The 72,089-nt window shown below is 34.1% G+C and overlaps 3 protein-coding genes, 1 long non-coding RNA gene and 5 pseudogenes across 4 annotated transcripts; 6 read left to right on the forward strand and 3 right to left on the reverse strand.

Annotated features, from left to right (window-relative positions):
• The first annotated feature begins 6,774 nt into the window (after positions 1-6,774).
• On the forward strand, positions 6,775-8,778 carry LOC120150821 (peroxidase 10). Its single transcript, XM_039163437.1, has 4 exons — positions 6,775-7,030; positions 7,383-7,574; positions 7,753-7,918; positions 8,319-8,778. Exons 1-4 carry the CDS (start codon positions 6,779-6,781, stop codon positions 8,729-8,731), a joined length of 1,023 nt encoding a protein of 340 aa, XP_039019368.1. The 5' UTR covers positions 6,775-6,778; the 3' UTR covers positions 8,732-8,778.
• A 1,213-nt stretch (positions 8,779-9,991) lies between these two features.
• LOC120150878 (presequence protease 1, chloroplastic/mitochondrial-like) lies at positions 9,992-18,708 on the forward strand. The gene is made up of 18 exons (XM_039163486.1): positions 9,992-10,265; positions 11,286-11,383; positions 11,716-11,848; positions 12,014-12,084; positions 12,239-12,322; positions 12,778-12,868; positions 14,066-14,583; positions 14,686-14,850; positions 14,925-15,143; positions 15,219-15,346; positions 16,397-16,586; positions 16,769-16,852; positions 16,938-17,035; positions 17,296-17,560; positions 17,642-17,804; positions 17,883-18,063; positions 18,196-18,267; positions 18,566-18,708. The coding sequence occupies exons 1-18, from the start codon at positions 9,992-9,994 to the stop codon at positions 18,705-18,707; spliced, it is 2,976 nt and encodes a 991-aa protein (XP_039019417.1). The 3' UTR covers position 18,708.
• An 800-nt stretch (positions 18,709-19,508) lies between these two features.
• On the forward strand, positions 19,509-22,448 carry LOC120150879 (protein PLANT CADMIUM RESISTANCE 2-like). Its single transcript, XM_039163487.1, has 5 exons — positions 19,509-19,530; positions 20,530-20,721; positions 20,808-20,879; positions 20,955-21,164; positions 22,220-22,448. Exons 1-5 carry the CDS (start codon positions 19,509-19,511, stop codon positions 22,294-22,296), a joined length of 573 nt encoding a protein of 190 aa, XP_039019418.1. The 3' UTR covers positions 22,297-22,448.
• Positions 22,449-24,652: 2,204 nt separating this feature from the next.
• On the forward strand, positions 24,653-26,929 carry LOC120151066 (annotated as a pseudogene).
• Positions 26,930-27,312: 383 nt separating this feature from the next.
• LOC120151065 lies at positions 27,313-30,557 on the reverse strand (annotated as a pseudogene).
• A 10,409-nt stretch (positions 30,558-40,966) lies between these two features.
• LOC120151086 lies at positions 40,967-42,608 on the forward strand (annotated as a pseudogene).
• A 3,360-nt stretch (positions 42,609-45,968) lies between these two features.
• Positions 45,969-47,006, reverse strand: LOC120151088. The gene is made up of 3 exons (XR_005518592.1): positions 46,507-47,006; positions 46,289-46,399; positions 45,969-46,008 (listed from the first exon to the last, which is right to left on the reverse strand). It is a non-coding gene; the product is annotated as an uncharacterized LOC120151088 (long non-coding RNA).
• Positions 47,007-50,712: 3,706 nt separating this feature from the next.
• Positions 50,713-52,131, forward strand: LOC120151087 (annotated as a pseudogene).
• Positions 52,132-55,339: 3,208 nt separating this feature from the next.
• LOC120150810 lies at positions 55,340-55,995 on the reverse strand (annotated as a pseudogene).
• Between the last annotated feature and the right edge of the window lie 16,094 nt (positions 55,996-72,089).

Genomic DNA, 72,089 nt, shown 5'->3' on the forward strand with positions numbered 1-72,089 from the left:
GCGTCCCCGGGGACGCGCTTTTGCCATATCAGCAGACACGTGTGGAAAGCGCATCCCCGGGACGCGCCTTCCATTAAATGTCATAAATGCCCCCATCCGTTTTTCCTAACTACCCCTCCTCCTCCCCTATATAACCCCCTCAACCCTCCCTCATTCTTCACACCAAATCATCTTCTCCTCTCTTATATAACTCAAATTCTCCAACTATTTGAGTTTTAAATTTGTTATTAGTGGTAAGAAATTTATTTTTATGTTAGTATTTTTAATAGTTATTATTTTTTATATTAATATATTATGTAAATATTATTTTTTTATTAAAATAATATTTATAATTTATTATTTAGAGAATTAATTTTTTTGCTAATTATATTGTTTTGTCTACAGTTATAATGGAAAACGAAATGCTGTTACGATTGGATATTGATCATATCTCCAGACATTTTAGTGATATGGTAATATTTTTATAATTAATGTTAATATTTAAATTTATTTTTATTTTAAAGTTATTATGAATTTATATTAATTTTATTTTTTTATAATGTATATTATTTAGGATGCTGATCGTATTTTAGACTTTTATTAAAAATCCACGTATACTCTTATATGTTTTTGTTTCTAATAATTAATTTTATTGCATTTATATAATTGTCAATGTATGTACACCTAATAATTTTTTTTAACTTTTAAATACATAAATATATTAATATATTTATTTAATATAATAATTAATATTATTATTATAATTTTTTTAAAATATAATAATTCCACCTTCTAAGTAGAGAAAAATATTAAATTAACAAATTAAAAGTTATTAAAAAATTTATGTATCGATGACACATTTCATGTTCTGATTGGAGGATTAAATTTATTAAATTAAATTTTCAATAAGACTAATTTATAAAATATGTAAGTCTTGAAGATTAAATATGTAATTATACTAATTATTAACTTATGCATCAATATTTTCATTAATATTGATATGAGATGACTAGATTGATAACATTTAAATATTAACTGAAATTAATAGATCGATAATCAAAATCAAAAATAAATATAACCATATGTGTAATATTATAATTTCATACATTTTTCCTATAACTACAATAAAGTCAAAATTGGTTTTCATATATTGTTATATCATATTAATGTAGAACTCACTCCACCTTTAACACATATTAACAAATACATTTGATAATTCTTACATTATATCGAAACATTTTACATAATATTATTAATTTTAATAATAATAAAATAAAATATTTTTATAAAACAAAATACGTGTGTCTGCTGAGTTGGCAAAGGCGCGTCCCGGGACGCGCCTTCCACACGTGGCATCCAACTCAGCAGAAAGGGTGCTACTTCTGGAAATATTGGTCAAACGGTGTCAGAAAAGAAAAATTTAAAACAAACGGTGTCAGTTATGTAATTTAGCCCGAAGTCAAGGGCGTATTAGGCACATCATTTTCAAGACGTGGATGACGTTGATTATACGTCATGCATATTCATTGCTCTTTATAGCTATATCATAAAGTGCCTACTCATGTGTTTTCTTAAAGTTAATTTATGTATATATCTTTAAAAATTTATTAGTGTTTTCTTAATATTAACGCTTGAGATTTTAAACAAATTATATTTTCTATCATTTAGGGAGGCTAAGCTCCCTGTTAGCCACCTTTTTCATGTCTTGTATATATAATGAGATAAACTTATAAATTTTAAGAAAAAATAAAATATCAATAAAAAATATAAAAATTTTAAATTATATAAGAATTTAAAATTTTCAAGGGAGGAGACTCCCTTATCAGCCTCTTCTAAGTTCATTCATATATGTCATAATATATATTTTATCTAAATTCAAATTTGAGTGTACAATAGTTGTATATTTGTTCAATACATGTATATTATTGAAGTCTTATCATACAATAGAAATTTTTTGGAAGATCATATATATATATATATAATTCGTTGATATAATATAAAATTTTTATTTTATATATTTTTCGGATTGTTGGATGATTGAAATCAATGTGTGAGTAGGAATGTCGATTGGGCGGGCAGATGCGAGGATACTCCTCGCACACCTATCTCTATCAAGAATTTTCATTTTAATTCTCATCATGTGATCTGTTGTGGGTATAAAATCATCCTCGCCTGACCACTCGCGAAACGTGTACATATTTCCATTCAATTGAGTGTAAGGTGTGGTAGATCCTTGTGAGATTCGCCCCACTGACATTTTTGTGTGGGAGATTAATAGTAGCAAATGAGGAATTCTTTATGAGAAAAAAAAGTGAATTATTCTCGAATTAAAAGACTTCAATTCCATCCATTAAACTAATTTAATCAAACGATCTAAAAATATATATTGTTGAAGGAAACAAATTTGTCTTGTCGAACCCCTTTTGTTTTGGATGGAGAGTCGTAGCTAGTGGAGACTAGGTCATTGGTCGGTGTTTTCTCATGGGGGATATGAAGATATTAGGGAGAATAAGAATCTATGAGAATGAAGTGGAGAGGATAACTCTTTTCGGTCATGACAGGGGTATTGTAGTGACATTTAACTTATGATACCTGACATAGGGTCATTACCTACACTTGTAGGTCAACAAGCTAAATGGATCGAATATTCATATCTCAAATTTTGTTTTGATGGATCATGTGGATCTATCATAGGTTTTGTCTATATCCTATAGCTGATTCAGAGGTTATGGTATTCATTTGCTCGAAGGATATGAGTTCCTTGAAGGCTCAAAAGCAAAGGAATTTTTCTAGAGGTATTGTCTAACAGAGAAATAGCAAATTTCGAAGGTTATTTCAGGATGTTATATATAAGGTTAGGATTTACTTACACAATGTAAAACTCTTTAGTTTTACACATATTTAAGACCGTTGGATAAATGAAAATAGATGGCTGAGATTAACTACTTGTTTTTTTCAGTGAATATATTCTCATTTCTCACTATTAATCTCAATCATCTATTTTCACTTATCCAACGATCCTAATTCTATATAAAAAAATATAACTATTGAATGAATTTAAATGATACATTTTTCACTAAAAAATGAAATAGTAAGATTATAATCACATCCATCCATTTGAGATGATATGCTATGTCGAACTTAAACAATATATTTTTCATAGCATACACATAATAAAAGTTATCAAATTGGATCAAATCAAATTAAATTTAAATTTGTAGAAAAGAAAATTTTCAAATTGAGTTACAACCTTGCTTGATTCGGCTAATTATAATTTAATCCTAACATAGCAAAAAACGTGGAACAAGATTACGTGTGAAGGTATGATCATGTCATTCGGCCAGCATTATATGCAATGGTAAACTGCATATTTAGTCATCCACTTATTTTTATAGTTTTGTTTTGATCCCAAAATTATATTTAACGTTATGTTTACATTATATTTTAGTTACCCGTTAAAAAATAAATATAATTATTGTCATGTCAATATCTTTTTATTTTTTCAGTGATGACATGTTATTATCTTATGATGACACATCAACATAACCATTATTTTTTTAACAACGGGTGACCAGAATAGAATAAAAACGTAAAGTTAAGTATGATTTTAAAAATAAAATAGTTGAATAACCAAAACGAATCCACAAAAATAAGGGAGTGACTAAATACGTTGTTTACCCTAGAAGTAATTGGAAGAACGACTAGGTCAAATCATCTGCTTTTTGACTGATTTCCATCTAGGGGCTTACAATATTTGTCGTAGTTTTTGAGAGAAAACCTTATTTTTGTTTTGATCAAATCAGTTCATTCAAGAAATATTGTATGTGTTATTTTTTTAGGAACCCCCTCCTTCCCTCCCCATATATGCATGCACAAATAAGCTAAATTAAGGGCTTCCATTTGATCTCAATCTATCCCCACGTTTGATGATATTTCATTAGTTCTGAACTTATCTCAAATTTTGGGTAAAAATATGCTCTGATATGATTAATACGAATAATTTTTCTACTTTTATTTAACAAGATTGGGAGATAGTAAAAAATTATTATAAACTACACTAGATACCACTGAATTTTGAACAATGTATCGTTTGTACCATTAAGTTTTCAATTGCTTCAATTATAACCCTAAATTTAGGTTTTAACTTTAATTATACTATCGGGCTGTTAAAATCCAAACATTATGATGACATGGACAAAATAATATTATTTTGGCACGACTATTGAAGTCTAAAGTGATGTTGATTTGGCATTAAACTTTAGAGGTGTATCGATTTTGTTACTAAATTTTCAAACAATTCATTTTTGGCACTGCGCTTTTACGGTCGCTTCTAGTAGTGAATCGTTTCCTGTCATTGGTCGTCTTTCCTAGCAAGAGCGTTATTAGAACATTCACGTTTCACTACTCTTTCTTCCTCTATGATTGATTTTCCGTGAAACTCACGCAAAATCGATGAAATTAAACAAAAAAAAATTCATCATTCTTAGGGATTTGGGTTTTTTTTTCTCTCCAGATTTGAGGGGTTTGTTTGAAAATCTAAAGTATTATTTCAAGAAGACGAACAACATACATATCTCAAAATTAGCCTCATCGAACAATCATCAGAGGATATTAAAGTATTATCACGTTGAACCTTCAAATAAATTTTCATCAATTTTGAGTGAGTTTCGTGAAAAATCAATTTGATGAGAAGAAATATGAGTGCAATTTAAATATTTGGACATTGATCTTGTCGCGAATGGTAACCGATGGTAGACGACGTTTGGCTGCCAACGACGACAAGAAAAGTTTAGTGTAAAAAAGTGAATTGTTTAAATGTTTAGTGACAAAATCGACACACCCTTAAAATTTTAGTACCTAAACAATATCATTTTAGTCGACATCATCATAGTGACAGAATGACCTGTCCACATCATCTTGTTGTTAAATTGAATGGCTCAATGGTATAATTGAAGTCAAAGTCAAAGCTTAATGCTACAATTGAAGTAGTTGAAAGTTTAGTAGTATATGGTGTAATTTACTCTTAAAAATATATAGAGAAGAAAATTGTAGTAATTATGCCAAGTCAATTGAAGAATTTTTACCATAAACTTAAATCTATCCCTACCTTAACTCTCTCCATCATAGAGCCAACCTAGATTAGATGATAATAAATATCCCTGCCAGTTACCGAAAATGGGTCCAGCCATTGATAGTGACATTCTTGGTGGAAGGCTAGAGAGGCGACTAACATAGTGGTATCAGTCTTCGTGCCAACAACAGTCTCTGGCCATAAATAATGCTTACGCATTCTAAACCTTCGTCCCAGTTATAAACTGAATCTTTGCAAGGAAGCATTAAACTACAAGCAATCAGGAAAGCTAGCAGAGTAAGAAAAAGACACATGGATAGTACCGTATTACCCGGGCATTCTTTCCCTCTGCCAGTTACAGGCGAGTTGCCTTTTGAATCACAAATTCAAAGAGATACCCGGCCTCAGATTCAATTTTTTTTTAAATAATTCGATTAGGTCAAAATCTGTTGGATTTGAATAATTTGACCTTCCCTAACCACAAAAACGAAAAAAAAATCTCCTACCAAGTATTTAAAGTTATCGAATTCTTATGATTTTAAATTCGGAATCTAAATTAAACTAGAATAATCACGTGTTAGTTAATCCAAATAATTATATATAATTTTAAAGTGTTAAGACATTCATAAACAAAGTTGATATATTTACGTCTTTTTGGATCATCGAATGAATGAAAACGAACAACTGAAATTAACAATAAAAAATGAGAATTTTTTTCATAATAGAAAAAGGTGGATTATCCTTAATTTAAAAGTTTCAGTCTCAATCACTAAACTCAATCTGATGGTCTGAAAATCATATTAGTCAAATAAAGTTTTTATCCCTCTTATTTTTATTTATTTAAATACTTAATAGATTTTTATCCCTCCCAATGTTTAATCCTAACTCCATCCCTCTATATATATTATTCTCCTTCACCACATTCAGTTCATAATGTATTGTCTTGCACTTCCACTCTTAATAAGTTGATAAAAACTAGTATATACTAAAAAAAATCATCAATCAATGGTGCCTTCTTATTATATATATATATATAATAAGAACATGTGCATAATTCTTTGGATGCTTTTAAAATATATGACATCCTCGTCATATGATCATGTAATCATGTTTTTGGAATTTTCTCAGCACTTCCATCTTGAGATTAGGTTTTCCAAGACTTCATTTATCCTTGAATTAAAAAACTTAATTATTTTAATTTTTCTTTCATATTCTAGTTGGTTGCATAAGTCAACATGACACTTAAATTTATATTATTTGGATTAAAATGTTTTAAAATTTAAATTATTTGTATCAAACATATATTTATATCCAAACATAGATCGAAAGGATGTCCAGATGCAATCATACCTCTGGAAACTTTAATTTCTATATGATTTAGATATTATATTTGTATTTTGTACTGATTATTTAACTGTGAGTCTTTGAAAATTTTGTAATTTCGTACCCCAATATTTCTAATATAATATTCTAAATTCATACTTCCTTACATAAATCTTTGCGTCCGTCTCTGCTTATATATAACTTACAACAAAATCCCAAACCTTAGACAACTAGAATACATTGTTTTTAGTCAAGGCGTGGGCATTAGGAATAAAGCACTATACACGTAGTGTCATGGCCACTTTGTAAACTTTAACCACTAAACTCAGTGTCATCTACCCTGGTTTCTGCATATAAATATCACCATCACCATACCACCATACACACACCATCACAAAACAATCAATGGCTCACAAGCACTTCTCCTGCATCACTCTTATTCCTTTCCTTTTAGTTTTCTTCCACTTCTCCAGCTCGGTCGTCTCTCAATATCCGTATGGTGGATACGGTTACAGACAGCTCGATTATCGATTTTACGATCGATCATGTCCTAGATTGCTGAACATGGTTAGGTATGGTGTCTGGGCGGCTTATAGGAACGATACGAGGATCGCCGCTTCCCTCCTACGGTTGCACTTCCATGATTGTTTCGTTAATGTAATCCCCCGTACCCCATCGATCTTTAACACACATATATAAGGACCTATTACCGTTAGAGTATCGAATAATTATTTGCTTTTCCATGTCTTTAACTTCTATAACCCGAACCTTTTATAAAATTAAAGGAAATGGATTAAACTTAAAGTTAAACAAAATAGAGGGACCAAAACCAAAATTTATTAGATTCATTACATACTTCTAACTATTTATCAATACGATACCACTAGCTAAGATGAGAGTTCAATACGAGCATGTATCTGATATTGATATTCTATTTTTTCTTTTTTTTTCATATTCGAATATGTGTTGTATATCGAATATAATCACTTTATGGCTGATATATATATAGGGGTGTGATGGATCGGTGCTTCTCGACGACACCGAAGACATGAAGGGCGAGAAGAATGCTTTTCCGAACCGAAACTCTGCTCGAGGCTACGAAGTTATCGATAACATAAAAGCCGACGTTGAAAGGTTTTGCCCATCCACGGTTTCATGTGCCGATATATTGACACTTGCAGCAAGCGAAGCTGTTGTCATGGTAATTATAACATATGAAACATTGTTTTCCCTGTGGTTCGGTGTCTGATAATCACATAGATCGAACCGGATCGGACGATCTTAAACGAGGGACAAAACTCTTTCAGACGCATTTTTTTAATCATTAACTCGAACTCGAGATCTTATCTGTACTATTCGTTGTTGTTGGTGGTGTGCAGGCAGGAGGGCCGTCGTGGGCGGTACTGTTAGGGCGGCGAGATGGGATGAGTGCAAGTCAGCAAGCAGCTAATGAGCAATTGCCATCGCCATTTGAGCCTCTCGACAATATCACTGCTAAATTCACTGCAAAGGGTCTTGACCTTAAGGATGTTGTGGTCCTCTCAGGTTACATTTTTCATAAAAAATTACCCCACAAATTTTAAACATAATCTTATTATAAGTTTTTAAATCTCTGAATAGATCGAATTTTTTTTTTGAAGATATTATTTTTTATAACGTTTCATAGATTTTGGAAGCGGAGTCGAGACGAATTCTCCTCAATAAGTTTTACTACTTTAATTTGATCTTGTTACTTTTGTATGTTATTAGTTAAATCAAATTGTTAACCTTATTAACTATTCTCGTAAAAATGTTAATATAATTTAACGAGAACAATTAACAGTGTTAATAATGTGTATGAACCATGTCAAATTATAATATAAGAAATAGATAAAAAGATCGAAATATAATTTTTTACGGGTGAAAATGATAAATTTGTTTTACTAATTTTAGTTATATATTGCAGGGGCTCATACCATAGGCTATGCTCAATGTTTCACCTTCAAAAGAAGACTCTTCAACTTCCAAGGCTCGGGTCAGCCGGACCCTACGCTGGATGCTTCGACCCTCACTAACTTGCAAACTATGTGCCCGAACACCGACTCCTCGAACACCAACCTCGCCCCACTCGACTCGGCCAGCACTTACAGGTTCGACAACATGTATTACAAGAACCTCGTCAACAATGCCGGGCTTCTCGAATCCGATCAAGCGCTGGCACGGGATCCGAAAACCTCCCCAATGGTTAATTCGTATAGCACGAACTCGTATCTTTTTTGGAATGATTTCGGGACATCGATGGCTAAGCTCGGGAATCTCGGTGTTCTTACGGGGAACAAGGGACAGATAAGAAAGAAGTGTGGGGCTGTTAACTTGTGATGGTTGAATTGATATTAGGATCTGAAAAATGTTGGTGCTATGTTGTAACGGACCATGTTATGTTGTCGATATTCAATAAACTACAGTAATTTGGTTTACTTTGCGTCGTGTTTGAGCGGTATAATTTCTAAAATTATCAACGTACGAATTGAGATATAAATACACATTCATCGTAATGGATGATTAGTACAAAATTACGACTATAAAAGTGTTTGATAATAACAAAGGTTTATTTATTTATTTATTTATTCTCCACTCTGAAATTTTCTCTAAAAAATTAACTTATTCATCATCAATCAACGGCAACCGAAAATACCACAAATCACTAATTGTTTTATCTTAGCCTTAGGTTCAATTTAGGGGTCTGTTTAAAATCACGACAGATATTATATAACTTTATCTTACATAATACATCCAATCGGCAAATGAATATTATTTTAATAAATAATTTAAAGTAAATGTTAAATAATAAATAATTTTAATAATAATGTTTTTAGAAGAAAAAAAATTGAACTTTTACTCCTTAAACTTAATATTCTATTATCTTAATCCCTAATATATATATATATATATATATATATATATATATAATTTTTAAATCCTTTTAATGAGACACTTCATTCCAATATTGTGACATAAGACATAATTTCAAAATCTACATTGTCAGAACAATTAAAAATCGAATTCAAATTGATGTTAACTTCAATAATTAAAAAAATATTTTATCCTAAAAGAATGGCAAACGACTTGGAAGAGATTTCTGGCTTTTCCCCCAAGAAAAAAAATAAGATATTTGTTAATTAATTAATTAATTAATTTTATAGTTTGCAATATTTTTCTGGGCAGGAACTCACCAGCCATTCACAGTTCAAATTGTTCAAGCAACCTTAGGTTAAGATTTCTATAAAAAAAATCAAAATTTTGTAAATTTTTTTAGGGTAAACTATACATTTCATATTTAAACAATTAATTTTAGTCCGTTTTAGTATCAAACTTTCATCTTCTTCAAAATTATACCTAATGTTTAGTTTTTTGAACCATGTCAAATTATAATATAAGAAATAGATAAAAAGATCGAAATATAATTTTTTACGGGTGAAAATGATAAATTTGTTTTACTAATTTTAGTTATATATTGCAGGGGCTCATACCATAGGCTATGCTCAATGTTTCACCTTCAAAAGAAGACTCTTCAACTTCCAAGGCTCGGGTCAGCCGGACCCTACGCTGGATGCTTCGACCCTCACTAACTTGCAAACTATGTGCCCGAACACCGACTCCTCGAACACCAACCTCGCCCCACTCGACTCGGCCAGCACTTACAGGTTCGACAACATGTATTACAAGAACCTCGTCAACAATGCCGGGCTTCTCGAATCCGATCAAGCGCTGGCACGGGATCCGAAAACCTCCCCAATGGTTAATTCGTATAGCACGAACTCGTATCTTTTTTGGAATGATTTCGGGACATCGATGGCTAAGCTCGGGAATCTCGGTGTTCTTACGGGGAACAAGGGACAGATAAGAAAGAAGTGTGGGGCTGTTAACTTGTGATGGTTGAATTGATATTAGGATCTGAAAAATGTTGGTGCTATGTTGTAACGGACCATGTTATGTTGTCGATATTCAATAAACTACAGTAATTTGGTGTACTTTGCGTCGTGTTTGAGCGGTATAATTTCTAAAATTATCAACGTACGAATTCAGATATAAATACACATTCATCGTACGATGGATGATTAGTACAAAATTACGACTATAAAAGTGTTTGATAATAACAAAGGTTTATTTATTTATTTATTTATTATCCACTCTGAAATTTTCTCTAAAAAAATAGCTTATTCATCATCAATCAACGGCAACCGAAAATACCACAAATCACTAATTGTTTTATCTTAGCCTTAGGTTCAATTTAGGGGTCTGTTTAAAATCACGACAGATATTATATAACTTTATCTTACATAATACATCCAATCGGCAAATGAATATTATTTTAATAAATAATTTAAAGTAAATGTTAAATAATAAATAATTTTAATAATAATGTTTTTAGAAGAAAAAAAATTGAACTTTTACTCCTTAAACTTAATATTCTATTATCTTAATCCCTATATATATATATTAATATAATTTTTAAATCCTTTTAATGACACTTCATTCCATATTGACAATGACATAATTTCAAAATCTACATTGTCAGAACAATTAAAAATCGAATTCAAATTGTTAAAACTTCAATAATTAAAAAATATTTTATCCTAAAAGATGGCAAACGACTTGGAAGAGATTTCTGGCTTTTCCCCCCAAGAAAAAAAATAAGATATTTGTTAATTAATTAATTAATTAATTTTATAGTTTGCAATATTTTCTGGGCAGGAACTCACCAGCCATTCACAGTTCAAATTGTTCAAGCAACCTTAGGTTAAGATTTCTATAAAAAAAATCAAAATTTTGTAAATTTTTTTAGGGTAAACTATACATTTCATATTTAAACAATTAATTTTAGTCGTTTTAGTATCAAACTTTCATCTCTTCAAATTTACCTAATGTTTAGTTTTTTTTGAATTGTTAAAGGGGAGCTTGCACACTTTTCTGAATGCATTCACGTATCCTGATAGAACTTGTTATCCAGTTGCATCCACCAATGCAAAGGTAAAGCTTTTGCTTCTGATAATATTGAGAAATGGCAAAGGGGGCATCCTAATACACAGTAGTATTCGAGATAGCAGCAATTGTAAAAGAAAAAAAATGGCTGTTTTATTTGTGCATGTATGTATGGCTGTAGGGGGGATCAGGGTGGCGGAAATTATAACTGAAGATTAATGCAATCCCTTCCCTGCAGCTCCTACTGACCACGCAGCCTTGTGAAAACTGCAGAGACAAATATGACATTTTAAAGAAGAAAAACAAGATAAAGAGTTTCAAGAATGAAACTCTGATGTTCCTAAATTTCATTCTTGATGTGGTTTATATTTTCTGAACAGGATTTCTATAATCTTGTTGATGTATACCTGGATGCTGTCTTCTTCCCCAAGTGCATTGAGGACTTCCAAACCTTTCAACAGGAGGGTTGGCATTATGAGCTCAATGATCCTTCAGAAGATATAACTTACAAAGGTGCGTGGTGTTTGTGTGTTTATTCATTATACTCTCATGCATTTAGCCTCTGGAACCCCCTGCTTATCTGACAAACTTTCCTTTCCCTTAACTAATGCTTGCAGTAACCGTATTAGTATATTACTTCTCATAACATTTTCTTTTCCCATTTTTGATTCCTTTTAGGAGTTGTTTTCAACGAGATGAAAGGTGTCTATTCTCAGCCTGATAATTTATTAGGGCGGACAGCTCAGCAGGCAAGTTTTCCTTTCTTTTCTTGTGTTATGCTCATATGCATGTTCATGTGTGCTGGACTGTAAAACATCACACATATATTGAAGACACTTACTGGGAAATTTCATACTTTCAAAATTTTTCTACTTACAATTGTTCCATACAATGTCTCTGCAGGCTCTCTTTCCAGACAATACCTATGGTGTTGACAGTGGAGGCGATCCGCTAGTTATTCCCAAGCTGACAGTTGAAGAGTTTAAGGTACATGCTGCATTTATTTCTTTGGTATACATATCTTAGTGTCTTCGAATTCTTTTTTTGCTTGAGCAGCATTTTATCTTGATAAAGAGTAGAACCTAGGTTATGGAAAAGCTCCTTCCTTTTGGGCCGGAAGGGAAGGATGAGAAAGAGGGGGTACTTTTTTATTATTTTGTTTGAAACCTAGAGTATATCAATCTAAACTTCATGCTAGTTCGGTTATGGCAAAACTCCTTCCTTTTTGGTTGGAAGGGAAGGAGGAGAAAGAGGGGGGGTACTTTTTTCTTCTATTTTGTTCGTCTCTTGCATTTAGTTTTCTTTCAACTTCTTTTGGGTTAGAAGGCAAGACTCTTTGTCTTTTACAGTAACTAAGAAATGTGTCTATGACTGTTCCTTTGTGGTTATAGTCTTGCTGTTTGTATTATGGTTTTCTCTCATCTTCTGAATTGAAATTACAGGAGTTTCACCGCAAGTATTACCATCCAAGCAATGCCAGGATATGGTTTTATGGGGATGATGACCCAAATGAACGCTTGCGTATCCTAAGCGGTAATAAATAACATTGCAGTTATTATTCATGTATGGATATCTAAACTCCAGCTTAATACATTACCCCTAGATCCCTTGAAATAACTGGATTATGCTGTTCAAAAGCGAAGTGATGCTTGTGACCATGAGTGTAAGGCGAATGCATTATAATGTTTTCTCTTCTCCCGTTTATAGATATATAGCGCTTGATTGACCGGCCTGTTTTGGTCATATGCCATTGTACTTTCCTGATTTGACTATTCTTGTGGACTTTCCAAGAGCAATGTTGTGGTATGTTTGGAAATGTAGGAATGAGGTGATTTTTCAGAATGGGAAGGTAGATTCTCCGTTGTTGTTCTTCATTACACGATTCAGAGTTGTTTCTTGGTTTGATACTTCTTTTAAGGATGTTCATATTCATTTTGATTCTTTGATGGGGGATTTAAAATTAGCGGATCAGCATGGCAATCTGAAAATGAGGTCTCTTCCTTCTTCTAGGTGGAGTCCTCCTTCGGAAGGGTTCTTAAAAGTAAATGTAGATGGTGCAATGGTCAAAGGTTGGGATAAGGGTGGAATAGGTGGCTTGATTAGGGATGGCAGTGGTTTGGTGCTTGGGTCGTTTTCAGAGAAGGTAGGGGGAGGTCCTCCTTTACTCGCTGAGCTATTGGCGATTAATAGAGGGTTGATTCTTATTGATGAAGTTGATTACTTTACAAGTCAGAGGTTCATTTTGGAATCGGATTCTTCTAATGCTCTGAAGTGGATTAATAATCCGAACCTTAGTACTACTTTGTTTCAATCCTTGGTAAGGGATATAGCTACCATTGTGGAGAGGAAGGGTATTATCATGAGGCATATTTCGAGAGCAGCAAATTGGGAAGCGGATGAATTAGCTAAAGCTGGTATAGGTTGATTTTTAGGTTTGTGTAATGCTTAAAGGTGTTAGGCCTTGGTTATTCTTAGTAAGGGAGTATTAGGGTGTGTTATGTTTACAGAATTATGGTATTTGTTATGTAAGGAGTTGCTAGTGTTGAGGTGTGGATGTGTATTATTGTTCTCATTAATAAAAGTTAGAGGCGCTCTTTTCCTCCTTCCAATGTCCTTCATGTTATGTTTGTAACATTTAGGATATGAAGGGGGTTTTTAATGAGGCCTTATTCTATCAAAAAAAAAACTTAGTATTTCGTGTTTACTATTTCTACTCTCTCTCACACAAAGAATATCTAGACCAGTTTTATGCAAGTACAACTCCCAATGAATCGAAGGTTGAACCACAGAAGCTTTTCTCGGAACCAGTCAGGATTGTTGAGAAATACCCAGCTGGTGAAGGTGGTGATCTGAAGAAGAAACATATGGTGTGCCTTAACTGGCTGCTCTCTGATAAGCCGTTGGACTTGCAAACTGAACTTACGCTTGGTTTTCTGGATCTTATGCTGGGCACTCCTGCTTCTCCTTTGAGGAAAGTGTTGCTCGAAAGTGGTCTTGGAGATGCTATTATTGGTGGTGGGGTGGAAGATGAACTTCTTCAGCCTCAGTTTAGCATTGGGTTGAAGGGAGTTTCTGACGAGGATATTCCAAAAGTAGAAGAGTTAATCGTGAGTTCTCTTATAAAGCTTGCTGAAGAAGGTTTTGACATGGAAGCTGTGGAGGCATCTATGAATACAATTGAGTTTTCACTCAGAGAGAATAATACTGGGTCTTTTCCTCGTGGCTTGTCTCTGATGCTGCGCTCCATTGTAAGCTTTTCCTTCCCTAAATTTAAAATTTCCAATATGGCCCATCCCACTCTCTTTTTCTTTATTTGTAAGTTTATGTTTTTGTTTGCTTATACTTTTCAGGGCAAGTGGATATATGATATGGATCCTTTCGAGCCATTGAAATATGAGAAACCTTTAGCAGACCTGAAAGCCAGAATTGCTAAGGACGGCTCCAAGGCTGTTTTTTCTCCTTTAATAGAGAAGTTTATTTTAAACAATCCCCATTGTGTTACCATCGAGATGCAGGTAACTTTCATTCCTAGGTATTTTAGTTCTCTATTGTAATTAAATTACATGACAATCAACATTTTTTCTGTCAGCCTGATCCAGAGAAAGCTTCTCGTGATGAAGCAGCTGAGAAAGAAAATTTGGAGAAAGTTAAAGCCAGTATGACAGAGGAAGATCTAGCCGAGTTGGCACGTGCTACACAAGGGCTGAAACTTAAACAAGAAACTCCTGACCCTCCCGAAGCCTTAAGATGTGTTCCAAGCCTCGCCTTACATGATATTCCCAAGGAACCGATACGTATCCCGACAGAGGTTAGCAAGTGTCCTAGTCTACTTCTAAATGCTTTCAGCTTTATTTGTGCTAAGTTTCCATACATCTTACTGTAGGTTGGGGATATCAATGGTGTGAAGGTTTTGCAGCATGATCTTTTCACAAATGATGTCCTTTACACTGAACTTGTTTTTGATATGAGTTCGCTGAAACAAGAACTTCTTCCTCTTGTACCACCTTTTTGGTGAGTTGGATCTTGCCTTGAAGGCTAGCTGTCTTTACTCTTGTTAGGGGTGAGATCTGTCTGGTTCAATCGGATTTATTAGATTTTTTGAACAGTTCATTTTAATCCGGTTCAGTTCTCTGTTTTTCCATGTTAACTTTTTTTTGCCTTTTCTGACTTTATTTTGATAAAATGGACTTGTTTTAATTTTTTTACATTTAGTTAATATTTTTTCAGTCTACCTAAATTTCTAAAAAAGTACATTTTCAAATAAATAAAAACAATTAATAATTCTTACATAATATTTGTACTTTATTTTTCATTATTTGAAAAATAGAACACTTATTTTTCCATTATAAAAATAAAAAATAATTTTTAAATCAAATAAAAAATTGAATTCGGGTTGAGTCGGGTAACCATTGTTTTTAAACTAGTATTCCATTAACCATCCAAATACTTCAGTTCAGTCAATTTTTTTGCTTAGCCCTAGCTCTCGTTACATGTGTTATCTCTTTGTTTCTGCTTCAGATACAATAAGTTATTTATGACATGAACTCAAGGCAAGAAAGGTCAAGTTTTTCTATGCATAAAGAGTGCTGATGTTTTTCTTTAGCATCTTACACAAGATGCTGAAGCTGTGATCAATGTGCATATGCTTTTAGATGTTAGCGTCCTACTTCATTTTCCCTTTCTGCAACTCACCCTACTTCTCATTCTATTTGCTTGGTAACCTATGTCACCTTACAAAGAACCAAATTCCAAGCATTCTGCTCAGGTTGGTGGAATTTATTGACACCTTCATTTCAATAACCAAAAACATCTTTACAAACTTTTCATTGGAAAATAGCATTTTTTTTCTATCTGTAACATGCTATTCAGCAGCCATTTGCTCTATATGTCTATCATTTAATAAATGAGGGAAGCAGAATGGTCTTATCCAAAATCATATATTCGAACATAATACATGTAAATTGTGAGGTAAACATGTTATGGCAACTGTTTTTGTTTTATTGGTTTAAAAGAGCTATTTACTGCGTATGACACTTCTGCTCCATGCATACTTTTTGGCAGTCAATCATTACTGGAGATGGGTACAAAAGACTTGACCTTTGTGCAACTCAATCAGTTGATTGGAAGGAAAACCGGTGGAATATCAATTTATCCATTTACATCATCTATACGAGGCAAGGAAGATCCCTCCAGCCATATAATTGTTCGAGGCAAATCTATGGCTGGCCGTTCCGATGACCTATTTAATCTGGTATATATATGTGTTTATCTGATTTTATGAATAGATATCTTATATTACCTACAGATTTTCTGTTTACATCCCAGTAACATTACAATAAGTTGTAGATTAGGGTGTTCTGCTTATAATTTTTTTCTCTGAGAATCTTTTCTTTCAATTGATCTAAAGGTTTTTTTCATGTCATTCAACTGTAGGTTAATTGTGTTCTTCAAGAAGTACAGTTTACGGACCAACAACGGTTCAAGCAGTTTGTGTCCCAAAGCAAAGCAAGAATGGAGGTATATATTTTGAATTTTTAAGGGTTATCTGGGAGATACAAGAACTGAAGCCATAATTTAATCCAATGGATTGTGCTCATTCCAGAATCGACTGAGAGGCGGTGGTCATGGAATTGCAGCAGCTAGGATGAATGCAAAGTTAAATGTTGCCGGGTGGATTTCTGAGCAAATGGGTGGAGTTAGGTAGACTTCATGGATTCCATTATGTTTTTTCTTCCTCGGGCAAATCCTGCATTTTAGCTTGCCATGCAATTCCGTATCAGTGAACTGCAGTTATTTAGGATTTTTTTTTCCAGTGATAACTTTAAAATAAACACAAACTTGCAGTTATTTACTTAAATATTAGGCTCTTTCTGATATCATGTTAAGAATGGCTTAAGCTCCAAAAGATATTGTAATGGGTGAGATTTTGAAATTTGATTATACTCATTCTGTTTTTTCAGTTACCTGGAATTTCTTCAAGCTTTGGAAGAGAGAGTCGATAATGACTGGGCAGGAATTTCATCATCTCTTGAGGAGATCCGTAAATCTTTACTTTCCAGGGAAGGTTGCTTGGTAAATATGACTGCCGATGGCAAAAATCTCTCTGATACAGAGAAGTTCGTTAGCAAATTCCTTGATTTGCTACCTAGCAAACCTCTTGCTGAAAGATCTAGCTGGAGTGCTCGACTTCCTTCAAACAATGAAGCAATTGTAATACCGACCCAGGTGGATAAATTGTCTTTTCGTAGTCATTTGCTTTTGCTCATTTATATGACTAATGAATTAACAAGCTTTCACCTGCTACAGGTAAATTATGTCGGGAAAGCAGCTAACTTATATGACAAGGGTTACCAGCTTAGTGGGAGTGCTTATGTGATTTCAAGCCACATTAGTAACACATGGTTGTGGGAACGTGTTCGTGTTAGTGGTGGAGCATATGGCGGTTTCTGTAACTTTGATACTCTTTCAGGTACGCTCAAGGTGCTGTATTTGACCGGCAAAACACTTTCATCCCCCAATTCACTCACCTTAAGATTTTCTCATATAGGTGTATTCACCTTCTTATCCTATCGAGACCCTAACTTACTAAAAACACTCGATATATATGATGGAACTGGTGATTTTCTCCGTAAATTAGAAGTGGATGACGATACTCTTACCAAAACAATTATTGGGACCATTAGTGATGTTGATGCCTACCAGCTGCCAGATGCTAAAGGCTATAGTAGGTATGGAATCAGTTGTTTTCTCTTCATTTCCTTTTTGTTTTACTTGGTCGAGAACACTATTGTCTCTGCTGCTGGTTTTTCTATCCATCGAGCATCATTACACCTCATATTGACTTAACTATGTTCTGCTAGTTTGCTACGATATTTATTGGGGGTTACGGAGGAAGAAAGGCAAAGGAGACGTGAAGAGATATTATCAACAAGGTAGAAATGATGATTTCGTTTGTACTTCCTGCTTTTAAAAAGTATGATAATAACTGCTAGTCCAACACACCAAAAAGTTGCATTTGATATGGTTTCGAAGCTTATATGCTGAATTTTACTCATATGCTGAATTCCACTTTTTCTTTCAAGGATTAAAGTGAACTGTATTATCATTCATCTCTAAATATTCTGCTTGTAAAGCTCAGTTAACCTTTCAGATCATGGTTTAGGGTTTTGATTTTTAAACTATTTTTTCACCTATGCTTTTGTTGCATTTTGCTCCCCCCTCCCCCAACAGTTTAAAGGATTTCAAGGAATTCGCCGACGCCATTGATGCTGTTAAAGATAACGGAGTCGCTGTTGCTGTGGCATCACCCGACGACGTTGAATCCGCTAACAAGGAGCGCTCAAACATTTTCCAAGTGAAGAGAGCCCTCTAAAGAAGACACAGTAAGAATTGCTTCGATCCTAAGTTAACCCCAATACCATTTCTCAAATAAGCAATTCTCAAGAGAAAAAAAACATCATTTTGATTTTTGTTATACCGTGAATTAGATAGAAAGGAAGTCCTCGCGGCATGAACTCTTTACGTTACTATGGTTTATGACGACTTTGCCACTCTTTACATTACTATGGTTTATTATGACTTTGCTATTTCATGAAAGTTAAAAAAAGGTTTAATTATGCCCTTAGTCACGGTGCTCTTTAGATTCTTGAGACTTAGTCCCTTTGCTCTTCTTTCTAGGAATTTAATCTCAAATAAAGTTCAAATGATAACCTTGTTGATGGTTTTTCGATAAATTTGAATATGTGGTATTTTAAAATCCAAGGAGTACATGGACTGGGGACAGAATTAAACCTATTAAATATCTATTATTATAATATCAAATTATGCCTTGCAAAAGGGAAGAAATGTCGCATAAAAGTAATCATAGTTCGTTGGAATTTAACAAAAGATCCCCAGATATTAAAATTGCAAAAAAAAAAAAAAGTCTTGGTCAGCTTTAAATATTGTCCATGGTGTTCCTACCTAACAACTTCTATCCAATGCAGACAAAATGCATACTCAACAGCTTAAGTCATTAACTTAATTTCATAATTTCTTTTAAAGAGAACGAAGGAGACACTTGCCAACAGCTTCCTAGTTAGTTTTCAGCTTTTGAAAATGAATGTTGAATATATATATATATATATATATATATATATGCACACGCAACAAGTTATGGGGTAAGTAGGGAAGGATGCAGGTAGATAGATTAGGAGGTAAATAATAATAATAATAATAATAATAATAAAATGTGTTAAGGTCTAATTGTTAAATTAAAATTTTAAAAAATCTGAAGTCAGGGTTGAATTTGTTTAAATTTAAAAATGATAGGGATTTAAGAAATATTTAAATTAAACCTAACAGGGACCTAAGAAATCATTAATACTGAAATTTTTATGAGGGTCAAAGTTTAATTTATTTAGTTTTAAAACTAATAGGGACCTAAGAAATCATTAAACCTGAAATTTTTGGAGGGGGCGTGGCGTCTCCCACAATAAGCTTAGCTTTGTAATTGGGGCAAGGATAAAACAATTTTTTATACAGGGATAAAATCATAGGTTTTGGTTTAAATTGATTTATTTTAATTTTTTTTGAGAGAGCCAAAGATATAAATTGGAAAAAATGATTGAATTGGTTATTAATATTTATGAGGGGTTGATTTGCAAATTTTCCATTTAACCGCAGTATGCCCCGAATATGTGGGTGAGAAGTTTTCCTCCTTCCTCAAATACTCGTAGAATTTCTAACACTTGTTTAGTTTGCAAGTTTAGAAAATCATATTAAAAATTTAGAGAATATAAAATTATAAAATTTTAATAGTACATAATTAAATTATTAATAGAAAATATAAAAGAAACAACTAGATTATATATAATTTACAATATTTTAGAATTACCATCGATTCAAAACTCCTCTCGATCCGGTCTTATATGTATAAAGATTTTTCAAGTCACATTTTTTAGAGTAAAAAATAATAAAGGATACATTTGTTTTGTTATGGTAGTTTAAAAAATTAAACAAATAAGGAAATTTTCAATGATTTAGTTGACAAGTTGAGAGCATCATCTTCATTGAGTATTTAAATTCAACCTTTGAAGATTCCACCTAATTTCCACATTTTATATATATATTACTACATATATTGGTATAAGGACTTGCATCTTACACAAAAGGGGCGCTAGCCATCCCACCAAAACATGTATCCTGCTGTTGAGACCATGCCGGAAATCTTCCGGTTCCGACAGCCCCTGGACATCCCGGTCCAATCCCAGCTTCGGGAATTCCCAACATTCAACCTCATCATATTCTTCATCATCAGCATCGGTATCTCTCTCGAATTCCCTCCACTCCTATACAAGGACAGTGGACTTCCGGTCTTTGCCATTGTTTCGACGACCCTATAAACTGTAAGTCAGTCATATTTTAAAGTATTCATATATGGCACTTATTTTTTCATCATAATTTCTTTATGTTCGGAATGTTCTTTTTTCAGGTGCGATTACTTGTGTATGTCCTTGTATCACTTTCGGACAAATAACCGAGATCATCAACCGGGGATCCAAATGTTAATTCTCGTTCCGAAAATAATACATATTTTGAAATAATTTATCTTTTAATTAGTTTTCTGTTTTTGTGGCAGCTTGTGTTTCAAGGGGGGTGTTGTTTGGGATGCTGGCGATGGTGGGGTGTGCATGTTTCTATTCATGTTTCTATCGGTCAAAGCTAAGGGGACAATACGATTTGCCGGAGGAACCTTGTACCGACTGCTTGGTTCACTCCTGCTGTGCCTCTTGTGCTCTCTGCCAAGAGTATCGAGAGCTCAAGAACCGTGGCTTTGACATGGGCATTGGTATGCATCTTTTCTAACTTTTTTCTTTTAATTTCGTATTAGCGTTTTAGTTATTAAATTTAAAATATATATATAAAATAATTATTAAATTTGTCTAAATGTTATAAAATTTTCATCTAACATTTGATCAATATAAAGTTTAACCTATGAATTAGATAAATAACTTCATCACAAAAATAACTAGTTAAGTGAGAAAATGAGATTGGACTATAATCTATCTACTATTATATATGCATGAAACACTTAGGGAAAACATGATATGAATTATTTTGGCTTAAATAAGTACTGATACATGTAATATATATATTACATCATTTTTATAGGATAAACTATATCATTGAATTTAGGCGGTGTATTGTATAGTCCATTGAATTTTTAATTTTTCTAATTATAACACTAGACTTTAGTTTTGGTTTCAATTACACCACTGAGAGGTTAAACTCCAAACGACGTGATGACATGGACAAAAAATCCATTCATGTCATTATGTTTTAAAAGTCCAATAATATATTTGAAGCTTAAACTAAAATTCAGTGTTATAATTGAAGCAATTGAAAGTTCAGTGTTATAATTGAAGCAATTGAAAATTCAATGATAAAAATAATATGCAGCCTGAAGTTAAGTGGTATATGGTGTAGTTTACCCTCTTTATATTGGGTTGCATTACTAATTTTGACCAACTCTAATTTAATCTTTTTGAAAAAAATAATAATAGTTGTGTAATTTGAATCTTATCTATTTAGATTTGTCTCCACGTCAAATATGAAGTACAAAATTACCCATGTTGAGATTTTCTAAAGAAATCTTTGCTAAATTAAATATAAAAAAAACAAAGGGTCACTTTCGTACATTGACTGCATATATAGGAGCCCCCAAGTTTTGATCCAATAGCATTTTTGGTCCCTAGTAGTTTAAATCCAATTCAAATTTTCAGATTTAAATAATAGATTTCTGAATATTTGAAGTTAGACAATTTGATTTCTCCCATATTTGATCCTAGTTCCGTCTCTATAAATATAATTGTATTTGGTTGTTGGAAATGTTATATAATGAAGGTTGGGAAGCCAACATGGACAGACAAAAGAGAGGAGTTACAATGGCTCCAATTGTGGTTCCTGGGATGGCAAGATAACCCCATGATTGCTGTTGCCTCTTGTATGATGCCATTCTCTTGTTGATTGCTGCATATGTGTATATGTTTTGTGTATGGTATTAGTGGGTGCTTGAATGTTGTCTACAATGATATTTGCAATAATCCTTTTGGAAATAATCTAAGGGGAAAAAGATGATCATTACTTGAATCGATATCGAATAGTTTTAAGTTCAATTTCGATAAAATCATATTGTATTTGAACCGTTTTGGTATATTCGATGTATATTAGTGCATATAGATTATGTACCGAAAAGAAAATCAAAAAGGGAAGGAAACAACCTTTCTCTCTAGTTCGTGCCATTGCTCACATCTGCATGAATCTAATTTGGACAGTTGACTTCGTTCGAATTCGTCGAGAGATAAACTTTGCGAATGATTCTCCGGCCAAGCTCCCAACTGACTCTAATGACCTGATACAAATCGTCACTGGTGTCCCTCCAACTATTGATGCTACCCTAACTAGAAATATATTGGGTCCTCCTTTCTTAAGGAACCTTACAAACATGATGTAAAAGCTTAGTCATCCTTCTACTAAAAACAAGGGAAAGATTTTTTTTTTTTGAGTTTTTAGGTTTACGAAGATTGAGAATTTCATTTGTAAATCTCAATGGGGAAACACTAGGGGTACCGTGAGAAGCAATATACTTGAAAAACATGACAATCAAATGGTAAAATAGAGACGTCCAGTGTTGGACTAAAATCCATAGTTGTGGGTATACATGTATAAAATACAATGTTATTATAAAGTATGACACGTGACCAATTATGTTATATGTGTCATAAGCATTAAAGTGTCATGGAATTAAGTGTAGATACCATAAGTTGTATTTATAATTTGATGAGAGACATGATTATAAATACTTAAAAGATTGGCTTACTATTCATTTTATAAAAAGAGGTAGCGGTCTCAAGAAATAGGTCAACTTATATTACTCTTATCTCTATCAAAGACTTTTTACGTCAAAAGAAAATCTATCTTCTTTGAAGATCACAACCAAAGAAATATTCAGTATTTTATTCTTGACGATATGACATGATAGATCTTAGGTTTTGACTTTATATTTATTATAATTTAATTCTAACACGGAGAAGGTATAGAATTTGTTTTTGCCTCTTCAATTGATTGATATTTGATTATCTTGTTGATCTACCTTTACTTTGGATCATATAAATGATTCTCTCACATCGATATATGCTCAAAATCATCATAAGTATGTTACCCTTAAATTAAGATAAAATTAATTATTAGTTTATTATCATGTTCTTTTACTATAGTAATATTGATAATATTTACCTTTTATCATCGACCATAGAATTTATATATTAACAGTGAATATACACATAGTGAATAATTGAGTGTATAGACTAAATTTTTAAAAAGTAACTAACTCGAATAGAACTGACTATAAACTAATCGAGTCTTAACTTTATTGATATAGTAATAACTTAGAGAACATGAAAATCAAATATATTTAAATATATGATTTACTTCAATTAGTGTTATCCCTCAGTTTTTTTTAGTATAATAACTTTATATTTTTTAAATTTAAACATTAGTCAAATAATATTTCAAAAAAGAGAACATTAGCCAAATAAAATTTTTATCTTTCTTAATTTTTAAATTTAATTAAATATTAGTAAATTTAATTACATATTAGCCGAAGTTAGAGGCCGACTTGAACCCAATAAAAAGCCATGGATTAAAGCCAAAGTCAGGGTTAAATTGCACCCAAAGACTTTCAGGAGCTGAATTGTAAATCAAAGACAAAGTTAGGGGTCAAATGGTAGATTAACCCGATAAAATATAAAATAAAAAAGAATCATAGGATTTTCATCTCCTTGGATTAAGAAATTCCACGTGTTCTCATAAAACCAAAATCTAGCCGTCCATAAAACAAGACAAAGCAACACTCGACGCGTTATTCATATGATCTTATTATTATTTCGGATAAAATACATTTTAGATTATTAAACTATATTATTGTTTTAGTTATTAAATTTTTAAAAATAAAAATGATATTAAATTTATTAAAATATTGTAAAAATTTAATAATTATTTTAAATGATAATTTGATAAAATTTAGTAATTATTTCATAATAATTTAATAGATTTTATAATAATTTTATAATATTTAAAAATATAATAATTAAAATAATTTTTTAAGTATAATTTACTGACTATTTACTTTCCTCTCGGAATTGTTTGGTAAATGCATTTCCACTTCCAGAAACAAAGAGAAAGTAAAGCAAACCCACTTGTGAACAAAACCCAGACATCTAATATTAATGCAGAAAATATTAGCTTTGTTTAAAGAAAACCAAACCATTTCCTTCAAACCCATCAAGGAAAATACCTTCTTTTTCCCACAGGTTTCCTTCCTTCTTCTCAACCTATTTTGTTATTCAATCTCTTCTGGGTTTGAAACAAAGATCCCTTCTTTTCAGTAAAAATTGATTTTTTTTCCTTTTGTTTTGGGGTCACACTCTTAGGATCTGAGATTGTTGGTCCTCACCTAAGGTACCCTTTTCTTCTTCTTCTCTATATTTGGTGTTAATTTCTTGTTTTTTTTTCTATTTCTTTTGATTGAATGATCATTGGGTATTTTCTATGTTGTATGTTCGTTGCTTTGTTTCATGGGGAAATGGGATTGAAGTAGATATTGAAGGGTTTTTTTAATTAGTCATTGTTTTAGCTCATTCTAGCTATGAACTTTACTGATTTGGTGATTGAATTTATGAACTTCTGTTTTGGTTTACCCTTTTATTCATAGTTTTGCATATATTTTGCAATTCCATTGTTGGGTGCTTGATGCTTTGTCGATATTCAATCGTGTCGATACTTGTTGCAATTCGTGTTCTTATACTGTTAAATGCTTAATCTTGGATAGTACATCTTGTGCAATTAACTTATCGAGAATAATTCTAGCACTTCACTAGTTTGTTAACGTTTCTTGTTCAGATATTGGATTGGACTGAGTCGTACTGACGATTTCCTTTTCTCTGCCTCGAGGATTGCTTTCCGTTGACATCGTTGTACACCATGGCCAATCTAAATGCTTCGGAATCCTTGGAACAAAAAGGAACTCTTATGGTGGATTCAAATGTGAATGTGCTTCAACCTTCTATGATCCAGCCAAAGCGAACCTCATCGGACGGTCCCGTGGCTATCCTTTGGGATATAGAGAATTGCCCTGTCCCGAGTGATGTCCGCCCTGAAGATGTAGCCGGGAATATAAGAATGGCTTTGCGAGTGCATCCTGTAATTACGGGAGCTGTTATGATGTTTTCTGCATATGGGGATTTTAATGCCTTCCCCAGGAGACTCAGGGAGGGCTGTCAGAGAACTGGTGTCAAACTCATAGATGTACCGAATGGAAGGAAGGACGCTGCTGACAAGGCTATCTTGGTTGACATGTTTTTATTTGCCCTTGATAACCCTCCGCCTTCATCAATCATGCTGATTTCGGGAGATGTTGATTTTGCTCCGGCCCTTCACATACTTGGTCAACGTGGCTATATAGTCATTCTCGTTATTCCTGCCAGGAGCGTTTCGTCTGCACTGTGCAGTGCTGGTAAGTTTGTTTGGGATTGGCCTAGCGTTGCTTGTGGGGAAGGCTTTGTGCCTCCTTCGAAGGCCTTAATGCCTCCTCGAGGAGGGCCGGCTGATATTTCTGGGTGTTTCATGGGGTGCCATATTGGTGACAATCCAGATGGCCAAAATGAGGAAGAGGCGATAATTTATAAGGGTTTTTCACAAAGCTGTTACAACTCGAGAGATTTCACAATAGTATCGCAGTCTTTGTCTGAATATACAAGTAATCCTTCAGTTGCCATACCTTCTTTCCCTGCAACTTCAAGATCGCAAAGTCTCCCATCTGGTTTGAGTGAAGTACCGGGGTGTCCCAGCGTTTATGATCAGAATGATGTCATGTGGGTTCAGCCCGGAGACATAAATGGTTTGAAGGGACAACTGGTGAAATTGCTTGAACTTTCAGGAGGATGCATGCCTTATCCGCGTTCCTGCCGAGTATAATAAGTTTTTCGGGAGGCCTCTTTATGTGGCAGAGTATGGGGCATGCAAACTCGTTAATCTTTTCAAAAAGATGGGGGACACTCTAGCAATTGAAGGAAAAGGTCATAAGAGATTTGTCTACCTTAGAAACTGGAAATCGAGCCCAAGTGCACCACCTTTGGCTCTGGGGGCTGGCTCTTCTGACAAGTTTTCCGATGAGGAAAGAGTGGTAGTTGAAGAATGTGACGAGAGGAGGAATAATGGAGCCGCAAGTTATGATGTTGATGACCGTAATCTCGAGCAATTTAAATACGAGTTGCAGGAAATTCTTGTGAGTTATTCCTGCCGAATATTCTTGGGTTGCTTTGATGAAGTATACCATCAACGCTATAAGAAGATGCTAGACTATCGGAAGCTCGGTGTGGAGAAGCTAGAAGAGTTGTTTGACAAGGTGAGGGATGTTGTGGTCTTGCACGAAGAACCAGTAAGCAAGAGGAAGTTTCTTTGTGCAGTAGGTAGTTAGAAAAAATCCGACAGACTCGTACTTGTAAACTCGAATAAGATCAGACAATCGAGGTATGTTGATCAATGCTTCGTCTCTTTGATCCGTCTCTGGTTTTCTCTCTTTTTTTCTGTGCCAGGGTTTCATAAGTGGCAGATAGAATATAGGAGATGCAATTCATGCATGGATTTGGGAAGCTCATGGCTTGTCAACCACTACTGTGCAAGCTCTGTTGTAAATTAAAATCCCAGCAATAAGAACTATTTACATTCTTAAAGCTTATTAACAATGTCACAAATATTATTTCAAATTTGTATGTCATTGTTATCATGCTTTATGCAAGTGATTCCACAAACTCATTCTGCAATTCATCACTAATGGCGGCTGCTCCGTCTCGAAAAGTTTACGGTTTTTGATCAAGAACATCCGGCTTAAATTGGATATAGTCCACTCTATTACTAGATTTTATGATCTATGAGAAGAAAATTGAAGTTCTATCTTCACTTGAGCAAGCCTGTTGTCTTGCAAACAGGACATAGGTTTTTCAGCATTAACCACTGTCTGATGCAGTTAGTGTGAAAGTCGTGTCCACAATCGAGTGTTCCAGAATCGTCCCCATCATTGTATTCTTCCTGCCATAGTGAAAGTTCAAACAGGGTAAACAAGATGAGGTACTATGAACAGAGTTTAAAGCAGCTTTTTTCTGCTCGCCTAGCATCGTACCTGACAGATACAACAGGGTTCTGATTCTTGTGCGGATCCTGTTGTAATGGATGAATACTTGTGCTGTTTCATTAACTTCAGAATTGTTTCTTCGTTCAGTCCGGTACTAACGTCTCCTATGAGTTCTTCTAATGCCAACAGTTCCTGGGGTTCCGGTTGCAATGTGAGAAGAAAAACCTCCATGTAATGTTAAGTGATAGAACGTTACATAGCAATCCATTTTACCTCGTATGACATGTTATCAACGTCAAGGCGCATATCTCTGTGCCTGTCGTGTGTTTCGGCCATGCCATGATATATGAATGGATCGAACAGCGTATAATCCTGAAAGGGTATCACATAAAGATCTAATGTCATACAACATCATATAATGCAGAAAAGGAGCAAGAAATATTCTCAGACAACATAGAACTGATGATCAAGAAAAAAGGAAATAGATCTCTCAACCTTAGCCAGCAAAATCACAGTACTCAACATAGCCAAAGGGAAAAGAAAATTGTTACTGCAAGCTAACAACCTATTTATGAAAATGTAATGGCGATATAATCACTGCACGAATCAAAAACCAAACCTCGATTTGTAGGTTCTCCCCCCTACGCATGGCAGTCAAAACTTGACGAATCTGACACATGTGGAAGGAAATAAATTTGTGAAGAACATCAAATATGAAATATGCAAAAGAAAAAAGAATATCAACAGCAATTTATAAACAAAACCATGCCTTCTTAGAATCTATAAATGTGAAGAGACGATGTCAGTTAATAATTAGCAAAAAGTTTCCTCATAACGCAAACCTCAGATATTAGCTGGTGTCTCCCTTCAATATCAGCAGCCAAAGCTCGCAATGAGTGAGGCATCCCAAGAACATGATCACCTTGTCTCTCCAACATGAGTGCTGACCTTGGGTATGCTCGATTATTACCTTGGCTGTTAGATCGAGATGGCACTCTTGTTTCTTGTGAGGAAGCAGAAGGGCCACCTGAAGATAACGACAGAAAATAACCACTACTGTTACCAGATTCAGAATCAAGTGGGGGATACAAAGACCAAGGTGCAAATTCTGATAGTCGTTGATGATAATGTATTGGCGGATTCTGAGGAGGAATCCAGGAAGGGGTGGGTAAAGACGGGATGCTTGAGCTAGCCCCAGGTTGATTAGAAGCTGGAACACTTCCAGAAGTGCTAATATTATTTTCAGTTGACAAACTCCAACCTGTAGGATTTTGTGCTACACGTCTCATCTCAGTTTCCGGTACAAACATGGGATGCTCTACATTGCTTCTCGAGATATTTCTTATGTTTGGTTCCTCCCTGAAGGCAGCAGCAGCTCTCTCGGCAGGATTAGTAGATCCTGATGGGTTGCCAGCTCTTGACCTGGAAGTCCCATTCCAAGGGAAAGGATGCACATTTCTTGGCACAACAGAAACAGTCCTCGAATGAGGTTGAGACGAGGGAGAGCCAGAATTTTCGGCTATTGCTGCTGTTGATCTCAGGTCTCTAGAGTCACCAAATGGGGCAGCTCTAGGGTAACTTGGAGAGCCAAAACTAGACTGCCCAGCAACAACAGTTGATGATAAACTATATGGTAAACATTCTTGTCGGCTTCCATGATTTTCACTTCTTGCACTAGAAGAAGGAAATGCATCACTAACTACTACTCTTATACCAAGCTGATCAGGAGGGGTAACATTATGTAAATTCCGTGAAGGTGTCGGCAAACCCATGTGACTAGAAGCATCATTACGAGCAGGAATAGCATGCATTGCAACGTTTTCAATTTGTTCAGGATGGCTCGAAGTACTAGCAGAATAAGACTGTCTTGAAGTACCTTCAAGGAGCTTCCTCTTGCAGGATAAACCCCAACTCCCCAAAGAAGAGCCAGAGCCATCATCAATTTCCTCCCCCTCGTAATTAGAGATTCCAGAAGAACTACAAACATTATGAGACGCACTGGCATTAGATCCCTGCTCACTTTCTGATCCAACTGAGTTGTGCGGATTAGCACCCATACCAGATCCAACATCTGACCACCCATTACCCCTGCGGCTAATAAATCCTTCATTTAGATTCACACTCAGTGGGCCATGACTAGAACTGGAACCTTCAAAATATATGGGCGTGTTTCTAACCTGATTGATACAATGGCCGTTATTCAATCTCCCAGGAAAAAAGATATTTGGTGGTTCAACCCGCCTTTCTTCTGAACTTCGACCTCACCAGCACGAGTACCATATGTAGACCAGCCATGCTCTACTTTTGTTCCATCATCATCAAGATGGTGATTCAGCATATCCTGATTTGACTGGTTTTGCAGCCTAACTCTAGAGCTTGGTTCACCAGAATTCTAGCCACTAAAGATCTGAACATCAGGAGTAAGAGTGTTTCCATGCATTTCACTAGAAGGAACTGTATAATTGGGTGACCGGGTTTCCAAAGGATTCAACAAGTTACCCAAGGAATTTGGTTGACCAATACTAGCGTTATCAGGACTAGGTCCCTCTTCAATGTTAACAGTTTCAGGGAAGGAATTAATGGTGTCCCCTTGACGTTGCATCAGGGACGGTATGTTCCACCCAGAAATATTTCTGAGATGCTTAAATAACCCTTGAATTTTTCAGCTTTCCAAGGTCATGTAAGATTAGCCAGTTGCATTCCGTGTTTCACATATGTCAGCAAGGGAAACCTCGAGCCAGTAAACATCTTGAACCAAAAGAACGAACTACCACACTGACAGGACGTGCAGGCAAGAATAATTTTATGTTACACAGAATGCAACACGAAATCTGAATAGGTCAAGTACATCAAAACTAAGTTAAAATACTGAAAACTTGGTTTATCAAAAGAAAAACAGAGTAACATTTGATGGATTGAGTAGAAAAGTGATTATTAAACTATTACTGAATATAATGTGCTCATTACTTAACACCTAGCTTCGGCTTACAGACGGGAAAAGTTCAAAATCTTTTGGTGAAGAACATTCAAACTTTTGCATGAAATGCTTCTAGCCTGTGCCGGAAGATCAAAGGGATTACAATGCTGCGACAATCAAATTCACGACGTTGTTTAAGCATCAAATCACAATATCAACAAAATGTAATTAGCAATGTCAACACACCTTTTCGTCCTACTAAGATTCAAACTCCTAAAAATAGGATAGAATTTTAGGATTCAAACTCCTAAAAATAGGATAACATTTTGCTAGGATTCAAACTCCTAAAAATAGGATAGAGTTCTACTAAGATTTAAATTCCTAAAGATAGGATCCACAAGCACTATAAATAGCCATTGTAACTCACCATTGTAACACATGATTTACACACAAAACATAGAGGAAAGCACGGGAAGATACAAAGGCAAAGCTATTGTAAAGGATTCGAAAAGGAAATAAAAGGTAGCATTTTCTTTTTTCTTTCTTTTGCATGTGCACGTTATTTTTCTTGAGATTTGGTTCGAATAACCCAAAACGTAGGTTGCGCCGATGACCAAAATGGTAGGGTTTCGAAGTTTCGAACCTAGATCTACCCCGAGGCTTATTTTGAAAAATCGGTTTGATTTTCGGTTAAATGAGGGGAAGAGCTTTTTAAAAATCATATTAGTCCCTTATTATTATATGGATATTTTATTCATTTATTTTTATTATTTATGGTATTATTATTATATGTATATATATATATATATTCTTTAATATTCTACTTATAAGTCTATTATTACTATATATATTGTAATTATCTTTATCTAGTCATATATTTTTTTACTTTTAATGGTTGATTTATATACCTATTATAATATATATATATTCTTAATTATTTTTTATTTGATTATTTTTTTATTTACGTAATATATCTTATAACTTTATTATATATATATATATATATATTATTTTCGTTTTTTTATTTATTATTATTATATTATTTTAAAAAAAAATCTTGTGTCTTTATCATTATTATTATTAAACATTATATTATATATTACTAACCTAGATGACCCATTTTTTGTCTTATTTCTGATTAAAGCTCCTCACTTTCGGTGAAGTGAGAGGGTAACTTTTCTATTTTTTAATACTTTGATGTATATATATATATATATATTTTTTTTTCCTTTTTCAAATATTACTATATATAATTATTACTTTACTATTTTTTTCTTTTATCTTATTTATTTATTTTATTTATTTTATTTTATTTTTTCCTTTTACCTTATTTGTTTTATTTACCTTGTTTATCTAACACATTTCTCGATTTTTTTAAGGATATTTTCAAATCAATAAAGGGTAAGTAATTAGGGTCGAAACTTTACCTTTTAATTTAACTTGTTATTTTTCTTAATTAAGACAACTGGAAATTACGTAGTACCGAAAGGGCGGTTCAAGGGTGCTAATCCTTCCTTGACCGTAACCGACTCCCGAGCCCGACATATTTCTGGTAAGACGCAGATCAGGTAAGAAATAGGGTATCCGATCAACCCATTTATTTTTAAATAAATGATCGGTGGCGACTCCAATCCATTTTCCTAAGTCGAAGCCCAATTCCGGGGCCCAACCGAAAGACGGTTGCGACAGCTTGGCGACTCCGCTGGGGACACAGGTAAGTGAGTCAGGCTAAGGTAATTTCCAGTTGTCTTTTTAATGAAATGGTAAGTTTAAATTTTAAGGTAACATTTCGATCCTTATTACTTACTTTTGATTATATTTTCGAGTAATTAGTTGTACTAACCGTTTTCTCAATGATTTCAGCCCTTAAAGTCTTTTTTCATCTAAGGCTCTAAACCCGAGCTCCGAACCCGTTTTAAGTGGGGGTGAAAGCGACGCATTCGTGTGAATTTATTCACCGCATATGCCTAGCAAGTAGCCTTCGGGATTCATATACCTTATGTCTTCGTGTGAATTTATTCTCCGCATAGACATAAGGGAATGTGTCCTCTCGAGTTTAACTTAGTCCACACAAACCTGTGATGGGTTTAGGACTAAGGGTCTGGCAAGCCCAAAGGGCACCAGCAAGGAGAACTCGGGTACCGTTTTTTTAGAACCTAAACCGGGAGACTATGGAGAATTAGAGCCCACCCCAAAACCTCACTTCAAACCCTAGGCTGTTTTATTTCATGCTTTACTTTCTGTTCAAGCATGCGAACTAGACAAATATGCGGTTAGGATTTGTTTGAAATTAGCATACGGGATAGAGATCATGTCCGGGTAGGAATAATAAGCATGTGGGGTAGATATCATGTGGGGTAGGACTTTCATTTTTATGATCGTTTTTGATTATTTTTCACCTCACTAACTCTTTTCATCTTTATTTTATTTTATTTTCATCACTTGCATCATTAAAAAGAGGTCATTGATCCACTAAAACGTGTTTGTTAAAACTCGAATAATCTGAATCCATGGACAAAGGTGTTGTAATACAAGAGATGAAAATACAGAGGATAGTCTACAAGGCGACTATGTGTCACATTCAATCCAGAATACGTGGTGCCCACAATTGAAGAGTATATCACTCTGCTGCATTATAAAAGACCCAAAATGAACCGGGTCTACATCAAGCACAATGAAAGCTTATCTTTGAAGAACTGACTGGCAGAGGTTGCAGGGGCAAGATGAAGGTTATGTATCTCGGAAGTCCCTTGAACACAATAATGGCAAAATGATAGCTGAAATTGGAGACCATTGCTGGCGAATTCAAGAAACAGATTAATGAACTTCACATAGTTCCTATCAATTAAGGGCTCCAATGACGAATTCATTGGGAACATACTCAACAAAAGTAAATGCTCGAGATGCGATCATTCAAGACTTATTGGACCAGTATGAAAAATAACTCAACATTTTCACAGTTCATCTAGAGAGGCTGGAGCGGTTCGACAGGTTATTCAACCGGTGAAAGACGAAAGCAGAAGACTAGTCAACATGTCAGAAGCTATCAGGATATTTTTGTCTCTTAAAAGATAAAACATTTTTGTCCCCAATAAGGATTATTCATAATAACAGGCACATTTCTTGGATCAATGCCTCGAACATTTCATGCATTCTTGCATTTTTGCATCTTCATCTACATTTTTAAGCATATTCATAAACATGAAATTAAGTCACGGATGATTCGATGAAGTGGTCTTAACCACATTACACCACATGAAAGTAAGATTTTAACAATTAAAGAAAAACTGAAATCAGTACAGGGGGAGCTGGATCAGCTGATTGTAGGACTAAGCCTGCCAGGATGATCTGAGAAAAGAGTACCCATCTCCTAAGGGCTACGATGTGAAGTTGTTGCCACATAAGGATTCCCAAACTTCTTCTGAAAACTGTAAGGCGTTTGCCGAAGAAGGGGGCATGGCATATACCATTTGCACTTAGAGGATTATTTTGTTTGAACACATCTTTTAAACGATTGAATTCATGTTACTTTTTAAGGTGGAGCAATTGAACAAATTTTAATCTTTAGTTCTTTGAATATTGAATGAATTAAGGATTCTTTTAATTCTTCAAGAATTATAGATTTTGACATATGACAAGATTAGACCTTTCTTATCCTGTCTCAAACCCCCAAAATGAAATACCTTGATCAAAAAGACCAAATTTTGACATTACCTCCCTTTGAAATTCTTGAACATTGCCTTTACCTTTATGATACACCCATACCTTTCTTTGAGTCAATAAAATCACACCACTGTCTTTTTGGACTCAAAATTGACATTTTAATACCATTAAACCCAAGGCATTGAATTGTTCATCTGAACATGAGCGTTTTCTAAAGACACAACTTGGGGCATCTCGCGGGGAGCTTGAACATTGAGACATCTGGGGGAAAAAGAAGAAGAATTCATCTGAAATAATTCATCCGAAATAATTCTATCATGCATTAACTACATTGTTTTCATGTGAATAGAACTAATCCTGAAAATCTATCCCCCTGGGGATACCTCTTCTGTGAAGACTTACATGTATGAAATGATGAATGGCTTTCTTTCTTTATCCCTTCACAACAGGAGAAAATATATATCCCTTGTGTCCCCTTTTGAGCCTATATTTTTTTTTCTGATTCAACCCTAACCAAGGATCACCCTCCACACTGGGGGCAAGGTGGAAGAAATCTGCTCACATGAGTGAAGACATCGATCCAAAGGTGGACCAAATGGCAAGTGCGAAGATCCAATCAAGAAAAAAAAAGAAAAAGCAAAGAAAAAAAAAGAAAAAAGAGAAACAAAGAACAAAAAAGAAAGAACAAAAATAAAAAAGGGAACAAAAGCACATGCAAAAATTCCCTAAAGAAAAATGGTGCATCAAGCTTCAATGAGATTGATCAAGCACAATCATTCCCGAATCACTGAATCCCTTCACTCGAAGATCATAGAGCATCAAGAGAAGAGACATTTTGAGCAAGACAAGATCGATGGCATCAGAATGAATTGATCCTTGGTTCATACCCTGAAACACTTGTTTGGGCCTATTATCCTTTTCTTTCATAACCACGAACCCTGGCCTACATTACGTGCCTTAAAAGTCCCTTCTAATCATACATGGATTTCTAAACAGAAGAGACTATCTTCAGATTTCATCCCGCCCATCAGAATTAATCTTTGTTTGCAAAAAAACAATGTAATTAATGTATGGTAGAGAAAAATAACAAAGGGGGTTCAAGACGTAAATCCTGAATAACGTCTTGAAACCAAAGGAGGATTCGAGTTGAAAACCTGAAAAGGCGGCTCGAATATAAAAATTGTGCACTGAAGCGATCACACAAATTCCTTGATAAGGCATCGCACAATCCGAGTGTGACAACGAAGGTTGGGAGTCAGAGAACACTTCCAGTAGAGAAGCATGCAAGCTACCCCATCAATCCTTTGAGCATCAAATGCCAAACCTTTGACCAAACACAATGACCTGAGACTTTTTATCCTTTCCTTACTTGACCATCTCTCAAAGATAGCTTTGATCTTGACACTTGTCAAATAGCTATAATTTAGTGAAGGATTAACATTGTAATTAATTCTTTGATATCCAATGAACTCTAGTTTTATGATTTGTCTCAATTGTAAAACTGTGAAAGGGGCAATATTTTTAAAACTTGGGATTAAACATTTTTTGAAACTCTTTTAATTGATATTAAAAGAGAAAGAAAAACATTTTTTTCAAACAAGACAGTCTCTCTAGAGTGGATCTTGGTAAATGACATGTGACTCTTAGACACAAACCTCATGCTCAGAATCAATGCTGAAGCAAGAAATGAGGAACATTTGGGGCATCTTTGAAGATTCAACATGAAATATTGGAGCATTTTTTTGGGCATCTTTGGGGATTCAACATCCTAATGCGAATTATCAGGCCTTTTTCAAGAGATAAAATATAACCAATTCATGTTATATGCATCTTATGCATACATTTTAGAGCATCATTTTTTCCACATACATAATTTTTACAGCTTTAGAGTCAAGTTCGACTTCAAGATGAAGGATACTCGATTCAAAAGCACCTTTAAAGATTGATGTTGGTTGCTTAGCTCAGCAGCAAGAAGCTACACTTCAACCAACTCGACAGATGGAAAGATCGACATTCATTTTCAGATTCGACATTTCCAATATAAATTTTGTCTCGCTTGAGACAGTCTCATTTAATGCAGATGATTATCTCACTTGAGATTGCTTTTTTAAAACAGACTTTGTCTCACTTGGGACTGTTTTACTCGAAAGAAGATCTATTTCACTCATGATTGTTTTTCTTAAAACAAGATTTGTCTCGCTTGAGACCGTTTTCACTAGAAGAGTTTTGTCTCTCTTGAGACAGTTTCCCTTGAAACAAATTTTGTCTCCCTTGAGACAGTTTCTCTTGAAACATAAACATTGAAAACATTTCCCTTGAAATAAATTTCGTCTCTCTTGAGATAGTTTCTCTTGAAACAAAGTTTTATCTCTCTTGAGACAGTTTCTCTTGAAACAATTTTCGTCTATCTTGAGACAGTTTCCCTTGAAACAAAATCTTTGAATTTATTTCCCCTAAAACAAATTTTGTCTCCCTTGAGACAGTTACTCTTGAAACACAAAATCTTCAAATTTATTTCCCTTAAAACATAATTTTGTTTCCCTTGAGACCGTTTCTCATGAAACAACAGATATCTTTGAGATCGTTTCCCTTGAAACGAATTCTATCTCTTTCAAGACAACTTCTTTTGAAGCATCATCTGAACTGTTACACTCAGCTCAGGCACATACTTGAGATGGTCGAGAAGCATTTCTCAAATCAAAAATAGAATGTGCACATCAGATTTGAACATTTGAAGAATTCAAGATCAGGGATCAAAATTTGAAGATTCAAGAATCAAGATTCCAGACAGGCAACTGGAGATCGAGATTTCTCTCCAGAGCCCCAAGATAACATATGTTGCATATGCATTTTAGGCACACCTAAGAGCATTGCATCTATAGCATCACATATATGCATAACTTTTTCAGGTTTTAGCTAGAGTCAATTTCAACTTCGCGGCGAAGGATATTGCACTCAAAGCGACACAATTTGCTCGAGAGTGGATTTCAACTTCACGACGAAGGATATCTAGCTCGAAGCTAAACTTCACAATAAAGGGGTCTCCACGGTTTCAACTTCACGGCAAAGGGAATTGTGTCCACTCGCAACATACAATACTTGGATTTCAACTTCACGACGAAGGATATTCAAGTCAAGGCTCAACTTCACAACGAAGGGGCCATCCGCGATTTCAACTCCACGACGGAGGATATCGTGGCACTCGAGACAACACAAGTTCAACTTCACGATGAAGGGATCGCTGGTTGTCAACAACACTTCCCAATCTCAGAGCCAATTTCAACTTCACAACGAAGGATATTGGACTCCAGACAATGCAAGTTCAACTTCACGACGAAGGGACCGATGCTTGTCAACAACAACTTTCCAATCTCAGAGCCAATTTCAACTTCACAACGAAGGATATTGGACTCCAGACAACGCAAGTTCAACTTCACGACGAAGGGACCGCTGCTTGTCAACAAAATTCATTCAGAGCCAATTTCAACTTCACAGCGAAGGATATTGGACTCCAGACAATGCAAGTTCAACTTCACGACGAAGGGACCGCTGCTTGTCAACAACAACTTTCCAATCTCAGAGCCAATTTCAACTTCACAACGAAGGATATTGGACTCCAGACAACGCAAGTTCAACTTCACAGCGAAGGATATTGGACTCCAGACAATGCAAGTTCAACTTCACGACGAAGGGACCGCTGTTTGTCAACAACAACTTCCCAATCCCAGAGCCAATTTCAACTTCACAACGAAAGATATTGGACTCCAGACAACGCAAGTTCAACTTCACGACGAAGGGACCGCTGCTTGTCAACAAATTTCATTCAGATTCAATTTCAACTTCACACGAAGGATATTGGACTCGAGACAACACAAGTTCAACTTCACAACGAAGGGACGGCTGGTTGTCAACAACAATTTCCCGGTTCCAGAGCCAATTTCAACTTCACGACGGAGGATATTGGACTTGGAACAATCCTACTTACTTGGATTTCAACTTCACGACGAAGGATATCCAACTCAAAGAAAGATTATCTGCCATCAAAATTGTCGAGTTCGACTCCATTCAGCTCGATGACACATCAATCACATTACTTTCCGGTTGCAGTCGAGGTTTTCAAGTCGAGAAGAGGACCTGGGTTAGCCGTGCCTTAGTGACAAGCAACCATTTTCAAACAGCATAGCTTAAGTCAAGAAAAAGCTATCTGTCAATGAAGATTTCTGAGTTCGATTCCGATCCAAGGTCTTTAAACCGAGAAGAAGACCGAAGGGTAACGGGAAGCCACGTGCTGATTCAAATTCCGAACTACGGCTTTAATTTCATATCATTTCAAGATGAACTCGACTTCACGATGGAGGAGTCATCTGTAACTCAATTCGACAGGGAGTTATTGAAACATCAGAGTCAATTTCAACTCCACCGAACGAAAAGTGTGTCTTTTAATCTTTGCCCTATCCCCGTTACACGACTATGGGCAAGAGGGGCAGCTGTCAACACCTTTTCGTCCTACTAGGATTCAAACTCCTAAAATAGGATAGAATTTTAGGATTCAAACTCCTAAAATAGGATAACATTTTGCTAGGATTCAAACTCCTAAAATAGGATAGAGTTCTACTAAGATTTAAATTCCTAAAGATAGGATCCACAAGCACTATAAGCCATTGTAACTCACCATTGTAACAATGATTACACAAAACATAGAGGAAAGCACGGGAAGATACAAAGGCAAAGCTTTGTAAAGGATTCGAAAGGAAATAAAAGGTAGCATTTTCTTTTTTTTCTTTGCATGTGCACGTTATTTTTCTTGAGATTTGGTTCGAATAACCCAAAACGTAGGTTGCGCCGATGACCAAAATGGGTAGGGTTTCGAAGTTCGAACCTAGATCTACCCCGAGCTTATTTTGAAAAATCGGTTTGATTTTCGGTTAAATGAGGGGAAGCTTTTTAAAAATCTATATTAGTCCCTTTATTTATTATATGGATATTTTATCATTTTTTATTATTTATGGTATTATTATTATGTATATATATATAGATATTTCTTAATATTCTACTTATAAGTCTATTATTACTATATATATGTAATCTTTATCTAGTCATATATTTTTTATACTTTTAATGGTTGATTTATATACCTATTATTATATATATATTCTTAATTATTTTTATTTGATTATTTTTTTATTTACGTAATATATCTTATAACTTTATATATATAATATATATATATATATATATATTTTCGTTTTTTTTATTTATTATATTATTTTTAAAAAAATCTTGTGTCTTTATCATTATTATTAAACATTATATTATATATTACTAACCTAGATGACCCATTTTTTGTCTTATTTGATTAAAGCTCCTCACTTTCGGTGAAGTAGAGGGTAACTTTTCTATTTTTTAATACTGATGTATATATATATATATATATATTTTTTCCTTTTTCAATATTACTATATATAATTATTACTTTTACTATTTTTTTATTTATTTATTATTTTATTTATTTTATTTTTTCCTTTTACCTTATTTGTTTTATTTACCTTGTTTATCTAACACATTTCTCGATTTTTTTAAGGATATTTTTAAATCAATAAAGGGTAAGTAATTAGGGTCGAAACTTTACCTTTTAATTTAACTTGTTATTTTTCTTAATTAAGACAACTGGAAATTACGTAGTACCGAAAGGGCGGTTCAAGGGTGCTAATCCTTCCTTGACCGTAACCGACTCCCGAGCCCGACATATTTCTGGTAAGACTCAGATCAGGTAAAATAGGGTATCCGATCAACCATTTATTTTTAAATAAATGATCGGTGGCGACTCCAATCCATTTTCCTAAGTCGAAGCCCAATTCCGGGGCCCAACCGAAAGACGGTTGCGACAAGCAAAAAGCAGGATCTACACACACAAAAACTTTATCATATTGACAAATTCATTAACCTAAATGTAAGCAACACAAGCCTATCTTGTAAAGCTTTGAATTTTGGACAAAAGTGTAAAAAAACAATAAAACCCAAATCTTTTTTTTTATTTAGTAAAAAGTAATACCAAATTTAGCATCAAATGAATGAATTGAAGAATGCCAATACCCAATAACCTAGATAATTTACCAATTTTTATTTAAAAATAAAATAAAATCGAAAATGTCTGTAGATAAACACCCCAATTAACATAAAATCTGTAGCAAAGAACCCAACGTAATCAAATTAAAAACAAACATAAAATAAGAAAAAATTATGACATCCACAAGGAGTGGAATTAAACGATCTTAGAGGTAAACTATTTTAGATCACTCAAGTAAATATATCAAATTTAGAAAGAAAAGGGGAAAACAACACAGATTAATAGAAAATACCTGGAAAATAAATCTGACTATCTGAGACGGTGAACAAAGCGATCAAAAACTGGGTCTTTGAGATGAATAGGGTATTAAGAGAAATACTGGTGAAGTAAGGAATTCTTCGTTTTTTACTTATATTTTATTTATTTAATTTTTTGGGACTTTTCTCTAGCTCTCTTTCTACTTTTATTCTGATGTGCACTATTTTTTCATTCTCTTTTTTATTAACGATTATTTAAAAAAATAATTCGACTTAATTGATAAAAATGATATTTTTTTAAATTTTTTAAATTTTAATAATTATATTTATAAAATATGTATATGTACATCATAAATGATTAAGGAATATAACATCATAAATGACAACATAAACCAAAAATAGAAAATCATATAAAGTGAAGGAACGACGAATAAAAAAATTGATCCGAAGGGAAAAAGGCCCATTGGATTATACAAAGGAATACAAAAGCCCAACCCAAAAGAAAACAAAATGAAAAGGTAGAAACTCCAAAGGTGAATTAGGCAGGTGGTGTCAAATGATTTGGTCCTTCCTTTCTCTCTGATTCACCAATAACAATCTCTGACACAAAAACCTCGAATTCCCAAAACCCCCGACAAAAATTCCCATGGATCCTCGTAAATTGTCAGCTCTGCTCTCTTCCCTCGTCTCTCAGCTCCTTTTACTGATCATCATCCTCTTCGATTCCAACAAAAACGACGACAACAATCACCATTTCATTGGCAACAACGCCTTTGCTATCATCCACCATTTGCTCTCCTCGCAACAAATCGCCGCTTCCCTTTCGTTCGTATCGGTTTCTCGAAAACGGAAGAGAACCCATTGCTCGGAATCTGATTCCGAGTCTGCCGGAGATGAAATCGCCTACCGCGGACTCGACCGAGTCAGGCTCGGGTTGACTCGTGATCCCGACTCGTTCAAACCGTTCTTCCGGATGAAATCATCCACCTTCGAGTGGCTCGCCGGGTTGCTGGAGCCGCTGTTGGAGTGCCGGGACCCGGTTGGTTCCCCGTTGAATCTCTCCGCCGAATTACGTTTAGGGATTGGTTTGTTCCGGTTAGCCACCGGTTCGAGTTACGCCGAGATCGCTCGAAGATTTGGGGGTATCCGAGTCCGTGACTCGTTTCTGCGCTAAGCATCTCTGCCGCGTCCTTTGCACTAATTTCCGATTTTGGGTCGCGTTTCCGAGTCCAGAGGAGCTTAACTCAGTATCCTTAGAATTCGAACAACTCACTGGATTACCGAATTGTTGCGGTGTGATTGATTGTGCTAGATTCAATATTGTGAATGAAATCAATGGCAGCATTGATAGCATTGCTGCTCAAATAGTTGTGGATTCATCATCAAGAATTTTGAGCATAATTGCAGGTTTCAAAGGTGATAAAAGTGATTCCAAGATCCTCAAATGCTCAACTTTGTGTAAAGATATTGAAGAAGGAAAGTTATTAAATTCAAGCCCATTGATTGCCAATGGAGTGTCTGTAAATCAGTATTTTACTGGTGATTGTGATTACCCTTTGCTTCCATGGTTAATGGTGCCTTTCGTTGATGATGTTGTTCCGGGGTCGTTCCGAGGGGAGTTCAATGCCGCACACAGTGTGATGTGTGTTTCAGCGTTGAAAACCGTTGCTAGTTTGAAGAATTGGGGGATTTTGAACAGACCGATGCGCGAGGAGTCCAAGACCGCCATCGCGGTTATCGGGGCTTGTTCGATCTTACATAATGTATTGCTCATGAGAGAAGATGATTCTGCGTTGTGTGAAGGTATGGGAGATTACTCGGTGCTGCATGATCAAAGCTCTCGGCAGCAGCACTATGAGGAAGCCAGCATAGAGGCTTGTGGCATTCGAGATGCATTGGCGAAACAAGCTCGTGTTTCGAGTTCGGCACAATAGTAGCTCAATTAGATTGGTTGATTTGGTTGCAGAGTCGAAAATAGTATCGGATTCGGGTCGTTTTCGGATAGCAAATTCTTTTGCTCATTTTGAAACAACAAATAATTTCATATTGGATTATACATTCTTTTCCTCCATGGCAATACCCAATGTCATGTTAGTAAGGTACCCTTCACTTCGTTTCTTGTGTTTTCTGGTCTGCCATTTGGTTCATGTAGATGAATCTGTTTCAGCATACAAGTGTACTTCTCCTGCTCTGTTAAACTTGGGCACCTTAATTCTATTGCTTCATGCATTGAATTAGCATATGATAAAGTATAAATCTCAAAATTTGTAAATCGGAGCTTAACTTAGTTCTTTTGATTCGTGCATTAAATGATAGTGTTTAATATAATTAGAGTTCAAATCTTAATATTCGGATTTATATTAAGGTTTAAGGTTTAAGAATAGAAGTCGCATTCTATCTTACATACGTAGGAAATAAAAAGAAATCACTAAATTCAATTGTCATTCTGAATTAGAAACAGGGGAGTGTTTAATGAATTGTTCATGAATATTTGCTTATTAAGCTAAAAAAACGAGTATGAATAATTTTTTTATATCTATTTAATAAACAAACGAACATGAATATTAGTGTGTTCGGTTCATTTATATTCACAAACAAGCTTATTTATAAGTTTGTTTATCATGTTCTCTTTTTCCTTTTTATTTTTTTTTCACTTTAAATATTAATGAAGTTAGGGCTTAAATTGAACAAAGTTAAATTTTAGAATTTAAAGTGTGAAGCCTAAAAAGCTTAAGGACTAGTGGTATAATTTTACCATTTTTCTTTGATTTGCAATTTGTAAATAAAAGGGTGAAAAGCAAACAAACATATTTGTGAATGCTAAACAAACTTAACATGAAAACTTTCATAAATAAATAATGGATAAAAACTTAGTAAAAATTTAAACGAAAATTAACATAACATGAATCATTTCAAAATTAAATAAACAAACATGAAAATAACTTTATTCATTCAAACTCAATTCATTCACATCTCTAATTAGAAGATTGCGACAACTTATGATTCATCGACTCGGTCAAACTCTTGATTGATTGTCATGAGTTGTGAATAATGCCCTCATTCATAGTATGCCCCTACAAATAGAGGTGGATGTAAGAATTTATATTAGGGCAAATTTATAAAATTTTAAAGGGATATGTACTCATATAATTTCAAGAATCAAAATAAATTTTTAAATAAAAAAATATACAAATTTAAAAATTTCAATAGCAACTGCTCTCACCCACCACACGATCCATCTCTACGTGCAAAATGCAAATACTACACAAATGGCTTAAAGGAAGGGGTAGTTGTCAAAGGGTTGGGTAGCAGAAAAGCTTTGACCTAAAGCAAATTGACTCAATGGCTTCACTCCCTTACTCACCAAACGCAGGTTTCAATCTTGTTTACCTTACAACAATTTGTGAGTGGAATTTGGTAAACCTCCCATTTAATTTTACCTCCCTCCCTCACACACACACATATATATTTAAATAACTTACTGATTAAAGTTAAAAAAACAATATTTTATCGGTAAATATTAATTCACATTGGATTAGAGTAGTTCGACCTAAAAATTTCCTACTAAATACAACTTTTCCTTGTATAGTATCTTGGATGAACTACACATTTAGTAACTCAACCATCACTTTTACTTCGTTTCAATCACCTAATTATTTTTGTTTCAAAATCATATCCGATGTTATGTTTTGGTTTTATTTTGGCCACTCATCGTTAAAAAATTAACAAAATTATTGACATGGCTTTTTTTAATGATGACGTGTCATTATTTTATGGTGACACATCAACATCAACGTTAATTTTTTAACAGTTGATGATCAAAATAATGTCAAAATGTAACATTATGTATGATTTTGAAACAAAAAATAGTTAGGTGACTAAAATAAAAAAAGTTACAGTTAAGGTACTAAACTTGAAGGTTACCATAGTTTTTTCCTCCTTTAGTTTTTTGTGTAATTTTTAATTTCATCAGTGTACTTTATTTTTTCGTAATCTAACCTTTGTACTCTATTCTTGGTAAATCTATGAACTTTAATAATTGATTTTTGTATATAAATTATTTGAATTGTGTATTTTTAGGTCCACAGTTTGACAAGAAAGTTTGAGAATATCATCCAATTGGATTAACTTATTTCTTAAATTATGAGGATCTAGTTTAAACAAATTAAAAGAAAGGGACTAATAATTGTTTTAAGTTAAGGGATCAAATTCACAATTATGTCACTTCCATTTTAGGGTAAAGTATAGTAATGGTCATTGAACTTTTCTAAAGCTTTCATTTAGGTCCCCTAACTTTTAATACTTGCAATGCAGTCCCCCAACATTTAGTCCGTTTGAAATATGGTCCCCCAACAGTTACGTCGGGGACCATATTGCAAATAGACTAAATGTTGAGGGACCATATCGCAAACAGACTAAATGTTGGGGGATTAAATTGAAAGTTTTAAAAGCTGGGTGACCTTAATGAAAGCTTTAAAAATTCAGTGATCATTACTATACTTTACCCATATATTATATAGAGAGAAAAAGAAGGATGGAGCATGCGGGTTAAAACATTAGATGTTACAAATGATAATAAGTCAAAATATTCAAACCTATCCTCAAGAATACTTTTGGAAGTAGAAGATATGTTTCTCCCTTCTATAACCGATCTTCAATCTCATTTGAATTTTTTAATTTTTCAGAAAAATCATTTTGTCTGTCTAAATGTTATTTCTTCTTTCAATTTCTGAATTACATGCAATAAAGAAGATAAGAATCATAATAATGTAAAATTGTGAAAAATTATACACAAGATTAATTATACACTAACATAGTGATTTTTTTCTTCACTAGATCAATTATACCTTACATTTTGAGTTTAGATCATCACTATGAAACATTTTCCCAATTTGGAAAAAGAAAAACCTTATGTGGACTTGTGTCATAAAAGCAAGTTTGACAATATGATTACATATGACCAGGCATCATTCATTGTCCTTTAGCAATATCCTACGGCAATTAGACACAAGTTGAAGGTCAAGAAAATACAATAACCCAGATCAATTTGTATACGAAAGATGTAAAATTATGTAACATAATGAGAAATGCAAACCCTCCAGGCATGGAAAACCGAAAATATCCCATTCAAATAAATAAATAAATACAAGTAACTATCAAGATTTTAGAATAATAAAACCCAAACATACCAATGTAAATATATTTAATACATATCTATAGTCCAACCTATGATTTCTACAATTTAGGAATTGGGTTTAGTAGTCAGAAAAAAAATCTATCGAGTATAGGAGCAAAGGCTTTAGTGTGCCCTGGGCATTATCAACAGCTACAGTTTGCCAACGGTAATGACCCCAAATCCTGATCCGGAAACATGAGTCTCACTCTCAAAACCCCACGATGCTTGCTTCTAATTCAGTTCCCAGAAAATTTTCCATCATAAGAAGCAATCAAAGGAAAACTTTTCCAACAAACCAACCAGACATAACTATTCCAACAAACCAACCAGACATAACAACAGACGACTACGAACAAAGTTCTCCCATACAGGGTATGTGCTAAATTACCTCTTTTTGTCAATGGACCTCAAAGGGCTATATCCTGCAATTTTAAATTCCATTAGTGCATATAAAAATCAACTGGATGGGAAAGAGAATAACAAAAAAAAAAAAAAAATTGGAAGTGAAAGAAAATGAATCAGCATTAATTCAACTCCTGAGTAAATTTTCAGAAGTAACCAAGCCAATAGTAAGATTTATCACATTCATCTCAACTTCATACTTTGTAAGCCAACAAATAATAAGCAAATGCAGAAAGGAAATGAAAGACGGGAACAACGTAGCAATATAGAAATCAAATTTTATGAGGATAAAATGCTAACCCCGCAATGTCTGTTGGTCTCTCGCGTCTCTTCTTGGAGAATATCTTCGCTCAGGAGATAGCCTTCTGTCAAGCTTATCCCTCAAGTCACCATTTCGATAGTTCCTTTTACCTGGAAATGACAATGAAATTAACACTGGGAACACAAACCACTCAAGATAATTAAACTGCATCAGGTGAAACACGCAAAGGGACAAACAAAATCAATGTTAAGCTTACCATCACATGGAACAATATGAGAAACATTATATAGAACAATAAAACTGCCTTCTTGCCAGTTTCAAAGGGAGGGCAAAAATAGTGTCCTCAGATTTGAATAGAAAAGGAAAACCTGTATGGTAGCCTATATCATTGAGATAACCGTCGAATAATGGGACTGGAAAAAAGATAGTCACCATAATCCCATCTGATTGTTGAGCAATAACAAATATATGAATTCCGAATTGAATGCTACGATATATTTCTCTCCAAATCCATATATAAGACAATATAGTATTTTGCCTGGTATGCAATATAAATAGATTTATTCTGAATGTGTCCCAATAAATTAGCATTCTTTCCCCATGCAAGTAGACAATGTCACTGAGGCAGAAGCAAGGAATTATGGAAACATCAAGTGCTCCAGCAATATGCAACCAGTAGAAGCTATGACAAATTACATACCAGAGTTGCACATCAAATCTGCCTTGCATCTCAATACTTTGTATGAACACATGTTCCGGGAAAACCTATAACAGAGCCTTCGCGAACGCCTGCTTCTTTCATGGATGCATAATGACAAACCAAGATATAGCTGAGCAGGAAAAATACCAAAACCAGCTCTAAGATTTACCAACCAGCACAATCCTTTCTGAAGAAAGACAATACTAACTTTGTCAGTGGATACTTTGTTTAAACTGAAACAACCAGGCTGACATAATGGAAAATAAGTCTCCAGAAGAAGCCTAATTATAAGTTAAAAAACTGTCAACAACTTCGGGATCCCACTCATGTTTACAAACCAAGTTGATCTGATCTGAGCAGAATCAACTATTTGTTACAAAAAATATGCAGCCAAGCCCATGCGAAGTTTCGATGAGGGAAGCAATGGACGACAAAATATTGGCCGGCTAAAAATAACATACCAGAAACATACAAGTTAAAAAATATAGCAAAAGAAAACAAATGCGGTTTAAGTAGTTCTGCCTACCTAATATCAACAAAAGATGAGGGCAGCAACAATAACAGTTTCGGTGAACTAGCAGGGAAAAACAATATTTTTTTACCTGTTCAGCAACAGACAGCAGACACAAGATGGACTTCATTTTAATAGAGCTAAACAAAATTTTTCCTATAGAATTTACAGTATTACCATCTGACATTAGCATTCAAAAACAAGAAGAAAATTTAAAGTTTAAACATTTCAATGTGTGTAGCTAAGTGCCCTTATGGAAGTATCCCTTCCTCAAAGAGATCTAACATTTTTAAGTCAGCAGGAAAAAAACATTATAAAAGGTTGGTTACAGTGTTCTCTGAAGTCTAAACTCCAAACATAAACTAGAATCCAGCAACATCTTGACAATTCATTTATGGGTAAAGTATAGTAATGGTCACTGGACTTTTCTAAAGCTTTCATTTAGGTCTCCAAACTTTTAAAACTTACAATATAATCCCCCAACATTTAGTCCATTTGCAATATGATCCCTCAACATTTAGTCCGTTTCCAATATGGTCCCCGACGTAACTGTTGGGGGACCATATTGCAAACAGACTAAATGTTAAGGGACTTTATTGCAAGTTTTAAAAATTTAGAGACCAAAATGAAAGCTTTAGAAAAATTCAGTGACCATTACTATACTTTACCCTTCATTTTTAATGAATACAGAGTACACCGACCTCTCACCAACTCTTTCATTGGCCTAACTTGTAAAGTAAACAATGATAAGGTGGATGGGTCCCATCACTAATAATAATCACCCAGTCCCAAGTTAGATTTTTTTTTGGTAAAGTACACATATTATCCTCGTATAATGTGTCAATTTTTAAGTCTAATTATCAAAATTTATAAAATAGTCCCTTAATGTACGACGATATTTTCTTAAGTTTTCTTACTATTAAAAGTTATAAAATGACCACATGACTATTCATATGTTCCAAATTCGTTCTTGTTTGTTAAAAAATGTGTGGTGGTCTGAGTTGGATATAAACATGTTAACTAAAATATGATAAAATTTGATTACATAATCGTTTGAGTTGTATTTTGTAGATTGACTCTCCATTTATATTTATCGTCGAGTCAGTGCTTGAAACATTATGTTTTCAAGACAATGTTTAAAAGCAACAACGATGCTATTAAACGTCTAACCCAGACCGCCATTGATTTTTTTAATGAAAATGAACGAATTTAAAACATATAAATAGTCAGGTGTCCATTTTGTAACTTTTAATAGTCAGAGAACTCAACAAAACAATATGATATAGTCGAAGAATCATTTTTTAACTTTTAATAGTCGAAAGACTCAATAAAGCATCATCCAATAATTAGAGGACCATTTATGTATTTTACCCTTTTAACATATCTATCAAATGACCTCAAAAAAGGAATGTTTTAGAATTTAGACGTTAGGGGTTTAAATTTAAAATTAATAGATTGTGCAAAAATGAATATAAACTTATATTTTTTAAAAATACAATTTTAATAAATATATCTGAATAATTATAATTAAAATTAACCATTATAGTATATAATCAGATTGATAATTAAAATATATAAACAAAATTTTAGATGAGATTTCAATTTAAATAAAAAAAATATTAATTCTTCAAATCCTATAAAATTAAACATACAATTTTATAAAAGAATTGATAAAATATTTTAGGGTAAAGTATATAAATGGTAAATGAACTTTTCAGATGCTTGCATTTAGGTCTTCTGATTTTTAAAACTTGCAATACAGTCACCAAACATTTAGTTCGTTTGCAATATGGTCCCCGACGTAACAGACGTTTCACTTCTGTTAGGGTAAATTATATAAATGGTCACTAAACTTTTTAGACGCTTGCATTTAGGTCCCCCAACTTTTAAAACTTGCAACATAGTCATCAATTACATTCTAAACCCCAAATTCCAAAATACTTCAATTACATTCTAAACATAAATTCCAAAAATACTTCAATTACATGACCAATCTCAAATTCATAATTCATTTTCAAAATCTATCATAACAAACTAAACTTGAAGCAACAATCCTAAACCCTCAAAACAGAACCCTAAATGCTAAATTTCCCCACCAATTAACCCAACATAATCAACAACATTTAGTTCATTTTGGGTCCATAACAATAAGTGATTATGTTGGGTTTAGGATTTAAAAGTTAGATTTAACCAACCATAAGTGAATAATACTCAATTCAATTCGAAAAATTATTTTTCGACTTGAATTGATTCAAAAAATTTGATACAATTGACTTTGAGTTGTAATTTCATAAACTCAACTTAAAAAAAATTCAAGTGAAAATCGAGTTGTAAAATACAACTCGAATATCTCAAAAATTTTCGTAAAATTTTGAGTCGACTATTTTATAAACTGAACTAAATTAGAATCAAATAATATTATAATATGATAAATATTTATAATTAAATCTAAACAGCAACTCAAAAATTCAATTCAATTCGACTTGATTTAAATTTTATAAACTCAAATCGAAAAAATTTCGAGTCAACTATTTTATAAACTGAATTGAGTATTTAGGTCTAACATAACCCTAAACCCAACATAATCACTTTTTGTTCACTTATAGTTGGTTAATTTTTTTGAAATGATTATGTTTTGAAGATTTAGGGTTGATGCTTTAATTTCAATTTGTTATGGCAGATTTTAAGAATGGATTGTGAATTTGGGGTTGGACATGTAATTGAAGAATTTTGGAATTTGAGGTTCAAAATGTAATTGAAGCATTTTGGATTTTGGGTTTAAATGTAATTGATGACTTTCTTGTAAGTTTTAAAAGTTGGGAGACCTAAATACAAGCACCTAAAAGGTTCAGTGACCATTTATATAATTTAACCTAATGGCAGTTATGTCGGGGCCATATTGCAAATAAACTAAATGTTTGGTTACTGTATTGCAAGTTTTAAAAGTTAGGAGACCTAAATGCAAGCATCTAAAAAGTTAAATGACCATTTATATACTTTACCCAATATTTTAAGCTAAAATAATTCATGGGGAATTGACCTCATCACCAAGTCATCAATTGTCATGCAATTTTGGGGATTTCACCAACCCCCGACCGGGGATGGTAGGCGGTTCGCCACCAATACTCTCGGTTCAACCGGGATTTTCAACTTCCATATAAAACCTTTGCCATTTCATATTTTCAACTCGGGTCAGCATTTCAAAGACGATCAAATCTCTCGATTTTCCAGGAAGAAACAGCTACCCTTTTTACAAAGTTCATCAGCAATGGCAACCAACAACCAAGATCAACAATCTCAAGCGGGTAGGCACCAGGAAGTCGGCCACAAGAGCCTTGCAAAGCGATGATCTTTACCAGGTATGACTGAATGAACAAACAATCTTCAAACTCCAACAATCTCGGTTTTCATTGCATGTATTGATTTTGAAAAGGTTTTTTTTTTTCTCTTTGCAGTATATACTGGAGACCAGTGTATATCCGAGGGAGCATGAACCCATGAAAGAGCTCAGAGAGTTGACTGCCAAGCATCCATGGTTGGTTTTTCTATGAAAATTGAAACCCAGTTTTCTTCTTTCATTTTCTTAAAATGATTTGTTGATTTTGATTTGATCTGACTTGGTTTTGGATTAACAAAAATATAGGAACCTTATGACTACATCAGCCGATGAAGGCCAATTCTTGAATATGCTTCTTAAGTTAATCAATGCCAAGAACACCATGGAAATCGGTGTTTACACCGGCTATTCTCTGTTGGCCACCGCCCTTGCTCTACCCGATGATGGAAAGGTAAAGACAAAATGAATCAAATCGATATATACATATGTATGTATGTATGCAGATTGCAGAGATAGACGGAAGATCTTATGTAGAGGAATAAACTTAAAAAGATATATTAGAAATCTAGAATGTAAGATTAGATCATTGATAAAAAAAAATACATAAATTAAATTTTGAAATTTTAAAAGTACGACTGACATCCTTATTCATCCCTGTATATCTTGGAAACTGAATTGCAGATCTTGGCCATGGACATCAACAGAGAAAACTACGAGCTGGGTTTGCCTGTGATCCTAAAGGCTGGTGTTGCACACAAAATCGATTTCAGAGAAGGCCCTGCAATGCCGGTTCTTGATAAATTGATCGAAGATGTAAATTCCTTTCCCCGCACTTGTTCGTTTTTCCTCAATCCTGAATTAGAGTACTCGAGTCGAGATTGTATTGCAGGAAGAGAATCATGGATCTTATGATTTCATCTTTGTGGATGCTGATAAAGACAACTACATTAACTACCATGAGAGGCTGATAAAGCTGGTGAAAGTCGGTGGTTTGATTGGCTACGACAACACGCTGTGGAACGGATCGGTGGTGGCGCCGCCGGACGCTCCGCTTAGGAAATACGTTAGGTATTATAGAGACTTTGTTTTGGAACTCAACAAGGCTCTTGCTGTTGATCCCAGGATTGAGATCTGTATGCTCCCCGTTGGTGATGGGATCACCCTTTGCCGCCGCATCAAATGAACCACGGCCGCCGCGATCAACACCACTCAAGGTTAAGCTTATAAGTACTTCCAATTTTTTTTTTTTTTAATTTCAAAACATTGTGTAAATTTGATCTGGCATTCATAAAAGAATGCCTATCTACCATTATCAAACCATGATTAATTTCTCAAAAATATGAAATTGAATTTATTTTCAAGCAATGTAACATTTGTAATCATTCAGTCTTTATCTTACTTTTATTTAGTATTATGTGGACAACAATCAACAATTTCAGTAATTTCGGTAGTTAAAGAGAATATTATTTTCCCTTTAAGTTTTGGATTCGAACAATTATATCTCTAAAGTAAGTATATGGTTAAGAAAATATTGTTAATGATTAAGAAAAATTATAAATAGATATTATTACTATTAATAAAATAATTTTTTTATAAAGCCATTTTTCCGCTTAATTGAAAATAAATTAATTTAATTGAAGATTAAATGTCTAAATTAATGATCCGTCTTGAACTTTAGGTAATATAGGGGTTTTATGATTCTTTTTAGAAAATTAATGGTTTTAGTTTTAAAAAATAATTAAAAAATTTACGTGTCAAACATTAGATAATGATTTTTTTCAATGACCATTGACGATTAAACACCTTAAATAATAACTTTGAAACATTAAAAATTTAAATAAATAAAAGATATAATTCGAACACCTATGTCTTCTTTTTACGATAATCAATATTTAATTAATAGTTTAATTTAAATGAATATTACAAAAACCTACTGAGAGACTAACTTCCAATAAGATTTATACACCTGATCTTAGTGATCTAGCACTTAATACTTGGGTCAAAGGCTTGGACATGGTGTCAGGATTAGGTTTTTTGTTTGTTTACAAAGATAGCACTGCACTAGCAGTGGTTATACACCTCTCACGTCAGACTGATCAGAGTGATTATATTTGGGCATCAGGAGGCGGCTGTTGAAGCACCGTGAGCCAAGCTAGTGTGGCGTCCAAGATTAGAGTTTATCGGCTAGTCTGTAGCTTCTAGAGGTATATACCTGAACATTACAGTCCAAGATTAGGTTTAGGTTTGAAGTAATTTTCCTTTCAAACCTGATGGGTAAGTCTGAATAAAATTAATGATCACACCTATAACACATAAGTAGTTTATCAGAAGCTTTTTATATTTTTAACATTAAAAATTATTTCCATAAGTAGCATGTTTAGGTGTACCCTGTCTACCTGATTGGTATATATATAGATTTCACAGAAATTTTAATTCCATAGGTAGCGTGAAACTTGGAAATAGTTATACTCATTTCTATCCAAAAATAATACCAATATATTAATAAAAAAATGCATTGGTGAAATGATAGAGCAAACATGGAACTCATATGATTGATCTCATAAGGAAAATAATAAAATCACATATAAAATAGAATATTTTTTAAAGTAAGGAAAAAAAAACTAAAATTGAAAAAATCCCAGAATGAATGAAACCTAATTATCACCAAATCAACATATTCTTGAAAAAAAATACAAACCCAATCACGAATAACACAGTGCAGGCCCTCCACTGCACCTTGTAAGATATATCCAAAAATCTTCCATTCTTGTTTCTGATGGAGTGTTTATGAGCCTAGAATTAATTCAAGTTTGAATTTCAACATCTTAACTCGTATTCCAAGATCCAAACCATGGCCCTTTCAAAAGCTGCTCACTCTGCTCAAAATTTCCTCTAGGAATCATTCAATTACCAATACTTATGATTTCTTTGTAGGGAAGTGATATAAATATAGGTTCAACATTGTCATGGAATTCAAAGAGTTGTGCACTGTCGGCAATGGTACTCGAATGGTTATAGATGATTATCGGAGTTGGTTATAGATGATGAGGCATAGATAGACTGAAACTACCTTAAAATGGCATGCATTTGTATCATGTGGTTTGATAGAAATGCAAGTAAGTTTGGATAACCTTGATGATGGGTTGTACGCTTGTATAGAATACATCAAAGCTCATATATTTTATGAGTAACTATGTTACTCGTACTCAATATTGTGTCGGATACAGTATCCGACACGGAATGCATCTAACACGAGTATTGTTAAACATTTCTAAGGTTTCTCATATATCTGAATCGAGTGTTGGATACGGATCCCTACGGTGATTGATTCATCTGAAAGCAGCCTTTCTATAGCTTCCAACTATGTCATTTACCACTATCCCCATTCAAAACCCTGAATTTCATCATATTCTATTATATCAAATACTTATCTAAATCATCATATAATAGCCAATGGAAACATGAAAATCAGCACAAAGAAATCAAATAAAGAACCACAAAAATCACAGCAGAAGACTATGGATTCATGCAGAGTCTGAAATATGATTAAAGCAACACAAACATTCAAAATCCTGACAAATTCATAGCTAAATTTTTGTTCGAAATGAGCATGTTTCATATGAAATCTTGAAACAAACAAGGAAACAACACAAAAACCCAGTTTTCTGAAACAAACCGTATGGTTTCTTCAACGGTAACTCTTCTGGAACCTCGCCCTGGCACCTCTTCCACCGAACTTCTTGGGCTCGCACCTCCTCGGATCAGCCACCAGCAAGGTCCTGTCGTACTAACCAAATATCCTTAATCTCCTTCTGGCTTTGCTCGTCAACGTCTGGTAAAACAACAAGAGCTTTAGCAATGCTTTGACGGATGGCATAGATCTGAGAAGTGTGACCTCCGCCTTTTACTCGGATCCTCATGTCGACGCCAGAGAAACGGTGGCGGCCGAGGAGGAGATCGATAGGTTCAACATTGTCATGGAATTCAAAGAGTTGTGCACTGTCGGGGCAATGGTACTCAATATATGTTATAGATGATTATCGGAGTTGGTTATAGATGATGAAGGCATAGATAGACTGAAAACTACCTTAAAATGGCATGCATTTTGTATCATGTGGTTTGATAGAAATGCAAGTAAGTTTGGATAACCTTGATGATGGGTTGTACGCTTGTATAGAATACATCAAAAGCTCATATATTTATGAGTAACTGTTACTCGTACTCAATATTTGTGTCGGATACAGTATCCGACACGGAATGCATCTAACACGAGTATTGTTAAAACATTTCTAAGGTTTTCATATATCTGAATCGAGTGTTGGATACGGATCCCTACGGTGCTCGATTCATCAGAAAGCAGCCTTTCTATAGCTTCCAACTATGGTGTCATTACCACTATCCCCATTCAAACCTGAATTTCATCATATTCTATTATATCAAATGATACTTATCTAAATCATCATATAATAGCCAATGGAAACATGAAAATCAGCACAAAGAAATCAAAAAAGAACCACAAAAAAATCACAGCAGAAGATCTATGGATTCATGCAGAGTCTGAAATATGATTAAGCAACACAAACATTCAAAATCCTGACAAAATTCATAGCTAATTTTTGTTCGAAATGAGCATGTTTATGAAATCTTGAAACAAACAAGGAAACAACAACAAAACCCAGTTTTCTGAAACAAACCGTATGGTTTCTTCAACGGTAACTCTTCTGGAACCTCGCCCTGGCACCTTCCACCGAACTTCTTGGGCTCGCACCTCCTCGGATCAGCCACCAGCAAGGTCCTGTCGTACCTAACCAAATATCCTTAATCTCCTTCTTGCTTTGCTCGTCAACGTACTTCTGGTAAAAAGCAACAAGAGCTTTAGCAATGCTTTGACGGATGGCATAGATCTGAGAAGTGTGACCTCCGCCTTTGACTCGGATCCTCATGTCGACGCCAGAGAAACGGTGGCGGCCGAGGAGGAGGATCGGCTCGACGGCCTTGAAACGGAGGATCTCCGGTTCAACAAGCTCGATTGGACAGCCGTTGAGCTTGATTAGTCCACGGCCTCTCTTGCAGTAGGTAAGGGCGACCGCAGTTTCTTCCGGCCGAAGCATTGCACGGACTCGACCGGAGCTCTTTCCGCCATTTTTCTCCCTAGGCTTTTGTCAGAACGAGGCGTTCACTCTTTGCTCAAAGTGAAAACCATTAAAAATGGCGGCGTTTCAATATTAATAGTAGGGTTTGGGTAGTTTTTTTTTAAAAGGGATAAAACGATGCGTTGTGGATATCAGATTAAGAGACATTTGAAACCTTATGAAATACAACCAAAAAAGTTATTATTTCATAGGCTGTTGAATTTGAAATTATAAATATCAAAGATGCAAATATTTAATGTTGAATGATTGAAGTTGTATTTATTTTAAATTAATAATAAAACATATGAATTATCATTAAATCTTTTAATTAATTTCTCAAGCTTAAGATATAAGTATGAACTAAATGATTTTTATAATAAAAAAATTATTGTTATTATTGCTAATTAGATTTGGCACTAAAGATGCTGAGTGTATGAGCGTTTGAGACGTAATGTAATTGCTTACGTTTACTCATAAAATCCAAGGACGAGAGTGGTCATACGGATGCTCTTCAACTTTGACTACTTTACTAAATCATCGTTACTTGCCACTACCCACCGAATTACTTATAATATACAAATTGGCTCCGAATCAGCTCGGTCCTGTCGTGCCTTTAAGCTTCACCAGTCTCGACCATGAGTAGCCAATATCATCAGCTTCATATGTTTTTCTTCGCTTTCATGGCTCACGGCCACGCCATCCCTTCGTCGATTTAGCCATCCTCTTTGCCACCAAAGGCGTAAAATCAACCATCATCACAACACTATTGAACGCACCTCACATTTCTAAAGTAACCCGAAAGGCCCAAAACTTGGGGTATGGAGTCAATGTCCTCCTCATCGAATTCCCCGTTGTCGAGGACAGTTTGTGTCTGAAGGATGCGAAAATGTTGACAAACTTTCGTTGCCGGACATACTGGTCAAGTTCTTCCTAGCCATCGGAATGCTCAAACGACCCCTTGAGAACTCATCCAACAGCACCGTCCCCATTGTCTTGTCTCGGACATGTTCTTTCCTTGGACCACTGATGTCTCTACTCTTTCGGGATTCCGAGAATCGTCTTCCATGAAACATGTGCTTCTCCATCTCTGTCATGGAACACTTTCGATTATACGAGCCTCATAAGATTGTCAAGCTGACGAGGTCTCACCTGGCGGAATACGTTCAACAAGAAACATGATTCACAAGTTGTTTAACGAAGGTATAGACTCTGGTTCAAAATCATTTGGGTTATCATAAATAGCTTTTACGAACTCGAATCGAATTACACCGATCATACACGAGTTTCTTCAGAAAAGCATGGCATGTTGGCCTTGGCCCTATATGGTTATCTACTAAAGCGATTCCCAATAAGACCAATAGAGGGTAAGCAATCATCATCGGTGAAAATGAGTGCTTGAACTGGCTGAAATCGAAGGAGCCGAATTCGGTCATTTACATATGTTTCGGTTGCATGGCAGACTTGATTCATGTCAGCTTATTGACATCACGGAAGGGCTCAAGGCTTCGGGATAACCGTTAATTTGGGAGGTGAGAAAAACGAGAAGGAAAATTCGATGCCCGAAGGATTTGAGAAGAGAACGGAAGGAAATGGATTAATCATAAGAGGGTGGGCACCCCCAAGTGTTATTTCTTGAGAATGAAGCAATTGGTGGATTTGTGACACATTGTCGGTGGAACTCCGTTCTTGAAGCGGTATCCGCCGGCGTGCCGGTTATCACGTGGCGCCAGTGGCTGCCGACAATTATACAACGAAATATTATTGACCGAAATACTGAAGATTGGTGTCGGAGTTGATGCTCGGAAATAGAAAAGAATTGTTGAAGGTTTCATTAAGTGTGAAGCGATTGAGAAGACCGTGAGAGAGGTTATCGTGGGCGGGGTGCTGTGAAAATGAGAAACCGGGCTAAGATTCGTCTAGATGCCGAAGAAGGCTGTCAAAAAATGGGGATCCATCGGATTCTCATTTGAATGCTTTGACCGGGTAACTAGAATCCCTGTCGCCATGAAAACATGCTTACCTTGGGGTAAAATCTTGTAACCCCTCAGACCGATGCGGGTAACCCGATTGATATGGATTGTTACATTAGGGTCACTGGAGCGACACTGTAAATAGCGGAAAATTTAAAACTTTTATCAAAAAATGTAAATTCATAAAATCATTATCGGTATGTATAATTAAAACATATTTTCAGACTCAATATTAAAACAAAATACAATTGCATGCCCCCTAAATCACAAGTACCATACTCTGCAACCAACGCCGGAAGTGTTCCCTTACTGAAATCGATAAATGCACTGGTACCATTCTTTTAACCTGTAATGATGAGTAATAAAGTGAGCTTCAGAAAAATCAGTAATACAGAACTACCAGATGATGCTATAGGACATGCAGATAAATGGAAAGCCATAATTTCCTTTGAATCGGACGTATACAAATTTTCGGATAATCTGATGTTTCACTGGTAGTTCATCGAATAGAAGCCATGAATATCTTAGTTCATAGGAAGCATTCATAGTATGACATTTTCAGGAGATCGAATAGGATGCCTAGTGTGTTCCAACTGTACGATAAAATCATAATAGGTACACTTAAATGATAGTTCAGTAAATCCCGATCATACTGTAACAGATCTTTTTAAACTCATAGTTTAAAACCATCGTATAAAGAGTTAACCTAAGGGAACATCTTAGGGCTTGAGAGCATGCCCAAGAAAGTTTGGGGCCTACCTAAGAACACATCTTAGGGCTGCAGGGCCTACCCGAGAATGATCTCAGGGCTGCAGACCTACCTAAGAGTCAAATTAGTCCATAAAAATTTTTCCAGCTTGATTAGAGCTGTACTTACAAATCGTATCTCCAAGATACAATTTATACATTGATAGAATTCCATAAGCCATCACCAATAAGTTGGTGCATCCATAAAACATTAACCATAAATTAGTGTACCTCATGTTAAAACAATAAAACAATTTATTAAAATATAAGGAACACACTAGCAATCCCAATATTTATCATAGGCATTATGCAATCATCAGTATGCATAACATAAAACTATGCAATTGATCAGATTCCAGGAACGAGGTCCTATTGAAGATAATCAGTTACTAATCGATCTAAACAGACATTTAAGTTAATACTTTAGAATCCCCCTATATTTTCATGTGCATCCGGAATAACCAGAGTGATTTGAGTCGAAAAAGAAGAAATGAATATTTAGGTAATTACCATCCATGACAATCGATCGGATTATCAAACAAACTTGAGCTGAACAACTCTCAGAATTGATGCCTGTCGACTGGTCAATTCATTACCCTTCCGGGTATTCACTCTATAATACCAACAATCTGTCCATAAATCATCTTCAGAATCGTAAATATACCTTAAGGAATCGAACAGGCATTCTTATAATCTTTATTTTCTTTCTACAATACAACAATATCAAGAATTGATGACGTATTCGATTTTTAGTTCATAACCATAGAGTCCGTACATCATACAAGTTTATTATATTTCCAACTCATCCAATTACTTACTAAATTCTTCGTCATTAAGGTTCCTTGGTTCATATAGCAATTAATGCTATCCAGGTTACTTCAGAGTTTTTCCAGATTAATTCAGACACTTCTGAGTTTCGAATACATGTTGTATCGTTCAATTCACTTTGGTCATATACTAAAAATCATTTTGTTATTCGTGATTGATTTAACTCATGAATACCCACTTCTTAATATCGAATGCACTCTAACGTTGAGCAGAGCTGAGTACTTCCATAATTATCATCAATCCAACTTGAGGAGACGAACTAGCATTCAAGTGGTACCTATGGCATTCAAGTACTGATATAGCATAGCATTGTTTTGACCGGCTTAAATTGCGTTTCATAACATTAAAGAGCAGTACACATCATGTTTATTTGAATTCTTAATTATCCAAGACATTACTTAGTATAAACCATAAGGGCATTTTGGTCATTTTGGTTCTTAATGTTTTTCAATTCATTTCAAGCTTGAGTATATATATTCATTCCAGAACTTGGTGATATTCTTGAGTCATTTCCATTACAAGGGTATTTTGGTCATTTATAGATCCCATATTTTAATCAGTTCTTTCCGACTGATCTTATTATTTAATTAAGACTTATCATCTATTCCATTATATACGAACAATTCTGACAGAAGAGCACTCTTGATAATTATTCTTCAGGTATTACTCAACTCGAAGATTTCGAGTTAAATACCTTCTCAGATGTTACTAACGAATTATCAGGAATTTTCCATACAAAGGTATGATCTAAACATCAAATCAGTAATTTATGGTTTAATTACAATCTTAGGTTACTTTCCCATACAGAGTCAACTCGGGCTATTTTTACCTTTCAAGGGTATTTTTGTAATTTCTTAACCAAATAATTTCGGTATTAACTCTTAACGAAATAATTTAATTTAGAGATCCTATGGTCAATTACTTTCCCGAACATTCTCTTATCTTGAAATGATTCCTTACAGACTTCTAGTATCTTGCACAAACCCTCTTGGGGTTAAAAACGGTTATCCAAATTTCCAAGCAAATCTAGCATTTCTTATGCAAATCTGTAAATTTATCATATCAATATGCCTTTTCAGAGTTATTAATCAACTCCAGGGACAATTCTTGTCATTTTACAACATATGGTATTTTTGTAATTTTACCTAATCGAAATATTCTCATAATTTATCTTAAAAGTACCTTTAATGAGATAAATTATAATATACATATCCATGACTAATTCCTTTATCACTTAATTCCAGAACTTGTAATTTATTCCAATTGTCCTCCAATTTCTTACAAGAGTCATCTGAGCTATATTCAGTACTTATTCTACCGCATTCGTATCGAGTGTAGAACTTCATTAATTAACTCCACAAAAGTGACCAACATTATCTATTCATGCATTCACGAATCACATGTTCCATAAAGCATAAAGAGGTAGTAAATTACTCAATTTTCGTGCCATACTGATCGACCATAAAAATTCCATTTAAATGCCCCAATCTTGAAATCATCTTTCAATAATCCTCAGATGCAAATCAACAAAAATTACATAAAAACAGAGCTTAATTCTGAAAAATGGATCGAATCGGTGATTAATCAGTGAAAACCACTTACGGGTTCGAATTTGGCGAAACGAACTTCGAAATCGAGTTCAAGATGTCGACAAAACCCAAATAATAACTCTTGAATTTAAGTTCACCAACTCAATTTCTAGCTTCAAATCTTTTTCTCAAGAGCCCGAACCTTCAAATATACGATCCAAATCCAAATAAATTCCTAGCAATAAATATAACTTATTAAAATCATTTATAATAGGGACATAACTACAAAATTAAAAACTCAAAGGGCCAATTTAATACTTAGTTACCAAGACAAGTAGCCAAAAAATAATCTTATCAAACTATAGACAACATTCATAACTATATAGAAAATAGAAGAAAAGGTTGAATTCTCAAACTTGGACTACTCATGTTATGATTTACCCTTCATCCTTTATTAACTTTTCCTAAAACCCAGTGCTCTCATCTTTCTTTTCCATTATTTTCAATTCTTCTTTAAGCTTCAATTTGTACTTTGCTAATGAAGCAGAAAACTTCACTGGCCGTACTTGAACACCAACGACCACCACATCGATTGCCATTGTCGATCGTCGCCCGAGAACCAAATATATGGATCGAGCTTCCTCGAGCTCCTCCTCAAGAATCCGACCTCCGATCATCCAAAAACATCATGAGTGTCATAGATCTAACAAAAATTTATTTCTTTGAACAAGATGGAGTCGTTCACCACCGATAGTCGCTGATAAGGATTCTTTCGAGTTGTGCTGCTATTACTGACGAGGGAAACATTTTCACCGTCGGGACTCTTAAATGAAGTCTGAATCATTGGACCCAAATGTTTTCTGTGACCGAGTTTCTTTGCCATTTTTTTCTTTGTTTGGGGTTTATAAAGATAAGTTTGAGGTTTATTTTGTTTCCATCTATTGCACGAGTAATACCTCATAAAATACCTAAATAATTCAAAATATCTCAATTGTGTGGTTCATGAAAATCTAAATAAAATAATATAGAGAAAAAAACAATTCACATCCACCAATTTAACACCCCTCAAATATTAAAACAAAATACAATTACATGCCCCCTAAATCACAAGTATCATACTCTGCAACCAACGCCGGAAGTGTTCCCTTACTAAAATCGATAAATGCACTAGTACCAATATTTTAACCTGCAATGGTGAGTAATAGAGTGAGCTTCGGAAAGCTCAGTAATACAGAACAACCAGATGATGCTATAGGACATGCAGATAAATGAAAAACCATAATTTCCTTATTGAATCAGATGCATACAAATTTTTGGGATAATTTGAGGTTCCACTGGTAGTTCATCGAATAAAAGCCATGAATATCTTAGTTCATAGGAAGCATTCATAGTATGACATTTTCAGGAGATCGAATAGGATGTCTAGTGTGTTCCAACTATACGATAAAATCATAATAGGTACACTTATCAAATGATAGTTCAGTAAATCCCATAAATTATACTGTAACAGAGCTTTTTAAACTCATAGTTTAAAACCATCGTATAAAGAGTTAACCTAAAGACATCTTAGGGCCTGAGAGCCTACCCAAGAAGTTTAGGGCCTACATAAGAACACATCTTAGGGCCGCAGGGCCTACCCGAGAATGATCTCAGGGCCGTAGAGCCTACCTAAGAGTCAAATTAGGTCTATAAAAATTTTCCAGCTTGATCAGAGTTGTACTTTACAAATCTGTATCTCCAAGATACAATTTATACATTGATAGAATTCCATAAGCCATCACCAATAAGTTGATGCATCCATAAAACATTAACCATAAATTTCAGTGTACCTCATGTTAAAACAATAAAACGATTTATTAAAATATAAGGAACACACTAGAGTAATCCCAATATTTATCAGAGGCATTATGCAGTCATCAGTATGCATAACATAAAACTTATGCAATTTGATCAGATTCCAGGAACGAGGTCCTATTGAAGATAATCAGTTACTAATCGATCTAAACAGACATTTAAAGTTAATACTTTAGAATCCCCCTATGTTTTCATGTGCATCCGGAATAACCATAGTGATTTGAGTTGAAAAAGAAGAAATGAATATTTAGGGTAAGTACCATCCATGATAATCGATCGGATTATCGAACAACTTGAGCTGAACAACTCTCAGAACTGATGCCTGTCGACTGGTCAATTCATTGCCCTTCCGGGTATTCACTCTATAATACCAACAATTCTTGTCCATAAATCATCTTCAGAATCATCGCTAAATATACCTTAAGGAATCGAACAAACATCCTTATAATCTTTATTTTCTTTCTACAATACAACAATATCAAGAATTGATGACGTATTCGATTCTTAGTTCATAACCATAGAGACCGTACATCATACAAGTTTATTATATTTCCAGACTCATCCAATTACTTATTAAATTCTTCGTCATTAAGGTTCCTTGGTTCATATAGCAATTAATGCTATCCAGGTTACTTCAGAGTTTTCCAGATTAATTCAGACACTTATGAGTTTTGAATACATGTTGTATCGTTCAATTCACTTTGGTCATATACTAAAAAATCATTTTGTTATTCGTGATTGATTTAACTCACGAATATCCACTTCTTAATATCGAATACGCTCTAGCGTTGAGCAGAGCTGAGTACTTCCATAATTATCATCAATCCAAACTTGAGGAGGCGAACTAGCATTCAAGTGGTACCTATGGCATTCAAGTACTGATATAGCACTAGTATTGTTTGACCGGCTTAAATTGTGTTTCATAACATTAGAGAGCAGTACAACATCCATGTTTATTTGAATTTCTTAATTAATCCAAGACATTTACTTAGTATAGACCATAAGGGCATTTTGGTCATTTTGGTTCTTAATGTTTTTCCATTCATTTCAAAGTTTGAGTATATATATTCATTCAAGAACTTTGTGATATTCTTGAGTCATTTCCATTACAATGGTATTTTGGTCATTTTATAGATCCCACGTATTTTAATCAGTTCCTTTCGACTGATCTTATTATTTAATTAAGACTTATCATCTATTCCATTCTATACGAACAATTCTGACAGAAGAGCACCCTCGATAATTTATTCTTCAGGTATTTACTCATAACTCGAAGATTTCGAGTTAAATCCTTCTTAGATGTTACTAACGAATTATCAGGAATTTTCCATACAAAGGTAGGATCTAAACAATCAAATCAGTAATTTATCGGTTTAAGTACAAATTCTCAGGTTACTTTCCCATACAAAGTCAACTCGGACTATTTTTACCTTTCAAGGGTATTTTTGTAATTTTTTAACCAAATAATTTCGGTATTAACTCTTAACGAAAATAATTATAATTTAGAGATCCTATGGTTTATTGCTTTCCCGAACATTCTCTTATCTTGAAATGATTCCTTAACAGACTTCTAGTATCTTGCACAAACCCTCTTGGGGTTAAAAACTGGTTATCCAAATTTTCCAAGCAAATCTAGCATTTCTTATGCAAATCTGTAAATTTATCATATCAATATGCCTTTTCAGAGTTATTAATCAACTTCCAGGGACAATTCTTGTCATTTTACAACATATAGGTATTTTTTTAATTTTACCTAATCGAAATATTCTCATAATTTATCTACTAAGAACCTTTAATGAGATAAATTATAATCTACATATCCATGACTAATTCCTTTATCACTTAATTCCAGAACTTGTAATTTAATTCCAATTGTCCTCCAATTTCTTACAATAGTCATCTGAGCCATATTCAGTTACTTAATTTCTACCGCATTCGTATCGAGTGTAGAACTTCATTAATTAACTCCACAAAAGTGACCAACATTATCTTATTCATGCATTCACGAATATCAACATGTTCCATAAAGCATAAAGAGGTAGTAAAGTATTACCTCAATTTTCGTGCCATACTGATCGACCATAAAAATTCCATTTAAATGCCCCAATCTTGAAATCATCTTTCAATAATTCCTCAGATGCATATCAACAAAAATTACATAAAAACAGAGCTTAATTCTGAAAAATGGATCGAATCGGGTGATTAATCAGTGAAAACCAACTTACCGGGTTCGAATTTGGCGAAACAAACTTCGAAATCGAGTTCAAGATGTCGACGAAACCCAAATAACTCTTGAATTTAAGTTCACCTCAATTTCTAGCTTCAAATCTTTTTCTCAAGAGCCTGAACCTTCAAATATACGATCCCAAATCCAAAATAAATTTCCTAGCAATAATATAACTTATTAAAATCATTTCTATAATAGAGGGACATAACTAACAAAATTAAAAACTCAAAGGGCCAATTTAATACTTAGTTACCAAGACAAGTGGCCAAAATAATCTTATTCAAACTATTAGACAACATTCATAACTATATAGAAAATAGAAGAAAAGGTTGAATTCTCACCAACCTTGGACTACTCATGTTATGATTTACCCTTCATCCTTTATTAACTTTTCCTAAAAACCACGTGCTCTCATCTTTTCTTTTCCATTTATTTCAATTCTTCTTTAAGCTTCAATTTGTACTTTGCTAATGAAGCAGAAAACTTCACTGGCCGGTACTTGAACACCAACGACCACCATCGATTGCCATTGTCGATCGTCGCCCGAGAACCAAAATATATGGATCGAGCTTCCTCGGGCTCCTCATCAGAATCGACCTCCGATCATCCAAAAACATCATTGATTGTCATAGATCTAATAAAATTTATTTGATTTCTTTGAACAAGAATGGAGTCATTCACCACCGACAGTCGTCTGATAAGGATTCTTTCGAGTTGTGCTGCTATTACTGACGAGGGAAACATTTTCACCGTCGGGATCTTAAAAATGAAGTCTGAATCATTGGACCCAAATGTTTTCTTGTGACCGAGTTTTTTCGCCATTTTTTTCTTTGTTTGGGGTTTATAAAGATAAGTTTGAGGTTTATTTATTTCCATCTATTGCACGAGTAATACCTCATAAAATACCCTAAATAATTTCAAAATATCTCAATTGTGTGGTTCATGAAAATCTAAATAAAATAATAATATTAGAGAAAAAAATTCACATCCACCAAATTGAAACAACCCACGTAAATGATATATTAACTAAAACCAATGAAGGGCAAAATTACACTTAAAGTCCTCAATCTTTTCAAAATTCTTTGATAACCAAAATTTATTCAGACTATTTTTATAAAATTATACGAAATTTTAACCCCTAGATTGGGGTTACAATTCTCCCCTCCTTAAAAGAATTTTATCCTCGAAATTCATTCAAGTGCAATAATGTAGAAATGAGTCTTCCATCGGTTATTCCATATCTTCCCATAGCTTTTACAAAAGTACGGGTCCTCTATAATCATTAACCAGTTGAGTATACATTTTTATCAGAACTCTCGCATTCCAAAAAAGAATCAGAACAATTTATCCTTGTGGAAACGATCAGCCTTGGTTACGAGAATAGGCTCCTAGAGCAATAACATATCCCAATTCATTTCTGGAGTCGGGTCAGAATTTATCATGAGTAACTCACATGGTTCATGAGATACTTATAGACTTTCAGACATACATTCTAGTATTCTTTTTTACAATCGGTAGAGCCCTAATGGATAGAAACTTAGGTTTGCTCAATACATATAGGGATTCAACATCATAATTCCAGCTCAGAGGTACGATTGTAGTCTAGGGGCATGTATTGATGACATCTTTTGAAATTCGACCGGCTGGTTTACTTGTAAAATATGACTCAACCATAGTTTGATACCAGTAAATGTAACCCCCTCAGACCGATGCGGGTAACTCAATCCGATCTGGAGTGTCACATTAGGGACACCAGAGCGACCCACTGTAAAAATAGCGGAAAATTTAAAACTTTTATAAAAAAATGTAAACTCATAAAATCATAATCGGTATGCATAATTAAAACATATTTTCAGACTCAAATATTAAAACAAAATACAATACATGCCCCCTAAATCACAAGTATCATACTCTGCAACCAAGCCGAAAGTGTTCCCTTACTAAATCGATAAAGCACTAGTACCAATATTTTAACCTGCAATGGTGAGTATAGAGTGAGCTTCGGAAAGCTCAGTAATACAGAACTACCAGATGATGCTATAGGACATGCAGATAAATGAAAAACATAATTTCCTTATTGAATCAGATGCATACAAATTTTTGGGATAATTTGAGGTTCCACTGGTAGTTCATCGAATAAAAGCCATGAATATCTTAGTTCATAGGAAGCATTCATAGTATGACATTTTCAGGAGATCGAATAGGATGTCTAGTGTGTTCCAACTATACGATAAAATAATAGGTACACTTATCAAATGATAGTTCAGTAAATCCCATAAATTATACTGTAACAGAGCTTTTTAAACTCATAGTTTAAAACCATCGTATAAAGAGTTAACCTAAGGGAACATCTTATGGCCTGAGAGCCTACCCAAGAAAGTTCAGGGCCTACATAAGAACACATCTTAGGGCCGCAGGGCCTACCGAGAGATCTTAGGGCCGTAGAGCCTACCTAAGAGTCAAATTAGGTCTATAAAAATTTTCCAGCTTGATCAGAGTTGTACTTTACAAATCTGTATCTCCAAGATACAATTTATACATTGATAGAATTCCATAAGCCATCACCAATAAGTTGATGCATCCATAAAACATTAACCATAAATTTCAGTGTACCTATGTTAAAACAATAAAACGATTTTAAAATATAAGGAACACACTAGAGTAATCCCAATATTTATCAGAGGCATTGCAGTCATCAATATGCATAACATAAAACTTAGGCAATTTGATCAGATTCCAGGAACGAGGTCCTATGAAGATAATCAGTTACTAATCGATCTAAACAGACATTTAAAGTTAATACTTTAGAATCCCCCTATGTTTCATGTGCATCCGGAATAACCATAGTGATTGAGTCGAAAAAAGAAATGAATATTTAGGGTAAGTACCATCCTGATAATCGATCGGATTATCGAACAACTTGAGCTGAACAACTCTCAGAACTGATGCCTGTCGACTGGTCAATTCATTGCCCTTCGGGTATTCACTCTATAATACCAACATTCTTGTCCATAAATCATCTTCAGAATCATCGCTAAATATACCTTAAGGAATCGAACAAACATCCTTATAATCTTTATTTCTTTCTACAATACAATATCAAGAATTGATGACGTATTCGATTCTTAGTTCATAACATAGAGACCGTACATCATATAAGTTATTATATTCCAGACTCATCCAATTACTTAAATTCTTCGTCATAAGGTTCCTTAGTTCATATAGCAATTAATGCTATCCAGGTTACTTCAGAGTTTTTCCAGATTAATTCAGACACTTCTGAGTTTTGAATACATGTTGTATCGTTCAATTCACTTTGGTCATATACTAAAAAATCATTTTGTTATTCGTGATTGATTAACTCACGAATATCCACTTCTTAATAGTGAATACGCTCTAGCGTTGAGCAGAGCTGAGTACTCCATAATTATCATCAATCCAAACTTGAGGAGGCGAACTAGCATCAAGTGGTACCTATGGCATTCAAGTACTGATATAGCACTAGTATTGTTGACCGGCTTAAATTGTGTTCATAACATTAGAGAGCAGTACAACATCCATGTTTATTTGAATTTCTTAATTAATCCAAGATATTTACTTAGTATAGACCATAAGGGCATTTGGTCATTTTGGTTCTTAATGTTTTTCCATTCATTTCAAAGTTTGAGTATATATTCATTCAAGAACTTTGTGATATTCTTGAGTCATTTCTATTACAATGGTATTTGGTCATTTTATAGATCCCACGTATTTAATCAGTTCCTTTCGACTGATCTTATTATTTAATTAAGACTTATCATCTATTCCATCTATACGAACAATTCTGACAGAAGAGCACCTCGATAATTTATTCTTCAGGTATTTACTCATAACTCGAAGATTTCGAGTTAAATCCTTCTTAGATGTTACTAACGAATTATCAGGAATTTTCCATACAAAGGTAGGATCTAAACAATCAAATCAGTAATTTATCGGTTTAAGTACAAATTCAGGTTACTTCCATACAAAGTCAACTCGGACTATTTTACCTTTCAAGGGTATTTTTGTAATTTTTTAACCAAATAATTTCGGTATTAACTCTTAACGAAAATAATTATAATTTAGAGATCCTATGGTTTATTGCTTTCCCGAACATTCTCTTATCTTGAAATGATTCCTTAACAAACTTCTAGTATCTTGCATAACCCTCTTGGGGTTAAAAACCAGTTCCAATTTCCAAGCAAATCTAGCATTTCTTATGCAAATCTGTAATTTATCATATCAATATGCCTTTTCAGAGTTATTAATCAACTTCCAGGGACAATTCTTGTCATTTACAACATATAGGTATTTTTTAATTTACCTAATCGAAATATTCCTAATTTATCTACTAAGAACCTTAATGAGATAAATTATAATACATATCCATGACTAATTCCTTTACATAATTCCAGAACTTGTAATTTAATTCCAATTGTCTCCAATTCTTACAAGTCATCTGAGCCATATTCAGTTACTTAATTTCTACCGCATTTGTATCGAGTGTAGAACTTCATTAATTAACTCCACAAAAGTGACAAACATTATCTTATTCATGCATTCACCAACATCACATTCCATAAAGCATAAAGAGTATAAAGTATTACCTCAATTTCGTGCCATACTGTCGAACATAAATTCCATTTGAATCCCCAATCTTGAAATCATCTTCCAATAATTCCTCAGATGCAAACAAAATTACATAAAAAACGGAGCTTAATTCTGAAAATAGATCGAATCGGGTGATAATCAGTGAAAACCAACTTACCGGTTCGAATTTGGCGAAACGAACTTCGAAATCGGTTCAAGATGTCGAAAACCCAAATAACTCTTGAATTTAATTCACCAATCAATTCTAGCTCAATCTTTTTCTCAGAGCCCGAACTTCAAATATACGATCCCAAATCAAAATAATTTCCTAGCATAAATAGAACTTATTAAAATCATTTCTATAATAGAGGACAACTAACAAATTAAAACTCAAAGGCCAATTAATACTTAGTTACCAAGACAAGTGACCAAAATAATCTTATTCAAACTATTAGACAACATTCATAACTATAGAAATAGAAGAAAAGGTTGAATTCTCACCAACTTGGACTACTCATGTTAGATTTACCCTCATCCTTTATTAACTTTTCCTAAACCCACGTGCTCTCAACTTTTCTTTCCATTTATTTTCAATTCTTCTTTAAGCTTCATTGTACTCTGCTAATGAAGCAGAAAACTTCACTACGTACTTGAACACCAACGACCACCGCAGCGATTGCCATTGTCGATCGTCGCCCGAGAACCAAATAATGGTTCGAGCCTCCTCGAGCTCCTCAAAGATCACCTCCGATCATCCAAACATCATTGAGTGTCATAGATCTAACAAAATTTATTTGATTTTTTGAACAAGAATGGATCTTTCACCCCCGACAATCGTCTGATAAGGCTTCTTCGAGTTGTGGTGTTATTATTGATGAGGGAAACATTTTCACCGTCGGGATCTTAAAATGAAGTTTGAATCATTGAACCCAAATGTTTTCTTGTGACGAGCTTCTTCGCTATTTTTTTCTTTGTTGGGGTTTACAAAAATAGTTTGAGGTTTTTTTGATTCTATCTATTGCACGAGTAATACCTCATAAAAAACCCCAATATTTCAAAATATCTCAATTGTATGGTTCATGGAAATCTAAATAAAATAATAGTTTAGAAAAAAACAATTCACATCCACCAAAGTATGAACAATCCAGGAATGATATAACTAAAACCATGAAGGACAAATTACACTTAAAATCTTTAATCTTTTCAAATTCCTGATAACCAAAATTATAGTCAGACTATTTTATAAATATCATACGAAATTTTAACCTCTATTAGGATGTTACAATCTATTAAGATTTCAGAATTCTAACACAGGCATGTTGTCCAAAACCCACAGCAAACTATGAACTTCCAAGTAGGCTGTTCTGCAATAACCAATGAACTTCCATTGTACCTGCAATCACTTTTAATATACTTCTCTGCAAGCAATCTTCTTAAACGTTAGTTTATTAAGTAAAGGTAAATCCCACGTATTCCACTATTTGTTTTGATCACGTTAGTTAAAAATAAAAAAACTCCTTATGTGATAATTTTTATTTTTAATAATGATGTGGCATTATCGTATAGAAACACATCACCATTATTTTTTAACAGAGATGACTAAATGAAACCAAAACATGATGTTAAATATGATTAAAAAATATTAGATAACCAAAAGGAATTACGAGAATAGAGACTAAATACATAGTTACTCATATATATATATATATTATATATATATATATATAATATATATTGAGGATGTGAGTTCCAAAACGTGGGCCAATTATATGTTATAACAATAAGCTTCCTTTTTTAGTTTAACATCAATATTTGATTATTAATCGATTAATTTGAATAAAATGTTGTAGAGATTTATATAAGGACCATATATTCAAATATTGATCTTGTTGAATAATTTAACGTCTCATCCACTAATCACTTAATCAACGACTTAAATCCTAACATTATGAATAGAGTAAACTAGGTATAGTTAAGGAGTTTACCATTTAATCATGACTTAAATAAACAAAACACCTCACCTAAAATTATCTAATTAATTAGGTCGATCCAATTGGTTTGAAAAAATCCTAGAAAGTTTACTAAGTCTCTGATCCTTATCATTATGAACTTTGAAATCTAGCCTCTCTGCTTTTAATTCCAATAATTTAGTGTTTTTACTTATCCGATATCTAAATTGAAATCCATTAATAACGTAATTAATTGTCTTCATTATTTTTGAATATGTGACGTTTAAAAGTTAAAGATGATTTAAAACTAAACTCTAATTGATAATACATATCAATTCAACGAAGGAAGATTAAATATATTAAAATGGACTAATTTCAATAGAATGGAAAGTCCAATGACATGGAATAAATTATACAAAGACATAAGCTTGATGAACAGCTCCATTA

The sequence above is a fragment of the Hibiscus syriacus genome, unplaced genomic scaffold, assembly GCF_006381635.1.
Source record: "Hibiscus syriacus cultivar Baekdansim isolate YM2019G1 unplaced genomic scaffold, ASM638163v2 tig00111027_pilon, whole genome shotgun sequence".
Lineage (NCBI taxonomy): Eukaryota > Viridiplantae > Streptophyta > Magnoliopsida > Malvales > Malvaceae > Hibiscus > Hibiscus syriacus.

Excerpts from the sequence above, each read along its gene's own strand:
- LOC120150821 (XM_039163437.1), top strand. The coding sequence starts at position 6,779 with ATGGCTCACAAGCACTTCTCCTGCATCACTCTTATTCCTTTCCTTTTA. Across the intron at positions 7,031-7,382 it reads TCCATGATTGTTTCGTTAAT|GGGTGTGATGGATCGGTGCT; the intron begins GTAATCCCCCGT and ends ATATATATATAG. Across the intron at positions 7,575-7,752 it reads CAAGCGAAGCTGTTGTCATG|GCAGGAGGGCCGTCGTGGGC; the intron begins GTAATTATAACA and ends GGTGGTGTGCAG.
- LOC120150878 (XM_039163486.1), top strand. The coding sequence starts at position 9,992 with ATGTGCCCGAACACCGACTCCTCGAACACCAACCTCGCCCCACTCGAC. Across the intron at positions 16,587-16,768 it reads CCGATGACCTATTTAATCTG|GTTAATTGTGTTCTTCAAGA; the intron begins GTATATATATGT and ends ATTCAACTGTAG. Across the intron at positions 16,853-16,937 it reads AAAGCAAAGCAAGAATGGAG|AATCGACTGAGAGGCGGTGG; the intron begins GTATATATTTTG and ends TGCTCATTCCAG.
- LOC120150879 (XM_039163487.1), top strand. The coding sequence starts at position 19,509 with ATGCAGGTAGATAGATTAGGAG. Across the intron at positions 19,531-20,529 it reads GCAGGTAGATAGATTAGGAG|ACCATGCCGGAAATCTTCCG; the intron begins GTAAATAATAAT and ends CCTGCTGTTGAG. Across the intron at positions 20,880-20,954 it reads CATCAACCGGGGATCCAAAT|CTTGTGTTTCAAGGGGGGTG; the intron begins GTTAATTCTCGT and ends TTTTTGTGGCAG.